The 72,089-nt window shown below is 36.2% G+C and overlaps 2 protein-coding genes and 2 long non-coding RNA genes across 18 annotated transcripts; 2 read left to right on the forward strand and 2 right to left on the reverse strand.

Moving 5' to 3' along the window:
• The first annotated feature begins 3,577 nt into the window (after window positions 1–3,577).
• LOC113355142 lies at window positions 3,578–8,896 on the forward strand. Of its 4 annotated transcripts, none has more exons than XM_026597924.1 (4): window positions 3,578–3,639; window positions 4,994–7,341; window positions 7,427–7,741; window positions 7,836–8,035. In XM_026597924.1, the coding sequence occupies exons 2-4, from the start codon at window positions 7,223–7,225 to the stop codon at window positions 7,957–7,959; spliced, it is 558 nt and encodes a 185-aa protein (XP_026453709.1). In that variant the 5' UTR covers window positions 3,578–3,639; window positions 4,994–7,222; the 3' UTR covers window positions 7,960–8,035. The 4 variants fall into 4 exon arrangements, with proteins under 4 accessions (XP_026453709.1, XP_026453711.1, XP_026453710.1 ...); XM_026597926.1 differs by having other exon boundaries at window positions 5,015–7,341; XM_026597925.1 differs by having other exon boundaries at window positions 3,580–3,639; window positions 4,989–7,341.
• Window positions 8,897–18,419: 9,523 nt separating this feature from the next.
• On the reverse strand, window positions 18,420–20,571 carry LOC113360856. Its single transcript, XR_003364833.1, has 2 exons — window positions 20,422–20,571; window positions 18,420–19,858 (listed from the first exon to the last, which is right to left on the reverse strand). It is a non-coding gene; the product is annotated as an uncharacterized LOC113360856 (long non-coding RNA).
• A 1,880-nt stretch (window positions 20,572–22,451) lies between these two features.
• On the forward strand, window positions 22,452–24,677 carry LOC113355143. Its single transcript, XM_026597928.1, has 3 exons — window positions 22,452–22,656; window positions 22,784–22,874; window positions 24,233–24,677. Exons 1-3 carry the CDS (start codon window positions 22,581–22,583, stop codon window positions 24,372–24,374), a joined length of 309 nt encoding a protein of 102 aa, XP_026453713.1. The 5' UTR covers window positions 22,452–22,580; the 3' UTR covers window positions 24,375–24,677.
• A 10,195-nt stretch (window positions 24,678–34,872) lies between these two features.
• LOC113355144 lies at window positions 34,873–39,644 on the reverse strand. 12 transcript variants are annotated; one of them, XR_003362151.1, is made up of 10 exons: window positions 39,395–39,644; window positions 38,470–38,631; window positions 37,931–38,122; window positions 36,832–37,496; window positions 36,648–36,704; window positions 36,492–36,550; window positions 36,147–36,366; window positions 35,658–35,757; window positions 35,311–35,346; window positions 34,873–35,209 (listed from the first exon to the last, which is right to left on the reverse strand). It is a non-coding gene; the product is annotated as an uncharacterized LOC113355144 (long non-coding RNA). The 12 variants fall into 12 exon arrangements; XR_003362150.1 differs by having other exon boundaries at window positions 36,147–36,227; window positions 36,306–36,366; window positions 36,648–37,496; XR_003362149.1 differs by having other exon boundaries at window positions 36,147–36,550.
• Window positions 39,645–72,089: the final 32,445 nt, after the last annotated feature.

The raw sequence follows: 72,089 nt of genomic DNA on the forward strand, positions 1-72,089 counted from the left end.
TGGATGACTATGACCTTGTCCCTCTAAATAAGGACGACGACCTTCAGCTAGGAGGGAATGCTGTCTAGTTTTCTACGTATAAGCTTAGGTACACGTGCTATAAATAAGAATTTGGTGTGATTTCTTATTTTCTCTATGTGAAGTGATTTAAGTTATACAAATTTTTATGCACCCTCGTTGCAACTTGCAGTCATCCATGTAAACTACAATAAAAGTAGACTCTACCTTGTCATACCTTCCGATTAGAATTTCTGTTGAATTTTCTGATCGGATTCGGAATTTGACATTATCAAGTCTCTGAAAGATTATAAAATAGTTGAAAAGATTATAAAATATTTGAACATTATTCATGCACAATGGTTGTTGTGACAGTTATAGATTTTATTTTTTAACCGTCATTATCTATTTTCGCTTGACTAAATAGAAAATGTACTAAGAAGATAGGCTAATTACAAGAGATGCACAAAGCAAGCCGCCAAGCAGGAAAAAAAGAAAAAAAAAACATAACAACAAAGAAAAACCCAAACCTCGAAGCCATTGGAGAGGATCAAACATCAAAAGCTTCCGGTTAGCAATTACATGTTGAAGATACAAATTATTAAAGTTAGAATTACAATTGGCATAAGCCTAGTGAAAGGAGCTGACTTTGCAATCCGTACGTCAACTGATCGTTTCTTACCATTGTAACATCTAGAATATCTTTTGAACCAGACATTCCAGCAAATGCCTGCAGAGATACATCTCCACATAACTTTACCGCAAGAGGAACCATTTTAGACAGCCCAAGACTTGTGCAACTCAAGCAAATTCGAAAAGGTAGGGAATTGGATATTTGCGTGAGCACAGAAATACACCCAGATTTGTTGGGTATAAATGCATTTCCAAATTCGAAAATAAAGAGCTTGTTTCCAAACTAGCAAAACTAGCAAGACAAAGTTTTTGATGTACTAAATACCTATGAGTTCTGTTCAGTCTTTTGATAAATCAAGGTGAACAGGAGCCAACTGATACACCATACTTATATTCCCGAAGAACAGCCTAGTAATATCAATCACCTCATAATAATCTTAATCGTATGGCAGCGAAACAAGATATTGTGGGATGACAAACGATGAGACGAAGATGTTTGTGGCTACTTTTTATCTTGCCTATCGGAGATTAAATCTCGAGAAAATCTTAGAGAAGATAGTACTCAATATGATAGAATAAAGCAAGATCAGAAACGTTGGCTTCACAATCCCAATGAAGTCTTTAAGTCGTTAACCTATAATGGTTTTAGGAAAAACCTATGTTAAAGGAAAATTGACTCTAGTCGCAACTAGTATCACACATGAGGTGTGGGGATTATGTTTCCCAGTTGCTAGAGTTCTCCCTTATATAGTCTTGAAATCAGGGTTTGCAATCAATGTTACCTTGGTAACAAAGCATTCAATATTCATCGTTAGACGAAAACATGATTAGACTCAAGATAATATCTTTCAACCGTTAGATCGAACTTAGCTTGTTACACACAAATGAAAAGCGACTTCATTTAGATATGGGTAACCGTACCTAAATGTATACTCCTTGTTGTCTCAACAATAGTTAACCAAAGTTAGCCATACGAACACTTTCATATCAACCTTGTGCATCTTAACACAACTAGTTCAAATGACTCAAATGAAGCTAGTTATAGAGTTGTTCAATTGTTTATATTCTCATAGAAGTATAAAAGACACAATTGAAGGAAAATCGATTTTGATTCACTTGAAACAATTCATGAACATTATAGCCACGATTTGTAAAAGATTGCATTCCTTGATTTATAAATGTATTAGTTCATGAAAAAACCGATTTTAGAACATAACCTACTCAAGTATGCAAACGGGTACGCATACCTAAGTGTCTAAACTTGGTACGGGTTTGCCAATATGTGAACGGGTACGCATACTATCGTATACCACCAAACTCAGTTGAATTTCTGGACTTGAACTTATGCCGGTATGCATACGGGTATGCGTATTAAGTTTCCGGACTTTCAACTAACCAACCAGTACGCATACGGGTATGCATACTATGGTTACGGTACTTGGAATAACTTGCAACAATTAGCGTACAAGTATGCATACTATGTTATATCTAATCATGGTTAATTATTCTAAACTCTCATTTCAATCATTGAAACATTCTTAGAAGACGACAATAGTTGTCTTACACAAACTATTAGCTTCAAAGTAATTTTCAAGCTATAAGATGAACTTGGTTAAAGCGAAAGCTTACCAACACATATTTCTAGAAATATGTAAGCGAGTTAAAATCAGCTTAAGATATCAATGTATATAATTGAAGTTCATATAGCTATACGAATTTAGTCTCAAATAGGAGATAGAGTAGAAATAGACTTTTGAGTGATAAATGAGTTCAAGTCTCCACATACATTTTGTTGATGAAGTTCCACAAGCTCCCTTAGTAGTTCTTTTTCTTCAATCAATGAACGTCGTGAAGTCTAAAGCTCAACTACACTCTATCCTAATCCAGACCTAGCTATAAGTAGACTAAAAATCAAGACTTATAGTTATGGCAACTAAACTTGACAAACAAGCTGGAGATAGCAACGCTTGCGAGTTCGATCGAGCAGTGCTCTAACAACAGTTTTTCTTAAACAAAAACAACTGGATCATATAAAGCAATTCATACACAATAATGGAACATATCAATTGTGCCGAAAAATTTTAAGCAAAAGCAAAATATATGCAATATAAACATGTTTTTCTTAAACAAGAAAAACGTACTCTAACTTATCCCACCAACAAACATCCAAAATTTTCTCTCTTATAAATGATGCTTTATTAGAATGATCATCCTTGTACATAACTCATTCATTACAGAGTACCAAATTCTGGAGACCGCGCTTAACATTTTTAAATCCCCGAAGCATTATGACATTAGATGCAAAGCGTGTTTCAGCATGTGTAAACCATTTTAATTACACATGTTCATTAAAGATGGCTGATCTCATGGAATGTTTCATGATAAAATTTTTGATCAATACCACTTCAGTAATTCTATCACTGATCCATACACACCCTACATATGTTATAACATTCATTTGACTATCTTTAAAAGTGCATATGTTCTTCAATGCAAGGCTAAGGGTATGTAATACACATGGAGCCCAGAAATTGTGTTTATACCACTACAAAAATATGAGTCTATTGCTACGCTACTTTACCACACATTCAAAAATAATGTGGCAATAAATGGATTTTTGCCTCACCATGTTGTCGGTGTGGCATTAAAGAAGATCTATTGCTACATGCACAAGTAGTTGCCTCACCTAATTTTTAGCTGTGGTAATAACTTAGATTTTTGCCACATCATTGTAGCAATATTTATTAATAATGTAGTTAATAATATATTGACTTCCTATTGACACACTCTCGTGGCTATAGCTGTAAATAAAAAGGTATAGTTTTTTTATTAGATGAGTTATCTAAAAATAAAAAGAGGCTTTTATTTCACGTGACGTCACGTGCATAAGAAAAGATTCCAAAAATATTATATCAGTTTCACATTCACATACTCATAACGAACAAAAGAAAAAGCTTCTTCGTCTCTCGCAGATCAGGTGAACTGACCCCTTCTTAATCAAAAATTGAGGTATGGTTTCTTAATTTTATTACAGTTTGATCATTTTCTAAATTTGTATTGTATATTAATTCTTAATATACGGGTTTGATTTTAGTTAGGGAAAAACCCTTGTTTGATTATTAGTGTTTGATTTTAGTGTTTCTGAAATAGTTAATTCGTAAAAATCGTAAGAGCTTCTATGCGGATAGTAATCACATCTCTGAGACTTGTCAATTGTAATTACATCTGTGTAGATTGTGTTGCTATTAAATTACCAGCACCCTGTTCTACTCCGGGATAGTCCCAAGTAGTTATGACAATAGCCTGACATGCTGATTACCAGTGGATGTATGCAATCGAACGGATACATAACGTTAATTAGTGAGTAGAATATTATTCATGTGAAATTTTAATTGTCAACAATGATTTTGGCACTGGACGGTTAATCATACATGTAGGTTACAATCTGGAGAGCTCTTTAGGTTTCATCACTAACCTATCTGCAAATTCTTTAGCTTTCTATATCCCCATCAACTTAGGTATGTTGCCCTGTGAATATCCAAATATTTCCCCGCTGTTCTGGTTTTTATATTAACGGAGACGATCACGGCTGGTTGTTAAATAACGTATGCATTTGGAGTGTCAGTATTCGTTTTTGTTTTTTGGACTACCCTTTCGTAATATCATTAAACCAGTTGATGGCTGGTGAGTGGTGATTTTAGCATCAAATCTTTCTCAACGTTCTTGATTTTACTATGAACTATTCTTTTTTGTATTTCCTTACGGAAGGCAAAATGCTGTCGACATCCAATGAAATTGAGTTTTAAAATCGACATCAAACATTTCAAGTGCTTAAACGAGCATGGCACAGCTTTTCGAAGTTCTTTACATCCAGAATATCATTAATTACTTGAAACAGCAAGCCAATACATCTTGCATATCTTCTCAATCTTTATACTTTTATTTCATTCCCATCTCCTATCATGGCTTTTCATACTACAGAAACCTCCAAGAGTTTAGCAGTCTTGTGCACATTATGTTAGACTTGGATACGTGCAGATTTGTAATAAGTATCTCTCCCTGCTCAATGCCGCCTTCATGAATAGGAATGTGAACAGTCAAGAAGAGAACTTACTTTTTTTTCATTTTATTTGTGTAGTACGTTGATTTTCATCTTCCTTCGAAGAACATTCCAAATGTGACTAATTGGTTTCTCTATAATAGAAAGTTTCAGTACTGCATTTGATATTTTAATATAACAAAACTATCAAATTTTTTTACTAACTTGACATATGATATAACATAACCATTTCATTTTTTTATATTGAATTAATGGTGGGAAATTTTTGGCATGAGTTGGTTGTTTTGTCATTGTTAAGCTTAGATGGATAAAAGTTGGATGCAGAAGGGTAGATGTCGTCCTGACTATTTCCGTGGATGCGATGAATTCATAAATTTTGCTTGGTCTCAGCATACTCCTGATTTAGGTGGGAGTATTTTTTGCCCCTGTTTGAGATGCAATAATGTGAACTGCTTGGGTAGAGATGTAGTGCGAGAGCACATTCGAGAGAATGGAATAACACATATTTACACTCGTTGGACAAAACATGGAGAACCTGAAGAGCTAGTTAATAATGTTGAGGAAGAAGTCACAAATGTTATAGGTGGGGGTGATATGCATGGGATGTTACAAACTGCGTTCCCTGAATCAAGGTTTTTCGCTGGGGATGGTAAAGTTCCAGATCAAGCCAATATAAATGGATAAGTCAGCATGATCGTATTCCAGATGAGCCGCATGTGGAGGCCCAGAAATTTTATAAGTTGTTGAAAGATGCAGAAACACTGTTATTCCCTAGATGTACAACAACTTCGAAATTATCTTTTCTTGTCTCGATGTTACACCATAAGTGTACTAATGGGTTGAGTAACAAAGCTTTTGACGAGTATTGTACTTTATTAAGGTCCACGAAAACTTTTCCAGATAGCAGTATCCCTAAGAATTACTATGAAGCACAAAAAAAATTCGAGATCTTGGTATGGAATGTGTTAAAATAGATGCATGCCCAAATGATTGTATGTTATATTGGAAGGATAATCGTGATAAGTAAAGGTGCGATGCCTGCGGTGAATCTAGATGGATATCAGGTACATGTCAATCTAGAAAAGAAGTAGCAAGTGAAAACAGAAAACCAAGAGAAAAGCTGCCAAGGTTTTGAGTTGGTTTCTGTTAATACCACTGCTTCAAAGGTATTATATGTCCCCTAAAACCACAGAGGATATGATATGGAATGATAAAGAGCGTACCAAAGATGGTGTTTTAAGGCATCCGGCAGACTCGCAATGTTGGAAACCTTTGACGAAAAGTTCGGGTATTTGGTTCAGAACGTCGCAATGTTAGACTCGGGTTAGCCAGTGATGGGTTCGATCTTTTTGGTCTTATGGGTACTGGTCACAGTACATGGCCAGTCTTTTTTACTTCTTATAATTTGTCGCCAGAGAAGTGTATGAAGCAACCCTATTTTATCATGTGTTTGCTTATTCCTGGGTCTAAGGGTCCTGGGAATAATATTGATGTATACTTACAGCCACTAATCGAAGAGCTAAAGGAATTGTGGAAAAAGGGAATTGAGACGTATGATGCTTATTCCAAGCAGAACCTCCAAATGCGTGCAGCTCTCTTATGGACTATTAATGACTTTCCAGCATATGCCAACCTGTCATGATGGAGTACTAAAGGCTATCTCGCTTGCCCATGTTTCCACAAGGATACAAGTTCAGTAAGATTGCGAAATGGGAGAAAAAATGTTTATTTAGGGCATCGGAGATTCTTAATTATTGGTCATCGGTTACGAAGCAACCTGAGCTCGTTTAATGGCCGCAAAGAACATGATAGTACACCAAAACCTTTAACCGGTGAGGAACATGATAGTACACCAAAACCTTTAACCGGTGAGGATGTTCTTCGACAGTTCCGTGGTTATCATTAAATCACTTTTGGAAAGGAAGAACATGTTGTGTGTGGGGAGAAAAGAAGGAGGGATGACAATGAGTTTCCTTATAATTGGAAGAATATAAGCATTTTCTTCGAACTACCTTAATGGAAAGATCTTCTCTTACTACACAATATTGATGTTATGCATGCCGAGAAGAATAACAGCGAGAGTTGGATAGGGACACTGTTGAACATAGAGGGTAAGACAAAAGATAACTTGAACGCTCGGGAATATTTGAAAGTATTGGGTATACGTGGACCACTTCACCCTGAAGCTTTGGGGAACAACAAATTCTACCTTCCTCCAGCAAAGTATACCATGTCTTTGGCAGAGAGGAGGAAAATTTGTCAATTCTTGCGTGACCTAAAGGTTCCCGATAGTTATTCATCGAATATTTCGCAGCACGTTCAGGTACAAGAATGCAAGATTCCCGGGATAAAGAGTCATGACTGGCATGTTCTTATGCAACAACTTTTTCCTGTTGCGGTGCGTGGTATCTTACACGATGACGTAACCAGAGTTTTAGTTGAGTTTTCTGATTTTTACACTCAATTATGCTCCAAGACATTGAAAACCGAAGATTTGGAGGCGCTTAAAAAAATTATCTCACTTTGTGCAAAATGGAGATGATATTCCCTCCTTCATTTTTCGATATTATGACACACTTGCCTATTCATCTAGCAGGAGAAGCGATAATTGCTGGACCTGTTCATTACCGGTGGATGTATCCAATCGAACTGTTAGTACATAATGTTAAATAGTGAGTAGAATATTATTCTAGTGATGTTTATTACTGGTGTATGAATTTTTCCTGTATTTATCAGGTACTTGTACACCTTGAAAAAGTATGTGCGAAATAAAAGTCAACCTGAGGGATCGATTGCACAAGTGTATCTTGTTGATGAATGCCTGACATTTTGCTCGAGATACTTGAGTGTTGAGATTAATACAAAGTTCAACCAGATAGGGAGAAATAGTGATGGTGATGGTGCAACAACATCTAGTCATGAATTGCCTATCTTTGAAGAAGCATGTCGTTTTTTAGGGAAACCAATTTTCCGAAATTTATCTGACAGTGAGTGGGAGGAAGCTCGAATGTATGTGTTGAGTAATTGTGATGAACTTCTTCCGTTCATCGAGTAAGTCTACTTTCTGATGTTGAATAAAAATCATTATGAGTTGGTAGATGATTTAATATATATATACTTACAGTTGATTGAATCTTTTATGTAGGAAACACAAGAAAACAATTCGTGATAAATATGGAGGGAAAAATCGTGATAATGAGTTGGAGCATTGGCATGCCAAAATATTCGGTAGTTGGTTCGAGAACCATGTAAGTGTTTGTATCTTATGAACTCAATTTGAGCCTTAGATTAGAACAGCTTAACACAGTATGATCATGGAAACTATTATTCAATGTTGATTAAAAATATTTTGAACATACCCATTTTCTTATTATTATTAAGTTTGTGAAATGAAGCGAGATGGTGAAATAGTTAAAAGGGAAATTAAAATCCTATCCTATGGGCCTAAAAAATCAGTTAGTTGTTATAAAGGATATATTGTGAATGTGTTTAGGTTTCACACAACTGATCATGAGAAGAACAGAAACACACAGAACAACGGTGTTTGTGTTAATGTACAGACTTCAAATAAAGATAGTATTGAATCTATTGATTATTACGGTAGATTAGATGAAGTCGTGGCATTACAGTATCGCGGGGGGAACCAAGTTGTTTTATTCGATTGTTATTGGTGGGATATTACCGAGACAAGAAAGAAGCAACGAGATGCATTTGGGTTTACGTCGTTGAATTTCACAAGAACCATAGCCAAAAATCAACCTTTTATGCTTGCAAAGCAAGCACATCAATTTTTTTTATCTTCGGGACAATAAGGACAAGAATCGCCAAATTGTACTTAAAATGCAGGCAAGGGATCACTACAGTTTGGGGACATCGGAAGTTGAGCTTATCCAAGAAGATTCATCCCACACAGATAACGTAATTAGTGCGACTGAAATTGGCCAAGACTTTGGGAGTTGTACCCGAAATGAAATTGGATGCGAAGAGATGATTAGAAGTACAACTGACGGTGATAAAGGAGATCTAAATAATGACAGTGATATTGATCACAGTGATTATTTTAGTTAGTGTGAAAGAGATGATCTCGTCTAACATAAAGTCAAAGTTACTACTGAATGCTACTTTTTATTTGATGTTTTCCTGTTTTATTTTAGGTTGAATTACTTTCAATTCTCACTTAAATTTTATTTTCTTTCATTTATCCGACGAAGATCATTTGAAAATTGATTAGACAACATTTGTGATCAATAGTTCGGAACATATTAGATTTCATGAATGCACTTTTAATTTTTTGATGGAAGTTAACAAGTTAAATGAATTCGTAGCCCAAAATTGTGGAGTTACTTTCAATTTTACAAATTTAAATGAATTAGTTGGCCAAAATTCTCTGAGAGATCATTCGAAAAAATTTCAGACGAGTTTTGTTAACTATGGTTATGGACATAATCATATGAAGTGGATGCATTTTTAGTGGACTTAGTTTCAATTTTCCAAATTTAAATGAATTAGTAGTTCAAAATTCTCCGAGAGATCATTTGAAAGTAGTTCGGACGAGGTTTATACACTACGGTTATGGAGTCAAGTGGAGTTACTTTCAATTTTCCTAATTCAAATGAATTAGTTGGCCAAAATACTCCGAGAGATCATTCGAAAATTGTTCGGACGAGTTTTGTTAACTATGGTTATGGACATACTCATATGAAGTGGATGCATTTTTAGTGGAGTTGCTTTCAATTTTCCAAATTCAAATGAATTAGTAGCTTAAAATTCTCCGAGAGATCATTCGAGAATTGTTCAGACGAGGTTTGTTCACTATGGTTATGGAGTCAAGTGGAGTTACTTTCAATTTTCCAAATTCAAATGAATTAGTTGGCCAAAATTCTCCGAGAGATTATTCGAAAATTGTTCGGACGAGTTTTGTTAACTATGGTTATGGACATACTCATATGAAGTTGATGCATTTTTAGTGGAGTTACTTTCAATTTTCCAAATTCAAATGAATTAATAGCTTAAAATTCTCCAAGAGATCATTCGAGAATTGTCCAGACGAGGTTTGTTCACTATGGTTCAGGACACACTCAATATCAATTGGATGTACTTTTAGTTTTTCGATAAAGAGTAACTATCTAGCTTTCAATTCTTCAATTAACTTAAAGTTTCCGATAAAGATCATTCGAAAATAATGTAGGAAACCATTAAAAAATCCTTCAACATAAGTCATGGTGAGTATAATCACTCATGGTGACTATGATCCAGTAAGTTCAATTAAATTATGCAAAATTGAGCATGGTCGAGTTAAATTATGTGATCATCGGTCATAGAGAGTATGATCAAGTAATCTTCTGAAAAAATTATGGACATTTTGATTTAGTTAAATGGAAATACATACATAAATTAGTCGCATCGAGTATAATTACTCATAATGACTATGATCCAATGATTTTTTTATCAAATTATGTAAATCTAGACACAACTGGATTAACTTAGATAATAATTAGTCATATCTAGTTTGGTAGAGTAATCTTCTAAGAGAACTGTGGATGTTTTGATTGAACTAATTAGAAATATTTGATTGAATTAATTGGAAATGGATACATAAATTAGTCATATCGAGTATTTTAACTGTTGCTAGGCTCCTTACCAATTCCTTGTAACAACATTTTAATAACAATTAAAAAATTAAAACATGTTAAGGAAAAAAAAACATAACATGGATTTTTTCTTTGTATATGTGGTGGCTTGGATCCAATGTCCACTGACACAGATTAATCAATATAAACTGTTATCCCAATATATCATGACTCAATGAGTCATAATCCAAATATATCATAACAAAGTTATAAAAGTGGAAGCCACGTATTAACAAAGGTATGGAAGTTTCCGTCTCACAAAAGGTTAAAATTCGGATTAAAAATGTTAACTTCTTTTTCGTTCCCTTGTTTACACCTGGCCTGACCAAACTAATACACGAGTGACATAATCCTCAATTTTCTTTCTTTCTTTTGTCTTCCTAAAAAAAAAGTTGCAGAGTACAGAAAGAACCGGAGATAACGAGGATAAATTTCGTGAGATATTTTCGTTTCAAATTAGGGAAAGTTTGTTAGAGGAAAAGGGGAATTAGGGGTTATTCATAGAAGATTTAGTCTGGAATTTTGGAAATATTTATGCATCGCCGTAGGATGAAAATCTGATGAAAACAATAGTATTTTGAGAAGAACATTTAGCGGGAATAATCTCTGTCAATTCTTTTTCGATTTAAACCCTAACATTTTCATTCTGGGCGGGATGAAATAAAAAGAAAATCCTTTTGGGCGCGATTATTCCCACTTGATGTTTTGGAGTATCTATAAATTGAACCCTAAAATTAGTCCAGTGATGTTAAGAGATACACCTTTTCTAGAGGATTATCAGTTCTGAGATGAAAAACATCAAGGTATATCATTTTTATGCTTATATCAATGGTTAAATAACTTCCAATCGATCATAATAAGTTCTTCGGATTAATTTGGGTTTTTCACTCTCCATAGACTATTCAGGTCATTTTCTCACCTCCTTCCGCTCTAAAATTTTAATTCGAAAAGGGGTTTTCTTTAATTTGGGTTTTCGATTTTCTGATTTTTTTTTTTGTAGGGTTATTCATTTTTTAAAGAGTAAGTTTTCAATCCCTATTATCTTTCCCTTTCTTATAAGGTTTCTGCTGTTTTTGGCAAGAATTGTTTTTTGGTTTGGTTCTCATATTTGATTGTTAATACGCATGATGAATGGGGGTATGTTTATTGGGTTTTAGTTTAAAGCACAATGACACACGCATCTTGACATCGAGAAAAATAGGCATAATTGCATTACATGACTTTCATGTTTGCTCCTAAGTCCCAAGGTCTGTAAAATGATACTATAATAGGTGAAAGTCAGTGGCAAACATGCTATATACTTCAGTAAAGTAGAAGGAAACGGAGCTACAACGAGTAAGAGAAGCCATGTAGTACATTAGGTTCGGAACTTCATGAATTATTGAATATTTTTTTCTTAGTGTTGCTGCTTAAAACTCACTCTTTTTTTATATTTACGTATGAGCTTCTTGATTAGATGTGGACATTAAAAATTAGCATATTCCAACAGTTCTCTCATAGATTCCATTCTAAGTGTTCTTCTGATGTATGATTATAAAGGAAACCTTATTGTTTTATACAGAATGGAATATCAACAAAATGGGGAGCAAGGAGAGCATTCCAATTCCGAATCTACTGGTGATTTTTATATTGGGTACTGTTATGTCTAGATGTATTTTTAGTTAACCGTGTACAAAATGCTTACGTTACTCTCTAAGCAGTTGATGTCCATCGAAAGAGAAAGGTGCGAGGTGATACCACTTTTGCATCTTTCATTGGAAAGAAAAAAGAGGAGAAAGAAAGGGAAATGGTTTATTGGGATATGAAAAAAGATAAAGCGAAATATTCCGGTGTCATTGGTGTGTTGCTCAAACAATCTCGCCGTTGGAACTGGGAAAACTCTTGGAATTTGCAAGATGACAATGCTAAAAGTTGGTTGTGGGCCGAACTTAAGGTGAACATACTCTGCAGTGAACTTAAGGATTGTTTGTGTGACTTATGAACTGAATGGAAATTTTTTTGTTTTATTCATTTCAGGATTTGTTTGTTGTTGATGAATGTCATAAACAACATACCATGTCTATTGCTGGTGGAATATTTAAAGACAAGAAGGGTAAATGTGAAAGGAAACACTATAAGCTCACAAATACGCATGCAATGAATCTGAAAGATAAACCCAATTCGTTAACCGAAGGGCAGTGAAAGTCTCTTGTAAAACTTTGGGATAGTGAAGAGCATCAAGTAAGTTCCCACATCTAAAATGTTTGCATTTAAGTTCTGTTAAAACATTCATGTCTAATTAATTTTGACTTGTGTATTCGTAAGATACTATCCAAGAAAAATCCATTAGTAGAAGCCAACAGAAAACGAAGCACACAATGGGCAGGAAAAACTACTCTCGATGCGAAGCTGAAATGTATGTAGATGCATGTATTTTCTAACAATGCTTAAATGGCCTTTCTTTCCTTTAGCATGTTTAGCACTTGTTAGTCATCTGTATGACTTAACTGCTAGTGAACATTGGATAGTACTAAACCAGTTTTTTCTTCTATTAAGTTTTGGTAGAATTCTAATTATATAATTCTATTGGATATCATTAATCATTTTGTGGATGAATTTGTTTAGGCTCGATATAACGGAGGGAACCCACCAATTGATGGTGACGTGTTCATTAAAACCCATATAAATAAAGTCAGTGGAAAAGCTTTGGACCCATTTTCACAAGGATACATTGTAAGTCTATTGGAATGGTTTCCTAGCAAAGTTCATGAATTTCTGCTTATAGAAGATCCTTTTGCCTATTTTATTTTTCCTGATATACATAGGCCCAACTGAGGGAACAATCCGGTTTGGATGAAGATGGTAACCAACAGTCAATCAGTAATGAAGTCTATGCAAATGTAGTACCTACAAACAGACATAAACATATAAGAGCTCAAAGATGCCATCTGGAATACTCGAGAAATGAGGATTTTGAGAGAGAAAAGAAAGAGCGAGAGGAAGAATTTAAGAGGAAAATGAAAGAACGAGATGCAGAATGGGAGAGGCGAATGGAAGCGCAAAATAAGGAGCATAACATGCGTCAGAACCAAATGATGGAGTATGTCAGATTGTGCAGGCCAGACCTATTTACGAGATCAGGGCAACTCTCAGGACCTTCAGATCACCTCTTCAGAACTGGTGAGCATCATCACAGACCTTGGGAACAACTATATACATATGGGCCGACGTCTTTCATACCTTTGGAGCAGCGCCGAAAACCTGGGGAGCAGCCTGGCATACCAGAGGAGCAACTTTTTGGACCTTCGCCGCTTTGCAGGCCTGGGGAGAATCCCAACACACAGGGGGAGACGCCTTTCATACCATTGGAGCAGCGCCAAAGACCTGGGGAGCAGCCTGGAAAACCTGAGGATCTACTCTTTGGACCTGCGGAGCCTCTTTACATATCCAGGGACCAACTCAACAAACCTCAAAATAATTGTAAGTCTCTCTTCCTTGATAATAAAGGTATTTGTTGATGTTCCATTAGACATGATGATTCTCTACATTTGTTGATATTCTTTTTGCTCTGTTTTGGTTTGTTTAGCAGGTACGCAGGGAACGGGAAAAAAACGTCTGGGATTGAATATTTAGGCCGTCTGAGAGTTGATTTAACATGGACTAGGCCAAGTTTGAATTATTAGGTTTCTTTAGTTTTGATTGTGTAATTTCTTTGTTTTTTTATGGTAGTGGGATTCTCTATGCCTTGTGACAACTAGTTTTATTTAATGGAACTTAAATTATTTATTTGGATTCACTTTTTGTTATTGTTTTACTGTTTTTTTGTTACCGTGCATAATTTAAAACATAATATTACAATGGCTAGTAAATCAGTAAATGAGTTTTAGCTACATACAAGTTGTGGCATCAGGATTTTCCTTGCCGCATTCATAGCCACGACAATGGTGTGGCAAAATAATTTTTGAATAAAATGTAATTCAAAATAATTTTATATTAAATAGTAATAAATATTTTTCCTCACGTTATTGCCTCACAATTTCATGTGGAAAAAAATTTAAAATAAATAATTAAAATTTGAAATAAAGAAAAAAGAAAAACAGAATTCATATTGCCTCATGTTATTGCCTCACAATTTGGTGTGGCAAGAAATCCATCTTTTGCCACTGTGCCTTAAAGGGGTGGCAACTATTTCTTACCACCCAAGTTGTTGCCACGGGTGTGGCAAAGTATTTTTATGTGGCAAAAAGATATAGCCACACAAAATATGGGTTGTTGCCACATTTGTGACATGTTGCAATACACCCCTTTTCCTGTAGTGTATTGCCCTTTTAAAATCAATCCGGCACTCTTACAAACCAGATGTAATACCCCGAGTTTTTAGCATGGTGCATGATCAAAGATGCGCCATGTCATGAGATGAAGCTTGACCTCAAGCTTCTATCGTGTTAAGATGAATATTTTCCAAGAGCCAATGTCGCATCATCATGATGCATTAGGCCAGTTGGGTAGATGGTCTTGGGAGATGTAGCGCAAACATCGCGCATTATGCAGACGATTGGCTTATGGTCGATATTGCACAATCTTTGTGCATCAGGCTAGAGAAGTATGACCAAGTGAATATTGCACAATCATTGTGCAAAATGCTGGAGTAAATGTTGCACAATCATTGTGCAATAGCCAGAACGAGTGTTGCGCAATTATTGTGCAACATTGAAGTAAAACCAATAATCATTTTCGGTTGTTCATAAATAATGGCAACGTCCATGAATAGTAAATAAGGCATGTCAATCCTCTCCCCTTTCCTAAGTTGTGGAAATGTCAAGTAAACATATATAGGGAGGGGTAGTTGGTTGAGGATGCATATGCGAACCATGCACCAAGTAAACTTCATAGCTTGCCGAAAGAATATGAATGATACTTAGGCCTCATTAATAGCTGCGTAGCCTTGCCAATGGAGCATTTTAAGCATGCACATCATTACGCCATGTCGTGTGACAAATATGAATCACTTGGATGCATTTTGACGGAACGACCTACACGTACTAGGTCATCACCATTATTTCTTGGCCACGGCCTTGCAAACGAGTTTGGCTCAAGTTGTTGTCCCTTCGAGGATGAACTACGGTTTGTTCTTGATCCATTTAGAGTGGGGAAGGGTATGTAGACATCCGCAATGAGTTGCAGCATTGCTGGTCCAACACTTTGTCACTCATATCATCTAATTTAAAGATGATTGCGGCATATTGGCATCTCATATCATCTGTCTCGGCAGTTTGATACAAGATATGTTTATGGCCATACTTTATGAAGCGAGTTGCATTCCATTCCTTGGATGCTCATACTTCATATCAAGGCATTCGACGTAGGCATGTACCAATAGTCTATTGGGCATGGCCAAGAAAATAAGTCATATCGATATGCAAGTAGGGGAGCTTGCATAAGCCTAAGGAAAGTACTACATGAGCCTTTATGATGCACCCTTGGCACGAGCAATAGAAGTGCATGCTTTCAGCAATGCTTAATCTAAGTGAAGATGGGGTATTAAGCCTGCAATGGCCTATGCTTAAGTTCAAGGCATACCTTATGCCTGGAAAAGACTTGGTCGTATGACGGTTACTCAGCTAGATAGGAAATCCAGTGATAAATTTCCTACATCGAGCGTTGTAAGGCATGTAAGGTGCATCAGACATAGCCTTCAAGGCTTTAAACCCTTTGCAGAACAAGGGTAAACTGGAACGGTATGGAAGCTAAGTTAGATGCATCATGATCCACGAGCATGATTGCAAAGGCAAATGGACATGCATTTGCCTAGATTTAAGGACCGGTAAGTAGCATCAGTATGGCGCATCGTGGAAGTTATGGCCTGCGCGCCCTGACGCGCTAGGGATAATTTTCAGGTCCATCACAGTTGGTATCAGAGTAAGTTCCGAGATAACTCTAGGGACTGTACGTGAATGGATTGTTAGGGAATATTTTCCTACAAAGGAAAACATAAAGTTGGAGAGTATGCCAACATTTGTGATGGAAAGAGTTTGTAACTACTATGTTAGTTACTTTGCGAATCGAGTTGAGCTTTTTTAATTATTGTAATTTTTCCTGGCCTAAATGGTCCCCACTTACAAGTGGATATCCGGAAGATCTTTCTGAACAGTAGGAAGAGAATAGGACTGATTATCCCCACACGTTTGAAACTAGCGCTAGCATCCCAATTACGAGTGGCGACCTGGATGGTGGTTAGGGACGATGGGAAACTGGATTCTGTTCCACACAGTACTGCACTAAGACCCCTTATTTCGATGACATCTTCAACTTTGTGATTCATATGGATTCATGGGTGGTGGTATGGGACGCCATCTAGGATACCTTGTTGAGATATCCTTTTGGCAACTAGCCAATTAAGATACCTTGTGAAATCTTTTTGGATTCCTTAGTATGCGGTAAGGGACATTTGCTCAAAAAATCTTAATTGATGTTCCACGACAAACTGAAGAAACCTTGTGATTTCTGAGCATCTAGTGTGAGACTTTTGTTTAGGGATCCTGATAGATGTCATAAACACATTGATTTATTATCAACTGGTTATGATTTCTTTCTTATTTTTTTTATGAATTATATATTTTACGTTTGTTTTGAGTATTATATGCGTTTTGGAGTCATCTGAGAAAAAGAAATAGAAATCAGCGAAAATAGTGAAAAGGGTCCACTCGGGGACTTCAAAAATATTGGATATTTAACTTCAAGTATATATTTAAACAACCAATCATAATGATACTCGGATTTTCACCAAAACACTTAGCGGAAAATATGAATTTATTGATCAAGGCATCAAACATGAAGTTTGATCACGTTTATAGATTGAATGTATGTGCTAATGTTTGGCAGGGTCGGTATATGTACACAGGTAAACGTTTACCAAACCCAATTAGTGAAACAGTTCTGGCACAGTACGTGTACTGGGTATGCGTACTTTTAAGACCGAAACAAATCAAGAAATTTTGGTATGCGTACTGGTACGTGTACCTTCCTAAGTTAACGAGTTAACAGAACTTTTTGGTATCCATACCAGGTATGTGTACCAAAAAATATATCTACAATGGTACATGTACTGCGGTTCGGAACGATAACAGCTACGCCAGTACGTGGAAGTCCATGTTTCCAGGTTTCAATAGTTCTATAATCTATCACATACACAACAATTTACCCAACATAATATGTGCACCCCAATTCTTTTACTTTCCTCACCGCATTTACTAGGGCTTTTTGGTGTGGATGCATTTCCAACACACTCAAGTTGTGTTGAGGTGAACAAGATCTTCCTCACCACAGGAAACCGAAAACACAAAGTCATGCATGCACTCTAGTAATGTGACTGGTCAAAAAAAAATTTAGCTTCCAATGGGTCGGGTTACAGCTCGCTTGGCAAGCTCCGACTCCCTGAAACCTCACTCAAGTAAAAAAAATAACAAATGTTCATGGACAAAATCCTTACATTTGTAGGTAGGATCATTTCTTACCAAACAACAAACTTGAGATCCTGCTGAACAGAAATCTCATTGGTCTCAAGGTTAGACTTCTATGAGCATATGTCACATACCATAATACTCATAAAATTCCACAAGTGTTCCAATTTCCAAAAAAAAGTAATAAAAGTCGGCCAGTTTCCAAAATTCACAGACGGCCAGTTGCCAAAAACTAACAGTTGCCAACGTCAAGGTAGTTCTGGTTACCAGCCACCATTGGCCAGTTGCCAATGATATATATTTGTCAAGGTTGCAATTATCTCCGAATTCAGATGGTATGAACTGTCAAACAGTAACCAATTCCTTTCAGACGATATGAACAACCTTGCAAAGTTGTGTTGAGCCGTATAGCGGCTGCCTACGTACCCTCTCCGTTACTCGAAGGGATCAAGCACGACCGTAGTTCATCATTCATTTATTTAGATAATATAAACTACCTTCAAGAGTAGCAATTATCTCTTATAAAATATCAAGTAAACTTGTTCCACCGGCAGTATACATCAATCAATTGCGAGTAAAGCACTACTCTAAGTAAGGCAAGGATGCCCAATAAAATACACATTTCCCAAAATACTCATGCCCCTGACTCGCAGATATCCATATCCGACAACTAAAATAAATTTTATACTGAAATCGTGAACCAACCATAAATAAACATTATCCTTGATGTGCAAACTAAGATACAAACAAAACCATTAGTATTGGTAGTCTCCTAATATTTAATCCAAACTAACATCCCATATACATACTGCACCCTGTACCTCCAATGTGTAAAAATGAAAGACTTTCTCAACTTCACACAAATAGTCAAAGAATTGTCCACTCACAGTACCTCAATAATTCAATGTAGAATAGTCATGATATCCTGGTATTTATGTTGTTATTTCCTTGGTTCATCAAACTTAGTTCAACAAGATGTTACAAATGAAAACAAGAGTTCCTATTTATCTGTACGAATACTTAATATATCCATCCACAGTAAGACTTCACTTCTCATAATTACATCACTGTATACAGACCGGCCCTATTCTTTGGCAGTTAAGATATATTTACTGACAAAACCCCATAAAGCTATGCAGGTCTTTACCATATAAACTTCACCCATAACACCATAGAAGTAGTTTTGGAATAAAACACACCAACAAGAAATGATGCACATCACTGTACTCAACTTGGACCAAACAAAACAGATGAGAAGTATTAGTCTATATAAGAGGGCTTAACAAGTGATACCAAATGAAACAGCGAACGAGCTTTCGTTGTTATTAGCCCTTCTAATAGTTCACCGAGTAGACATCTAATACGGTAGAACCGGTGATTTTAGCACCAACCATAGACTCCCTTACGTGCTAGAAACAATTTTTTTTCAATCAAAACATAGTTACATTTTCCTTCATTTCCAACTAAATGAATTCGCTAAAACTTAGCTAAGTTAACCCAATGAAATGAACAGAGGCCGTAAACTTACTAAGGGTACATAATAAAAACAGATCAAAAGTCATTTCGCTTCCGAGAATCCATGCATACGTATTATGAATATTATGATGACATACAAATAAAGAAAAACACTCGGAGAACAACTAAAATCCATAATTGATACGCAGAATCTCTACTGGAACATATCACCTCAAGTACAGTCGGTTAGTATAGCAAGTCACATCAGTAAACCAAACAGTAAAAGTGATCACCTACAATCCCATATAAGTATAATGTGCACAAAGTGCATATAAGTTTCTCATTATAAGATGTTTATATAGAACCTAGAATTCCAAATTTAATATGAATATTTCAAGGGCATAAAGTAGAAATGACACCTCCGAAAAATGAAACATTCATATACATACAAAATATGCAAAGAGATCGAGATGAGATCCTTGTAAACCCATAACCTATATGAATGAGATACGCAAGTTACATCAAAGTTATAAAATCTTAAATGAAAGTGTGATATGCTTACTGGGTCCATTATAACAAGATACTCAAGGATACCAACAAAAGCCAACAGACCAACAAGGATTTATTTCTTCAATTTTAACCATCTGCACAACATGGGCGATAACTAAGTCAGAGTCTCATCCTCCATTCCGAAAATAATGACTAAATCAGCGAAACTGTCCAGCAGTTTAGCCTGCAGAATGCTTACACTTAGGGATACCTACAGTGATTGTATCTTCTTCAAAATTTTATAGGACTTTCATTACACAACGAAGTATTACATATATAAATTTCATTGAAATCCAACCACTGGATCTCAATATATCAATAAAAGGAAAACAGATTTTCTAGGGTTTACAAGTGAAAAAAATGTCAAGTTTGTAAATCTCTTCATTAAGATCTGAATTTGGGTGAAAATACACAAAACCATTAACCATTTACCATGAATATGACATTATGAACATATATGAGGAAAATCCCCAACTTTCATAAGAACCCTAATTTCACTTTCTAACTAGGTATGAATCATAAACATCAAAATAACATGGACAATAATCATTATCCTTCGACGATTAACCAAAACTACTTGTATGATTGAATTAGAACTTTAATATGGAAGAACTGAAATCAAAAGATGTTCATACCTCCAAATACCACATTCACTCACCTCGAAAATTAAGACAATCGCAGCAACATCATCGTCAACAACTCCATGCACTTAAATCTTTACAACGCTTCCTCATCCAAGATTTCCAGAGAAAGATGTCCCCCATTTTATTTTATTTTTCTTTCCGTTTAAAGTTAGGAGATGATGGAATACTCCTATTATGTAATTTAAAGTTTATTAGTGTATTCTTTCCTATTAAAAGAAGAAAAAAAGTTAGGAGAGGGGCCACACGTGGCTAATTTCATGAGTTGCTATAATAGCACCCCAAGAGTTTTGACTAGGGCAGACTCTTTTATTTAGGCCCTAAAATATGTTAGTGACATAACCTAGAAATGTCAAAAGGATATTTGAATAGAATTCTAGGCACTTCAACAGCAGAATTCGCATATTGGGTTTAGTTGAACCCGAGAAAAAGTTTTAAGGCCTTACAAGTAATTTAGCAATTTTTTTGAAATTTTCAACAATTGTTCCATGCCTCGATAAGATGTTATCTCTTGTCGTGTTCTTGTTTGGGAGATTCTTTTTAATGGAACTCGTTGCTTTATTGATTTTCTTTGGTACCAAACCACTGACTCGCGTATTTTTGAGTCAAAAAACAAACACATTTATTCAGATCCGAATAAGTCAAGTGATTTCAGTCAGAACTAACCGAGTCACGTTCAAGCAACTCAAAAAAATAAAATAAAAAAAATAAAATAATCATGATACACGTTAACATTAGTACATGATGCGTGGAAAAGAAGTAGATTAGACCATAAAAAGACAACGAAGAAAATGAGCTACAACATTCCCATTCCTGGGACATAATGAAAACCTAAAAAAACTTGAGAATAAACATGTTATCCTGTTAGGTTCATCTAACAGGCTTTTGTTACGCCGGGATAATTTAGAATTGTACCCATTGAGATACAAAAAGAAAAAAAAAGTATTTCGCGATCGCGCTCTATATTGAAATGTTTAATTTCTTTGTCTTGCGCGCAATAAACTGCATGAAAAATTCCTACAGCTTCCGCCTCTTCCGGATCTGCATTTGTTGATGGTCCTGCTCTTAGTTAGTAATTCGGTGAATCATTCGTTAATCGAACCGAACTCACTGAATACGAATGATATGACCGAACTATTAAAACCCCGGACCAGGTGCGCGTACTATATGGATAATTCGAATTTTCCGTGAATAATTCGGATTTGCTTGTAATTCGTTCGACGAATTCGGACTGCTGGTTAGTCACTGACTCGAGAATTCCTTTTTTTTTTAATAGGTGATTAAAATGATATAGGTGGTGAGGATCGAACCTGTGACCCCTAATTTGGGGGAGTAGGACTCCAAGTCCTGAGATGTTTGTTTGTTGTTGAATAATCTTTAATCTATATAAAAGAATAATTGGTTAAAATCATTTTTTTTATTCTATTAACCTTAAAAATGTCATTCCTATTAATTTGATGTATGCCGAGTTTTCAATTCCGAACTCATATCCGTAAAGAGAATTATACACGAATATATGTCGTTTCGAACTATTGCCATATTCCGAACTGTTGGCCAGCTTTTTGACCGAATTCGAATAATCCGAATCTGTATAATTCTCGTACGTTTGTTTTTCCAAACTTCTTCCCAAATCCCGAATTGCTAATTAGGGTTTTGCTCCTCCCAAATAACTTTTCATGACGCTGAGTAGAGACCGCAGACATTGAGTCTAATTTTGTCCACACTCCTTAAAGAGTGTACACGTAACATTTCGATCTCCACCGTTGATTTAATTTAGGTAGTTATATAATAGAATCGTGATTCTAAACATGGAGAGTAACGAGCCCAACAGTTTACTAATCAACCAATCAAAAATAAATGTCAAATATACGCCCTTCATAGTAGTGTGTACATTACTGAACTCGTGTAGACATTTGGCAGCAGCACCTAGATTTTTAAACAAAGTGTGCTTTTGTAAGAGACAGCACGTGAGTGTTGCTTTGTAAATGACTAGGTGGACCCTTTCTCCCAGACGAAACCGCCCACAGTAAAACCTTTCTGACCAAGTGTCTATTAGGTCCTCGTTTCGTGTTTCTCTTCTTTCTTTCTGGTTCCCTTCGCTCACTATTAAACCGACGCCTAACACCTCGCTTTCTCTCTTTTCTCATATCTTTTTCTCTTTTCGTTCAAGAAAAAAATGTCTGCAACTAACGAGAAAAGCACTATTGATTCAGTCAGGGAATGGGTTGTCGATCACAAGCTTCGAACCGTAGGTAAACCGGAATTCAGATTTTATTTTATTTATTTTTGTTATAATTTCTGGATTTGTAATGAAATTTCATGTTTCTAATGGTGGGTTTTGTTTCGTTTTGATTGGGTTGGGTTGTTGAATGGAAACAGGATGTCTTTGGCTAAGTGGATTAGCAGGTTCGATTGCGTACAATTGGTCTCAACCTGGTATGAAAAACAGTGTCAGGATCATTCACGCTAGGTATCCATTTTTATTCCTCTTGATTTTTTTTCTTCTTTTTTTCCTTTTTTTTTTGTTTTGAATAACCCTAATTTTAATATTACATTTGTTTTCAATTTATGGAATTGAATTTGGTTGGTTATTGAAACTGGAACTGGGGTTGGGAATTTAATTAGGAATATGGGGTTTTTTGATGAATGCGATCTTTGTATTATTGATCGCATTGGAGTAGTATTTGATTACATGGGTTTATATTGAAAAATTGATTACTTGAGTTTTTTACTTCATTTTCGTCTGGGTTGCAGTAACAATTTTTTTCAAGGAGTAGTATTGCTTGGAAATGGTGTCTTTACCTATGAGTTTGTTAGGTGGGGGGTTAAAATGATTTAGGGTAGTCTGGTAGCCATTGTACTGCTTCTCGTGAATGTCTTGATTTGAGCAGAACCGCCCTGAGACCTTTGACTCGAAGAAGGGAAAGAAAGAGATCTAGTAAGAGCAACAACTGGGCCAGGTGATCAAGTTAAACAGTGACATTAGTGACAGAGTTTGTGATTTAGGCATGCAAGAATTGACAAGAACAGTCATGTAGAAGTGTACAGAGTAAGTGCTGTAATGCTGCATGGGCGGTATTTTATTCAAGGAATCTTAAAAAGAAGTAGATTAAACATGGGCATCTCTTATTAACGCAAGTAATTTGTATCGCTTCTTCATTAGCTTCTTCTATCTGCTTTAGAGAGATTCTTTGCCCTCCCATTTTTTGGTTATACTTCTGTCTTGCTCGTTAAACCTAGGACATAATGATCTGTCTTGGAACTTAAATTTGGAAGAACTCACGTCATTGTTTTTCTTTCGAATAACTGTGTTGGTTTGAGTTGTTGACAATCATTGGTTATTTCCTATATAAATTCAATGTAAATCTCAATAGAACCGATATTGATGCTTGTTGCTTTCCTTCTCTGACTGTCTACACAGATATGTTTTCATGTAGTACCATAACTTATTTTGTTTATTGGCATGTAGTACCATAAGTTGATGTGTTCTGTTCCAAGAAACTAACTTTTGACATCTCCATTGTTCTATTTAAATCTACTTGTCACTGTTTTGTTGTAGACCTATTTCAGTGTTACTATTATCTTATCCTCTCTTTGATTAGTTCGGGGTTTTTAGGTTTTAAGCAGTTTAGCTTTTTTCCTCAAAGATGATCATTGACCTTCCAGTAATGTACTTGGGTTTGAAGATCTTTCTTCATCTCTGTTGTTGTTTCAAATGCCCCTCTCATCCTAGTATCAAGGATTCCTGTTACAATTGAAATTATTCTGTTTTAATAATCTCTGCATCAAAATATGTCTTCTCATTTTCTTTATGTTGCTTGAATACAGGTTGCATGCACAAGCTCTCACACTGGCAGCATTAGCAGGAGCAGCAGTTGTCGAGTATTACGACCACAAGTCAGGAGCCAAAGCAAAACGTTATGCAAAGTTCCTCCCTCCAATGGAACACTCACATACGCATAAAGACTGAAGCCAAAAAGCTTGATGTGCCAAGACGTCATCCCAAATTCCCAATCTCCTTTATTAAGAAAATTTAGTACGTTTTATGCAGCAGGGTAGTAAAACAAATCCATAAAAGATTATATGACTTTTATTCTTAAAAAATGGCTGTGGTAACTTGTAATGGATTCATTTCTGTGGATAAACTCTCCGCAGAAGAGGAAATAGTTTTGTTTGCCTGCTCTTTACAGTGTTAATTTTTCGGTTTTTTAAGCATCCATTGGAACAAGGCAGGTATAATTGTTGTCAAATAAAATTTCCTTGATACAGTGAAGATAGGTTGATATAATTACAGGTGTTTAGACAATGCATTTTTCTATGTACAAAGAGATGATTATGTGTTTGCCAAGAACAATTGATCATAAAATCTCAGAGAGAAAATCAAAACCCAGAAATGTATCCTGCTTTGCTCTAGAGAAGCAATAGTAGATAAGCAGAGTTGGTCCAAATAACAAAAAGAAAAAGTAACTGTTGACAGTGGGATTTGAAGTTTGAACCCACGCCCTTTCGGAGCAGGGCCTTAAGCTGGCGCCTTAGACCAACTCGGCCATATCAAGGTTGTTTATTTGGCTGGCAGATAAAAAGTACTCATCCAAAGTCATATAAGCCGTGAAACCTAAATCTTAGATGAAAAAACTACTCATATGAATTTTTATACATATCCGTCCTCCTTTCTTTTTTACCCCTTACTTTTTATCAAAACTATTAAGATAGATTGAAAACCGGGCAACATGTTGCCGCAGTTTGTTCGTAAGATCAATGGCTATGGAATCGATGTTAAAAACACTCACCAAGTTGAGTGCAAGACATGCTTGAAAATTGGATTTTTCACCGTGAGGTGAGCAAATTAAGAGAAGCGGCTGAACAACAACTTCCCAATTTTGAATGAGAGTTAAGAAATTTTAAATAGATTAAAAAACTCAAAAATATTTTTGACAGAGATCTTCAACTGCTCAAGCATATTTTTTTCCATACGGATGATGTTAGCCTTTAGTTTCCAGTTTCACTTACTCTTTCATATGAAAGAGTATATGAAAGAATTTGGATGAATGAGTGAGTATTCTCATCCCATAATAGCACCTAATTTGATCAAATTTGATCAAGCTCATTTATTTTGAGTGAGATTTCGCATCTCATAACCCTTGCTCCAAGGAAACTTTATTTTACGGGATACCTTGTTCGACGCCATTCTTATCAGATGAGTTAATTTTAACAACATTAATTTAAAAACAAACATTATGACCTGGAACCTTCCCCTTAAGATTCCAGTGATCTGATTTATATTTAATTAATATGATTGAATAACACCCCATAATTACCGGATGGCTTTCGACTGATACTAGATTTGATTTGAAGGAAAAAATAAAAGAAATTGTGTCATTCCAAGTTTTAGTATAAACCAGTTACCTTTATTTGTCTGCCCTACCACCACACTCTTTAGACAAAGTAAGAGCATCTCCAATGTCAATGTGATGTGCATCCTATGTTTTAGTCTTTTTTTTTACAAATATAAGATCAAAATCTCTTTAAATTAAGGGGATAAAAGAAAAGCATCTCCGACCATCAAAAACTTTTATTGATTGGAAAATTTTAAATCTATTAAAATCGTAGATACTGGTGACTAGGATGTTTACATCCTCTAAAAGAACCTCTAAATCAGAGGATGACTTAAAGAATGTCTAAAATAACTGTTAGTGTCACGGACCAGAAAATTACGCCTAGCGTGCCAGGGCGCGCGTGCCATAACTTTCCTGATGCGCCATGAAGATGCGATAATCTGGGCCTTAAAGATAGGAAAATGCACGTCCATTTGTCCATGTGAGCATGCCCGTGGAGCATGATGCAGCTAACTTAACTTCTACACTGTTCTAACTTACTCATGTTCTGCAAAGGTTTTAAATCCTCGAAGGCTATGTCCGATGCACCTTACATGCATCACTGGCTTACGAGTCTTTTCCAGGCATAAGACATTCCTTGAACTTATACATAGGCCATACCGGGCTTAATACCCCCTATTCACTTAGCTTAGGATCACGACGTACTTTGCTTGGGCTGAAAGCATGTACTTGTTTTCCTCGCGCCAAGGGTACATAAATCAGGCCCATGACGTACTTTCCTTAGGGTTATGCAAGCTCCGCTAACTTTCATATCAATGTAGGTTACTATTGAGGACATGTCGAAAGCGCCACTGGTACATACCTAAGTCGAACGCCTTGATAGGAAGTATGATCGTCAAAGGAATGCAATGCAACTTGCCTCATCAAGTTTGTCCACAATCATATCTTGTGTAGAACTACCTAGCCAGATGATATGAGAGGCCAACATGTCGCAATCATCTCTAAATTAGATGATATGAGCGACAAAGTGTTGGACCGACAATGCTACAATTTATTACGGCTGCCTACGTAACCTTCCCCACTCTAAATGGATCAAGCAAAGACCGTAGTTCATCCACGAAGGGACGGAACCTTAAGCCAACTCGTTTGGAAGGTCGTGGCCAAGCAATAATGGTAATGGCCTAGTCCTTGTAGGACGTTCCGTCAAACTGCATCCAAGTGATGCATATTTGTCCCATGGCATGGCATAATGATGCTCGTGCTTAATATGCTTCATTGGCAAGGCTACGCAGCTCGGGTAAGTTATGAAGCTTACTTGGTGCATGGTCCGCATATGCATCTTCAACCAACTACCCCGTATACATGTTTTAAAGATATTTTTACAAATTGCATTAGGGGAGGAAAATGACTTCACCGAATCCCAAGGCCGTGATGGTTGCACATTACTATTGTGACCAACTGCAATGTACGGTCGTAATGGTTGTACATTCAGTTTTGGCTCACAAGCCAGTTCCAATATCCGGCCATGATGCTGAATATTTCCTGAGCAAGGTCCAGTGAAGGGCCCTTATGGCTTTATTTTCGACTTTGGTCCATATGACACTCCAATGTCCAGCCGTGATGGTTGTACATTGCCAATGCCAACCTTCTCTGGCTTGTTGCGATATTGGCCATAGGCCAATGACCTTCGTAAGGTGCCATTGTGGCACTAATTTATTATAGGCCAGCCACCCAACTGGCCTGAAGTACTTTTGGTGCGAGATTGGCTCTTGGCGAATACAACTTAAAATTTGTACCCTCTTTGTGTGATATTGTCACTTGTACAGTGAAGCTTCATCTCATGCCATGACGCATCTTTGCGCATGAGCCATGCTATAAACACGGGGTATTACAATATCCACCCCTTTAGAGAATTTCGTTCCCGAAATTCAGAAAATAACTATTGTGGACAAGCTCTCCGATTTGGGTTCCTGAGAAAAAGCCTTTTACCAAAATGCTCAGAAATCACAAGGTTTCTTCAATTGGTCGCGGAAGAAAATTTGGGCCTTCTGAGCAAACGTCCCATACCGCATACTCAAGAATTCAAAAAGACTCCATGATATCTCAACAAGGTATCCTAGATGGAGTCCCATACCAACACCCATAAACCTCTAAGGTTCACAAGTGAAAATAAAAGGGTACCCAAATACACCACAATTTTTGGTTCCAACCTATAAGTCCGATACCAAGTGTGATCGTCTATGGAAAAAGTGGAGACAATACGACAACTTGATATTCACTTGATAATAGTTACGGTCCGAAACCGATTTACTATAGGATCAATATCAAGTGATTTGGAATTAACCTACAAGTGCAATTTACTTTAATTGTAATAAAATAATTATAATGCATCAAAGTAAAGTAAATAGCACCACAAGATTTTGTTAACGAGGAAACCTAAAATGCAACCCCGAGACCGAGTTCGCTTTTGAATACTCTCAGAATTAAGCCACTATACAAAATCTAATAACAACTTCGTATAGTTGAGACTAAGTAGACTACCCCAAGCTACTTAGTTTCCTTAGTATCCCTGCGCCATCGATTTCTAGAGTCACGCACATAAGTATAAAGTCCTTTGGATCGTATTCCAAACAACAAAAGAAGAATCTGTTTGGTAACTACTCTAATAAATATTACTACAAGATTATGATGAGTTGTTGACAGAGGCTCTTATGTTTAATCTAATAAACTCCTTTGTCTGGTTAGATCAATCTATCCAATAACTGCTGAAATAGTCAAGTATAAATACGCACTCAAACAATTCAATCAATATATGTTTTTTTTGACATTGGAACAACAAAATCTTTTACTCCCCCTAAATATAAGCAAGGTAAATATTCAATCCGAACATCTTTGTTATTCCCTTTTAGTAGTATGATTTACTATATATCAATACGAAATGTTTCTCCCCCTTAGTCAATGCTTTAATCTTTCGTTAGATATAACATTTAAGCACAATTGTCTTTTCTTAGTGATTAAAAATCACTTGTTTACTCCATATATTTCTCCCCCTTTTTGTCACAAAATGACAAAAGTTCGAGCAAATAAATGAAAAACCTAAAGGATCTTACAATTCTATAAAACTTGTATACAACCTATAACAGTTAAGCACGAAGGTTTCACATACCCTTTTAGATAACCAGTATTAAAATCCAAACTACAAAAGTAATTTAGTTTCAATATATTATCAAAAAAATAATTTCCTGAAGTAATTTTCCCTAATAGTTCAACAAATCGACTAAGATACTTAATTCCCTAGTTGAATCGATTGTGTATGCACAATCGCTTGTTTCAATAAGTCCAAAATAAAGATCACAATTAACTTTATTTTTCTCATCAGACTCTAATTATTCAGACAATAACTTAGACATTTCCCTTTAGACAAGACAAACACTAGGTTAGTTAACTAGCTTTTCATGTCAAGCCATTCGATTAGACTTGAATAACTGAATCCTCCAATTGATAAGTTTAACTAAGATTAGAATGAATTGGTTTCTCTTATTCGGAATCAATTGGACTAAACAAATGACCCCGTAACTTTGTTAAGCCACAAAAAATATATACAAACCAAAATAAACGACTTGCACAACTATTTTCTTAACCGGAAGGAATTGAAACAAATATATACATTACAGCACCGCAATTGCACCGAATTTCGTTAAGCAAAAACACTTGATACCCAACAACAAAGAATATACCAAACCATAATCCAAATAAATTGACACGGTTTTTCTTAACTAGAAACAATTGAATCACGTAAACCTCTATACACAACATAATGGAATATATATCAATTGTACCAAAATTTTGTTAAGCAAAAGCAAAATATAGGCAATATAAATAGGCTTTTCTTAAACAGGAATACAGTTAACTAACAAATAAAATCGTTACCTCAATTTTCGCAGCCACATCTCCCCAGAAAGATATATCATTATGCGCAAGTTCAAATAAGAACTCTCCCCCAGTGTGTTGTCATCCTCTCGCAAAAACAAAAGCAACCTTTACCCGAGAAAGTTTGAATAGGTTTTAACTAATGCGTGATAATAGCAAAAGTTGAAAACCCAAAACATATATATTATGCTAAACATAACTCATGTAAGCATAAATTGATTCAACGTATTGTGACTTTTCATATATGAGTTTCAATCGGAACACCTTATGATCCTTTGATAAAACCTACCAACATGGGCTAGAACTTAATCCCGCTAAATAAAAAAGCCACAAAAATCGTAAGGGTTACACCATATGAGACCGAATATGAAGGTTAATAAAAACCAGAATCAGATATCTCATAAATCGAAATCACAGAAAAATATAAACATTCATTCACAGGCTATGTAATCGGAAACTATCACATGAAACCAAAGTTATAAAATAATAATTTTATTCATAAATAATAATTGATAGTTTTGTTCAAAATAGACCTTATACAAAAATATCGAAATAAATCAATACATTGATGTCTATTTTCTGATTAATAGTTTCTCAACATATAGCTTAATCCCTAGTGGTGCTCTGATTTTTCACTGAGGTTTCTTCAGTGTTCAATCTCTTTAAGTTTGTCTCGAGAGACTTGTCATAAATCACTTCTTGTTTTTCAACTTGTTCCTTCATGTCTGCAAGATCAGCTTTTGTTTCTTCAATTTTATCCTTTAACCAATCTTGATTTCGAAACGTTATTATGAGATTGGTTCTTATTTTTATAAAACCATGGATAAAATTTACCATACTATCAGAAGGTATTCACTTGGTTTCTTTTGGATCTTGAAAATTGAAAGCCAACAAACATGACTCATCTTGGGATCCAGTAGAACTATCAAACTCGTAATCAGAAATGATTTTTGAGATGATCTTCTTCTTCCTTTATGTATCGATTGCTTGACAATCCTTAACTCTTTGAGATTTCTCCTTATTTACCTTTGTAAATTGTAATACTGCGAGTTATTGGAGGCATGCTCAAGGATTTAAATAAGAATTAATCAAGGTTCCTCGATACAAGCAAGAAAGAGTTTTTTTTTTAAGAATAAACAACTTTCGGACCAAAAATACTGCAAAGATTTCCGAAAATATATAAAGAACATATCTTGTTTCCTGTGTCCGAAACTCTCATGCTGGAAGGTTTATTAATATTCAAAATTTTCAAATAAAACCTAATTATGGAAAATCATGATATATATGGACAAAAAATATTTTAGACAAAATGGATTCGCAGTTACCCAAAAAATGTCACAGATTTTCTAATACAAACACAAAAACATGTGCTCTCGTTTTATATGCTTCCTCATCCCAAAAGTTATACGCACAAGCCTGGATGAGGGTGCACAAACTCCATACAACTAAGTTGTATCGGAATAAGCCTTAACATTCTTACAACGAGTATTAGAAACATAGTTCATGTTTATCTTTGGAGGTTTCTTCCCAAAGTATTTTCTCCCAAGAAGGTGATTTTTCCTTGTGATATAGGTTTGACCATGAGGAGAAAAAGTACCGATGTGAGAATTTCCACAGATGGATAAATCTCTTTTAATTCTGTTAATGATATTTTCATAAGATTTTCTCATTTTAAGGATTTCCTTATTATGCACATCATCTTGATCATTAGAAACAATTGTTGAATTTTTTTTTGATTGTTTATCTTGGCAGAAATTATTTCCTTTCCTTTCTTCTGGAAACGTTCAGTAGGGGAACTACCTTCATGTAAACAGAGACTATTATGACATGAATGAGGTGGAACCTTTTTCCATAAGTGACCATCAACTCTTTCATCTGAATCTTTTGAGTTGATTTCATCGGTTTAGGGTATACTCTGTCTTTCTACTGAGGAATGATCTTTCAGTTTTTTAAGACAGGATATTTCATTTAATACTTTTACGAGATTATTTTGAAGAAGTATGACTTTATTGTCAAGTGACTGAAAGCTGTACTTCTTAAGATATTTCTCAAAAAATCGGTTCAAAGTTTCCTTTGGACAAGATTTCGTATGATCATCAGTAGGTGTTGAAGATGGTATTTCATCCTATTTAGACTTGATGTAGTTAGGAAAACTACCATAATCTTGATTTGTTCCAGATGTGATCAAATAGGTCTTGTTATCACGATCTGTAAAAGTCGGGTAAGGACTTTTAGTTTCTTCGTCAAAAGAAAGAACAACAGAATCATTTGTTAGAGTCTTCGAATGAATCTCTTATTTTTGATAAATTTTATCAAGTGCTTCTACTTTGACAGCGAGATCCATATTCTCTTTGGGTGAAATATTTATTTGAATGCAATTTTCTTTGATCTCTTGCTTAAGAAGATTATATTTTTCATTAATATCAACATTCTAGTAGACAGAGATCTGATAGGCTTTAGGAGTTTTACCAACTCTTTTTCAGCATCTTCTTTAACATCAGAGATTGACTTAGATATACTATTGGTTTCCTTAACTCCTGGATGAGTCAATAAAGAAGTGACATCTTCAAATTTTGAGTATTCAAAATCTTGCATAACGTTAAATGTATCATCCATTAAATTCAAATCTTATAGGTTGGATCGCACCAAACAGGAACTGTTAGATCTTTTCGTGTTTGGATGCTATGATACCAATTGAAAAGACGAGGGTACCTAAATATACCACAATATTTTGTTTCAACCAATAAGTCCGATACCAAGTGTGATCGTTTATGGACAAAGTCGAGAAAATACGAAAACTTGATATTCACTTGATAATAGTTAAGGTATGAAACCAATTTACAATAGGATCAATATCAAGTGATTTAGAATTAACGTACAAGTGCAATTTACTTTAATTATGATAAAACAATTATAGTGTGGAAAAGTAAAGTAAATGGCACAACAAGATTTTGTTAACGAGGAAACCGCAAATGCAGAAAAACCCGTGACCTATTTAAGTTTCGAATACTTTCATAATTAAGCCACTATACAAAATCTAATACCAAATTCGTATAATTGAGACCACGCAGACTACCCCTAGCTACTTAGTTCCCTCAGTATCCCCTCGCCTTCGACTTCTAGAGTTACGCACGTGAATAACAAGTCCTTTGGATCTTATTCCAAATAACAAATGAATAATCTATTTGGTAACCACTATAATCAATGTTGCTACAAGTATAGATGAGTCGCTGACAAAGGCTCTTCCGTTTAATCTAATAAACTCCTTTGTCTGGTTAGATCAATCTCACTTTAACTACCAAAATAGTCAAGTATAGATTCACACTCAATCAACATAGATCTCAAAGAGAAATATAGAAAATGTCGATCTCATGCAACTAATCAATTGGATATATCAAAGATAAATCGATTCTAGTTGGATCCTAGCCGATCAAGGTTTGTGCACACAATTAACAAGATACGAAAAACTAATAAGAAATCTTCTTCGTCTTCAAATCTTCTTTTATCTTCAAAACCTGCATAACACCACTTGAATATGGTGTGTTCAATCAAGCACAAAAAGGAGTTTGTTAACAATGGATTATCACAAGATATCTTTCGATCTAATAACAATTTTAAAGATTATGTCGATGTTTTGAGCTATTCTGAGTGAATATTATATCAGAAGAGAAGATTTTCAAGCAAAAACAAACTAGGTGCAATTAAAGTTTCAACAACCGTTAGTCAATCAAATCAAATCGAAAACTAATAACACTGCAATTATATAGTTTCCTACCAACGGTACTCGTAGAGCTTCTTGATCCCATAAAAGTCTTTAAACGAGCGGTCATAAGAGATTTCACCTAATTGGGATACATTCCTCTCCGAATAGACGGCTCCATGTACCAAAAACAACAACAAATGAAGTTTGTCTGGCTATTAGGATAGTTTGCTAGAAATGCAAACTTAGGTATTTATAGAACAAAGGATGTTTGGACACCAAGGAATTTTCAAACGGAAAAAATTCTCAAGATATGCAATGAATGCCAAAATTCGGTTTTCCTAATTCCAATAAATGCTTGTCCAATATTTCTGAAATCTCTCAATAGGAAGTCTCCAATTAGTAAATGTACATTACTAATTTTATTCACTAGAGTTATGCATTAATTACTGGTAATTAAAGCATATAAAACCAAAAACCTTTATTAAAGGATTTTTTATTTATTTCGGCACAGGATCACCTTGAGTACCAAGGAATATCTTTGAACAATAAATCATAAGAGTTACTGCTCGTGTTCAAAGTATGTTGACATCTTTTCACTGCAAATCCTTATTTCACATTTACATGGATTTGCTTTCTCGGAATCGGTTATACCACACTTCCAAACAAGTTTTAGAATTGGTTTGACTGTACTCCAAGACTACTATATGATTGGTCTTACCAAGTCACATACATGGGTTCAATCGGTTATACCGTTCAATAGGATCGATTATACCTAAATATGGTGCCTACTTGTGATCGTTCACACCAATCACTAGGATCGGTTACACCAATTACAAGGATCGGTTCCATCTGCACATGGTATTTACTTGTGATCGGTCACACCAGTTACCAGGACCGGTTTATACCAATTAAAAGGATCGGTCAGACAACACTTATGATCGGTCACAACAATTAATAGGATCGGTCACACCAATTACAAGGATCGATCATACCATCACACGGTGATTACTTAAGAAAGGTTACACCAATTACCAAGACCGGTCATACCAAATCATAAGTCTAGGCATTGTGATCAGTTATACCAAGATACATAACCTGAGTTAAGATCGGTTCTACCAACTCACACATATTGGTCATCCAAAAATATGCAATGAATAGCCGAACCAATAAGCGCGCTACACCAAAATCCCTAATTTCAACGTTTATTTCGTTGCTATGAATTTAAGCAACGCTTTGTATGTTGCCCACGCAACGTCACAAATTTTTGGCAACTCCTACAAATGTTGCTTAAATAAGTAAAAGCAACTTTTTATACTTTGCGTAATTAACTAAAAGCAACGTTTTCTACTTAAATAAGTAAAGGCAACGTTTTACAATTTACTTAATCCGTTGCTTACGATAATTTCAGCAAACATATATATTCGTTAGCTAATAAATTAAAGCAACTTATTTCTTTTTTAAGCAACGCACTCAGACAGTTCCTTACGACTTCTCTATGAGTCAGTAGGTCCCACATAAAAAGATGACATCATGTTTTGAGACATTATGTCATCTCCATAGGAGACACTTATATACGTTCTAAGAAATCAGCAAATCATGTTCACCAACATTTATATCGTTGCAAAATGTAATCAGGTTTTGAAGAAAAAACTGGAATTTGGCTCGCTCAGGTTTCTGCACCTGCTTCTCAACCTGCAGCACACCCCATTGCTTGGTTTAATCACAGGGTCGTTGCTTTTCTGCACCTTCAGCTCACCCCAATGTTCGATTCAGGTTCTCTAATTGGCATCATAGCAGCTTCTTCGCACAAGGCTTACAGATCCCTTCCGGAATAACCTATGCATAGGAATTAAAGGATAAGAATCCTGAATCTGAAGGAATGATGATATTTTAGAATATTTAGTATGGTTGGTGTGTTGGAAGTAGCTGAAGCTTACCTTCTGTCTCTTTTACAAGTCTTTCCAAATCTCCCCCTATAGAAACTAGAAAGAGTAAGAACCAACCAAATAGTAACTAATGTTATAAACACAAAGTTGTATTCAGAATTGAAGGTAGTTTAGCTTCTCCTAGAGCTTAGGTAACATGTTGCAAATAAAATGGGTTGCATGTTCAAGTAGTATCTCATAGTGCCGTGTGAGCAGTACGACCTGCTATTGGAAATGGTTGATCATTAAGTTTATTTTTGAAAAGCATTCACCTCACTTTTATCTGGTAGAAGTACATAAATATGCTTTACCTATTCAACATTGGAGATCAAAACTACAGTTTTCATGTCATATATTACCTGTAATGTAAAAAGATGACTTGTAATGGATCATAATAGTTTCATCTTAGTCAGTCTGTGAAGAACAGCATCATCTAATTCTCGTGGCTTATTATTGCACCTGGGAAAACATAAAGACGCCTTAGATGGGTTTCCAACTTGTTAAATCTGAAACCAGAATGTGAAATGAAGAAACTGAGCACAAAGAAGACCAGATAATGCTTCTATGACCAGATTAACTTAGTACCCTATAAGTTCACGATTTCCGCTGCTATTGAAATCAAAACGCCCTATCACTAAAGGGGTGTCATGTATCAACTAGCAGAATGATGTATGTTAACACTATACCCTTGCTGCAAGAGACGTTTAAAAGTTTCCAGGAATGCAGATTTACATCACTGTCGAGTAGATGATTATATTTTAGCGGATAAGCAAACAATACCAGCTATGAAGTATATTGAAGGACAAAGACACGGGACTTTAAAACATTTTACAGACTGAGAAACATACCTCATCCATGAAGATCACAGAAGGCTGCCTTGAAATCGCAACCTTGAAAAGAGTACGAACAAGATTTTTAGCTTCTCCAACCTGTTCCAGCAAAACTGAACTTATAAGATCACTTGCTGATTTACATAATACAGGAAATAAGAAGACACTATTTCTCACTATTAAAGGTTAAGAGAAGAGTTTGGAGTAGACAAACACCCAGTGCGAACAAGCTATTCAGCTGTTCAGAAAAGTCAATATCATATTAGTTGGTGAAGTTACAATCCAAACACCCAGTACGAAACTTAGAACCCCAAAAATAAAATCTTAAATTCAGAAACCAAACTTGTAAGTATAAAGTCATACATGAATAGACAAACCAACTGTATTGAGCTCACCATGAATGACACAAGTCTGTGAGAATACTACACCAATGAAAGTACACAAATTAGTTTGCAGAAATAGAATAACACGACTGCTTGCTTCAAACACCAGAGCATGATACAGTGTGAATATGCATACCTTGATACAGACTATATTGGCTTCAAATAGCAACAAATGAGTTGCCGAATCAGAACCCTGTTATGACGTTACATTCTTAAGGCATTTAAGGCGATTGTTAACTCAAGTGGGAGTCAATTAATAGCTCAAATCAGCAACAAAATAAACTTAAGAAGTTCATAGCAGAAATAAAGAAAATCATTACCGTTTCTATCTTGCTTTTCAATAACCTCATAACGAGATAAATTTGAATGAACGAGCTGTGGAGAATTCCCGTTTCAGAAAACACAGCCACAATTTATTCAAGGTTTACAGTAGCTAGCGTTACCTGATTGCGTCGAAATTTCTATGGTACACTCATTACACAAGGTAAAATTGGATTCAAATTGGCTAAGATAATTTCAATTATTCAAGATACTGTCAAAAGAATGAATTTCAAGTTATGTGCTAGTCAACATGATAAGTATGAATCAGAAGTCTAAAATAGCACTCAAATGAAATGATTTTAGTAGTCCTGTATACTAAAATGATTTTAGTTCAAGTTAATCATATACCAAAATGATTAAATTCCAAAGAAGCTTCCATCTTATGGCACTGAATACGGACTGTTGGGAGTGGAATCAAAGTACTCTAAACAAACAAACCAAAACGAGAATCCTTTATAGTGTTGTGCCTATTCAACCTCCTTTATTAATGCATACGACAGATTTCACAGAGATACGGCATTAAATTAATCTCAGACTTACAGTAGCTAGAACCATACATTTGCACCATCAATGGCATTAATAGAGCTTAACAAGTAACAAAGTCCAAGGCCTGAGCCTTCAACTGTTTGTTGATTTTAGAAATGCAACGTCATTCCATTAGTTCCTACATGACCACATAAGCAAATTAGTAAACCAAATTCAGTTCAAGCTCCATGCAACACCTGAGATCATTAAACTCATACAATGAAAAACAATGTACCTTTTTTGCTTTCAAACTTAGTATTTTAAGACTTCTATTAGCTACTGACTAAAATAAGCTAAGATGGGATTCTCTTTTTACCAATTTATCAAACAGATTGTAGGCATATACCAACTTAACCCACGTACTGTGCAATTCACCATCCTTTTTGCCCCAAATTTGTTTCACAGCAGAATTTCTCCAAATGGGTTCACTACCCATAAAGTAATTATTATTAATCTAAAAACTATTTATATGCTTTTACAAACAAAAGGCATGTAAACTTAATAGCAAATAACGTACCAATGTAAAGGCATGGAGTTTGAACTTAGAAAACAAAAGGTTTACAAATGACTCACCATACGAAGTGGTACATCAGTTCTTAAGCATGCATTTGACCGGGCAAGCTTGGATCCAGTAACCCAATAGGGTTCAAATCAATTTTCCCTATAAGTCTTCACTGAAACAAACACAAGTCTCATATTCATTGTTGGACTCACAACACCAATCAATCTCCACCATTCAGTCTTATTATGCACACGATAAAATTGCTGAAACAAGAAAACATCATTAAAGCACACACATAAGCCAATTCACTTTCATTAGCACAAGCCGAATAAACGAAATAAATCCGACTCATTACCAGAGGTGAAAACTCTGTATGAACTTCAACCCAACTTTGTATGAAACCCGACACACCCAAATGATTACCAGGACCCAACAATCTCTTTATGATAAAAACATGATGACAAAGGTAGTGGTAGTTGAACTCTGATAATCCTAACAGAGTAACAGCAAGCAAAGTCACTCTTATCATAGGTTTGGATTCAAACCACTCATACTTTTATTCGTACCACTAAACCCATTAATCCTAACAGATTAACAACAAGGTCCAAACCTGAACTCATTTGCACTGAAGGAGGCAGTGGTTCACCCATAGAAGAATGATGCCACCCTAGAATTTACTGGCGAATGCACAAACTCGGTCTTAATCTTCCTTGAGACGAGCATTTTCAACCCTGAAGTTCTTTTGAAGACATGTCATCTAGCAGCGCTGCACCTACACAGTTGTTGCAATCGGAAATCACCAATCATTTAGTAATAGCAAGATACCACCATGTAATTAATAAAAAGCTTAAATGTCTAATCAGATCTTTTCTTACGGGAAAAAAAAAAGAAGACAAAATTAGCTACCATCAAAACCGAGGTATTTCATATCATGTGGTAATTAGTTGCTGATCTATTGACCAGCATTTAATAAATACTGGAGGGGCATCTAGCCAGTAATGAGTACTGACCGTGACACCAGATTTAGTTAAAATTCACACTAAGAAGCCAATAAAAGAGATTGATCCTAGCATCAAGCACTTAGCAATAACAATGTCATGACCTGCACTTAATTGTATGGAGCCAATTGTTCTGCTCTATATAAACAGAACCCATCCAATGCCTTTGGACTCATCTGTGTTCAAAAGGAACATGAGGAAAACAATAACACAGTAGTTATACAAACAGAATAGACTATACGGAGTTGTACTACTAATTTCACTAATCTTCTCTGCAATTGCTCCCCACCTCCATTTATTGGGCCAGTACATATCAGCAAACCAGACAAATTAATCCGAAATCAAATAAAAACCAAAATCAGATTTGATATCAAACAACAACCAAAACTCTTGTCTCTCTTCTTTGAAACAACATCTAAACATCCATTATCATACGACCACTAAATCAAATCTAAGAAAATACATCAAAAATCCATGCTTCATTTTTACAATTATTACCACCATTAACTAATTATACAACAAAGTTAGGATATATACCCGATGATAAACCAGCTGTTGGCTATTAGAAGCACAATCAATTCTCAACAAAGTTAGGGTTTTCGATATCGGGAAAAAAAATTCTTGGGTTGCGGAAATTTCAAAGTTAAAGTTGGCAGATCTAGATTTCTAGTACATGGGTTCTGTTTAGAGCGTCACGATTTAGAAGCAAATGTATTGATTTCTTGTTTTCGTGTTGAAATCATAGAAAATCTAGAATTCTTCTCTGTTCAGAAAAAAAAAAACAAAGAGGGGTTAGAAAAAGAGAGAGAAACGAGTTAAAAGCAAATGGATTTATCTTTAAATAGAAGACTTCGTTGTCTAATTCTGACAGGAATTAAAAGTCTAAACAGCAAAACTGAATTTTTGACGAAAAACATATATAATTGTACACGTTTTACTTTCCTGAAAATAAACTGAAATATATTGTTCTTTTTTACAATTGATATTTTTTTTATATGATCTGTAAGCTTTCTAACGAGCCATTATTTGTCTAGTTTTGACTGGAATTGAAGGTCCAAAAAGCAAAACCGAATTTTTAACGAAAAACATAGGCAGCTGTACACATTTTGCTTTCGTAAAAATGACCTGAAATATTTAGTTTCTTTTTACAATTGTTATTTTTCTATGAACTATAAGCTTTCTAACGAGCCATTATTTGTCTAGTTCTGTCTGGAATTGAAGGTCCAAATAACAAAACCGAATTTTTAACGAAAAGCATAGGCAGCTGTACACGCTTTGCGTTCGTAAAAATGAACTGGAATATTTTGTTCCTTTTTACACTTGATATTTTTCTATGATCTGTAAGCTTTCTAACGATCCATTATTTGTCTAGTTCTGACTGGAATTGAAGGTCCAAAGAGCAAAACCGAATTTTTAACGAAAAGCATAGGCAGTTGTACACGCTTTGCATTTGTAAAAATGAAGTGAAATATTTGTTCCTTTTTACACTTGATATTTTTCTATGATTTGTAAGCTTTCTAACGAGTCATTATTTCTCTAGTTCTGACTGGAATTGAAGGTCCAAAGAGCAAAACCGAATTTTTAAAGAAAAGCATAGGCTTGATATTGAAGGTACACGCTTTGCTTTCCTAAAATGAACTGCAATATTTTGTTCCTTTTTACGCTTGATATTGTTTTATGAAATGTAAGATTTCTAATGAGCCATTATTTGTCTAGTTCTTACTGGAATGAAGGTCCAAAGAGCAAAACTGAATTTTTAACGAAAAGCATAGGCACCTGTACGCGCTTTGTGATGATATTTTTCAATGATGTTGTGAATAGTGGTAAAAACTGGTTCTTTTCGAACTTGTGAAGGGAATAATTTTTTTTAGATTTAAATAAATTTTAGAAATGAACCAAAAATAGCAAAGTGATGTGAAATAATTTGGAAAAACTGGGGCTATGGATTCCACTAATTACCAATATCAAAGTGATTTATATTCTCTAATTATAATTATGCGAATCCTTCATTTATATTGATTCTTAATATTGCAAAAGTTGATTTTTTAGAAATAACAATTGTAAATCGAAAGTATGGAACATCAAAACCCTAGGCTAGCATGCTCCATCAATTGAAATAACAATTGTTTAATAAAAACCATTTTATCTATTTATTTATCAAGGCAAAAATCATATAATAATTGCATAAATTAAATAAAATAGAGATTACCACATTTCATTGGCGAAATAGCTTCCTCCGTCGCCCAAGAGGATGGGTTTAGCTCATCATTGTGTAAACTTGCTCAAAATGATATTCATTGCTCAAATGGTGTTTACAAGGATGAAATGGAGAAAAAATGGTGAAAATCGAGCTTTGCAAAACGTTGTTACAATCAATGATAAATGATAACTGTTGTTGTCCGCTCAAAGGTACGACCCACCTTACGAGCCACGCTGACCTGTCGTTGTCACTGTTGAAGAACGACGGTTCGATGTGCGTCTTATGTTCTTCGTGTTCTTGGTGCAGCAGCAACAAGCTTTTCTTCTACGTATTCTTGGTTCGATTTTTCTTGACCATAAACTCTCCCAAAAGCTCTCCTCCTGTTCTCGACTACTTAGACTAGTATATATAGTCATTTGGAGCCCCAATCTTCGACTTTTACTACGTATAATCTCCAATAAATCCTCTGATTCTTTGCTGCCATAAAAAACGATAATTTCCATTTTTAGCTCATGCACACATTAACTTAGGTCCAGCACGCTCCAATTCAATTTTTGACGACCATAGTGCTGCTCGAGCCATCAAACATGAGCAGAACACGTCAAGAACTCTCCACAACGCGTGATTATCTTCTCCCCGTGTGTGCTTGCCTTGTTTTGAGCTCGAGAATCATAACGCGTATTCCAGCCAAAATTGATCGAAACCACCACCCACAATGTGTTCCCTAGTCTAAATCACACTTTCCTACCAAGTTTCAGCGATTAAATCGCACTCTAACATGTTCATTTTGTCGATTGAAAATCTACCAGAACTGAATAACATTTTCCCACCAAAAATGAATTTTCAAATTTGAGAAGAAGGGTGCCCCTTAACCATAGCTGGGGTGCGAATAGCAATTGGGGGCGAAAATAGTAATTTTGGGGTGGAAATGGTAATTTTTCTGGGTTCCTCCGGTACATTTCTGGGACGTTTCCGGTGCATTTCTGGGGTGCCTTTAGTAATTTTCTCTGGGGTGTAAAACACTGCTTTTTGAGCCCATTTCGCCGCAAGGGCTTATTTCTCTAAAAATACCTACAAAGACGTAAAATAACACAATAAATATAAAATCGAGTACTGGTAATACATATAATTGAGACATATTAGACACATAAATGCGTCTATCAACACCCCCAAACTTATTATTTGCTAGTCCTCGAGAAAAACTATTATGGAAATAAAATACTACACTTAGCACGTGCAACAAGCCATTAAACCGCTAGGTGGCCCTAGTGGCGGAGTGTTGTCTCCGGAGGGTTTACCAGAGGTGTACCCACAAAACCTTTACTCCAGACTCTAGCTATCTACGCGGAACCTTGGAAGGCACTAAAGAACCTCCTTGGTTGGCATACTTATTGATTACAGGAGGAAGTACCCTGATGCGAAATTCCAATTGATGTATACGAGTTTGCACTCAAGCATACTAAAATTCATATAGAAGTCACAGAGCTCTACTCAGATAGTTTTTGGACATCATAATCGGAGTCAACCAATCACATGGAAGATTAAGAAGATGGATAAAGAGAAAAAAAACTTAGATGTTGACTAAGGTGAACCTATCCTAATGGACTGAGATACCGGTCTGACTAATATCAACACAACTGGCATGTACAAGGGAACCAGTAGTTGATAATCCTAACTCTAGGTCAACACAACTGGCATATACAAGGGTTCCAATGGTTGACTTTATTGAATTTCTTCCGGTTGGTATGATGGTCTAGTCTCAAATTTTATTTTATTTTTTGGTATCTCAATCACTCTATTTCACCCTAGCACTCGTAACAACAAAAGAAAAGAAAAAACAAGTGATCAGGATTCTTTAGATGTTTCCATCACGAGATATGGAGAAACTACCATGTTTTTTAATTATAACACCTGAGCTTTGTGCTTTTATGAATATACTCTTTAGATGTTTCCATCTAATCAGATTGGTTCCTCAACTCCTATAACCAAGATGTTCTCATCCACTTAGATTGGTTAGTGCAAACCTTAATGGGCATAAATTTCTAGGCTCTGGAGTTTATTTATTGCAACTAAAAAGTTTCCCCCATACCCCCAAACTTAAATCTAACATTGTCCTCAATGTTCTAGAGATAAAATTAAAAGAACGAACAAGGAGAAATTGTTACCACTGGAGGGAAAAGAAATAAGGAAGGATATTACCGTATCACATGAGCGCGGGAGCCTCCCAATAAATGCTAAATTTATAGTCGTTAGCCATATATCAAATACCTCTAAAAGAATTGTCACCTTCCAAAGTCGTCTACCAATAGTCGAAACAATTGTGGGTCCACAAGACCAAATAGAGCGAACACAAGTATGAGACAACTGCACTGGTTTAGAAAAATGAAAAGAATGAGCACGTCCTCATCTAAGGTTTCTATCAAGACAACTGGGTTTATCTGGGGTGCATAATTGAGCTTCATATGTGTGCTTGATAACTAGAATCATCCGCAAAATGGGTCTCTAATACCTGGGTTACCTCCTGGACACTATCAGGAGGATCGGGTTGCGGAGTCTGAACAGACTCTCGTAGTATCTCAGACGTACAAGGCTCGAGTCCCAAATTAGGGACTCGAATTAGGGATACTTGACGATCACAAGAATCATCACTACCCCCAAACTTAGGGTTTTGGCTACTCTCAGACAAACCTCTAATTATTGCTTGAATTTCCGGATCATCAGTCCTTAAAATACTCAAGAGATTCTTCTAGTTCGCTACCCCCAAACTTAGAATTTTGGCTTCCTCTACATAGACTAGTCACAATATTCCTATTTTCTAGACTATCAGGTTCTTGAAAAAGGTCAATTGCTTTCTCTAAGTTGTAATCAGGTGGTTCATCTTCAGCTTGCCTCACATCTGTTATGGTCCACTCTAAAGTTTCCTTATTTTCTGGAAGCACGGTCTCTGGCCTAATCTCTTGACCACTATCCAAATCGGAAACTATAATCACAGGAAAAGACTCCAATAGAGAATTTACTTGTTCAATGTTACTATCATTGTCCAAATCCAGGCCAAAATGGGATAGACAACTCTCTATCGGATCTTTCGATACGATGTTTGGTAATGACTCCTGATCTAAGGTTCCTATCATGTTCACCTCTTCAATATATGTGTTATCTAGCTCAGAATGTAGCTTGCTCACATTAAAAATATTCAGCTCAATAGTCATATTACCAAAAGATAGATTCATGATACCATTTCGACAGTTTATGATTGCATTAGACGTAACCAAAAATGGGCGACCTAACATCATAGGTATCTTGTTCTCTGGGTCATGGACATGTTGGGTATCTAGGACAACGAAATCCACAGGATAAATAAACTTGTCGACCTCAATAAAAACATCCTCTATCACACCACGAGGGATTTTAACAGACCTATCAGTTAACTGGAGTGTTATCTTGGTAGGTTTCAATTCTCCAAGTCCTAGATTTAAGTACACATGGTATGGTAGTAAATTCACACTGGCTCCTAAGTCAAGTAAAACTCTTTCTACCCGGTATTTTCCTATCGTGCAAGCAATTGTAGGTGAACCTGGGTCTTTATACTTAGGAGTTGTGGTGTTCTGAATAATCGAACTTACATGACAAGCTAAAAAGGCATTTTTAGGGACACTAAGCTTTCGCTTCCGCGTACACATATCCTTGAGGAACTTGGCATAAGCCGGTAGTTGCCTAATTGCTTCTAGTAACGGAAGGTTTATGGTAACTTTCTTAAAAACCTCCATTATGTCATTAAAGTTGGATTCATTTTTCGTTGGTACTAGCAGCCGAGGAAATGGGGCTCTGGGGACAAAGACGGGCTCAACAAGACCCTCATTGGTCTTTTTAGAGACTCTCTCAGTCTCTTCATTATCTGGCTCAGAAGAGTGAACTATTGTATGTTCACTATCAGGTATGGAAACCTTGTTGTCAACTTTCTTTCCACTCCTAAGGGTTGTAATAGCATTCACATGATCATATGATCTTCCTCATATTTCATGAACTCTTCTAAGATTAGGTTGAGTCTGACTAGGAAACTTGCATTTTTCTCTCAAAGTCTCGTTTATCTGGCTAACCTGGGTTCTTAACTGGGAAATAGCTTGGGAATTGGCATAACCTAAATTCTTATTCTCTTCTATTCCTTCAGTAATCACTTGGTAGTTCTTTTCAGAGTTTTTAATAAACAAGGAGAGAGCGTCTTCCAAACTTGTGATCTTTTTATCTGAAGGGTTCTGAAACTGAGTTTGACCTGAAGAGTTCTTAAAACCAAATCCTGGGGGAGGCTGAGAATCACTAGATTGGCCTTGACTCTGTCCCTTAGACCAAGAGAAATTCGGATGTTTCCTCCAACCAGGATTATAGGTTTCTGAGTACGGGTCAAACTTCTAACGGTTTTCAAATCTAGTGTTGTTATAGAGAGCATTGGCTTGCTCTTCAGTATTCTGGCCTTCCCAAAAAGGCTCTACTCTACCACTAGTGTGACCCATTTCTAAAGCTTCCAACCTCTTTGCTATAGCAGCAAATTTAGCATCAGACTCATAAGATCCTTCTACCCTACTAACATTTCCTTTATTTAGAAGAATTTTTTTCTTGGGCTCCCTATTATTTTGCCATTGTTGAGTCTATTCGGCGATTTCATTCAAAAATGTCCACGCCTGCTCAAAAGTTTTATTTTCTAATCCACCAGTACATAAAGACTCAACCAAGGTAGTTGTCGAATAATCTAAACCCTCATAAAGGATCTGAACTATCCTATCCATTCCTAAACCATGCTGGGGATTTTGAGAGAACAAGTCGTTAAACCTTTCCAAATACCTATGTAAAGATTCTTCATCTTGCTGAGGAAAAGTACAAATATGCGTCCTAATAGACGATATTTTGTGCCTAGTGAAAAACTTCTGTAAAAAGGTAGATGTAAGTTGGCCATAGGTCTCTATTGACTCAGCAGGCAAACTTTATAACCAAGATTTGGCTTTATCTTTTAAGGAAAAGGGGAATAACCTAAGTTTCAGAGCATCATCATCTAGGTTTCTAATTCGTAGAGTACTACAAATTTCCTCAAATTCCCTAATATGAAAATAGGGGTTTTCATTTTCTTTTCCTAAGTAGACTGGGAGCATCTTTAAGGTCTCAGGTTTTAATTCATATGTTGCCCCAGTCTCAGCTAACTTGATACAAGATGGACGAGAGGTCCTAGTTGGGTTTAACAAAGCTTTCAAATTTGTCATTGTTGGCACAACTGAAGTACTAGGGGTAATTTCGTCACTCAGAGATAAGTTCTCAAAACTGAAGTTTCCAAAAACAGGGCTCTCAAAAGAAGAATCTTTGAGCTCCCTGCTTATACCAGAAGAACTGCTAGGTTTTTCGCTAATCAATCGACCTAGAGTATATCTTTTCCAAGCCATGTTAACAAAATTGGGCATACACTACAAAAAATTCAAAAAGAATAAAAATTTTAACAAGGAAGGTTGTTCTAGCAAACACACAGCGGGCTGACTCGACTCCACCAAAGCAAACCTAAAGATTTCTAGCAAACAAAAAGTATGATGGCTCCACTTAGATTGTTTCTAGACTAGCTTCTATCTCTCGAAAGGGAATTCGTTACAATTTGAGCAAACCCCTCTGGAATCAGTCCGAGCTAATGTGAGTTGAAACAGAAGCGAGGGAAGCTCAATGGAGCATTGATACCCAAGGCCTCACCGGTGTTACAAGACGGCATGTTTCAACTCCCAGAAGTCATCATGAACTTTGAAGTTGCTTAAAAGGGTAACCAATATCCTTCGGAAAATTTTCCGAACAAGCTCGTTACCCTGTAGGTCTCTTTCTAATCAAATTTTAAGCTTGGGTTCGCGTTACGTTTCGTTTTCCTAAGGCGGGCAAGAAGGGAGCGGTGATGAAATCTGAACCCTTATCTTGTATTGGCCAGGTCTTGCCCTTTACTAGGAATTTAAAAACAGTCCGGTTTAGTCCTCAATCAATTATCACCTTAAGGAAGACAGTAACCCGCTTGCAGGAGATTCGCGAGTGTTTCGATTGGACTTACCTCCCGTACCAGACGTGGGACGAACCGTTGTAGTCGACTCGGGCCACGACTCCTATGTCATGTGCGAACCCGAGGGGCCGAGGCGATATTGTAATCGCCGTCCTTCCCTGCACACAATTTAATATATTTTTTATTATTATTATGACCCTTCCGTAGGGTTTAAAAAAAAAAGTTCAAGTGTCCAAAAGTTCAAAAAAGAAAAAATTACAATATTCCTAATACCATTCTAAAAAATAAAAATATCTAAAAATAAAAAAATAAAAATTAAATTAAATCCTAAAAAATTTATTTTTCTTCTTTTCTTCTCTTTTCACTTTTAGCTTTAAGCTTTCTTTTCTCAAGTCCTTAGTGTTCCACTTTGAACCTTCAAAACAAAGACAAAAAGAAACGTAAAAAGGAAAAATAATAATAAATAATAATAAACCTAAAAAAAAAATTCTACCTAAGTACAGGTCCGCGTCGGCGGCGCCAAAAATTGATGATATTTTTAAATGATGTGCTGAATAGTGGTAAAAACTGGTTCTTTTCGAACTTTTGAAGGGAATAATTTTTTTTAGATTTAAATAAATTTTAGAAATGGACCAAAAATAGCAAAGTGATGTGAAATAATTTGGAGAAACTGGGGCTATGGATTCCACTAATTACCAATATCAAAGTGATTTATATTCTCTAATTATAATTATGCGAATCCTTCATTTAAATTGATTCTTAATATTGTAAAAGTTGATTTTTTAGAAATAACAATTGTAAATCGAAAGTATGGAGCATCAAAACCCTAGGCTAGCATGCTCCATCAATTGAAATAACAATTGTTTAACAAAAACCATTTTATCTATTTATTTATCAAGGCAAATAATCATATAATAATTGCATAAATTAAATAAAAAAGAGATTACCACATTTCATTGGCGAAATAGCTTCCTCCGTCGCCCCAGAGGATGGGTGTAGCTCATCATTGTGTAAACTTGCTCAAAATTGATATTCATTTCTCAAATGGTGTTTACAAGGATGAAATGGAGAAAAAATGGTGATAATCGAGCGTTTGCAACGTTTATAATTGTTGCAAGACGCAGTTACAATCAACGATAAATGATAACTGTTGTTGTCCGCTCAGAGGTACGACCCACGCTGACCTGTCGTTGTCACTGGTGAAGAACGACGGTTCGGTGTGCATCTTATGTTCTTCGTGTTCTTGGTGCAACAGCAACAAGCTTTTCTTTTGCGTATTCTTGGTTCGATTTTTCTTGACTCATAAACCCTCCCAAAACTTCTCCTCCTGTTCTCGACTACTTAGACTAGTATATATAGTCATTTGGAGCCCCAATCTTAGACCTTTACTGCGTATAATCTCCAATAAATCCTCTTATTCTTTAGCTCATGCACACGTTAATTTTGGTCCAGCACGCTCCAATTCAATTTTTCACGACCATAGGGTTGCTCGAGCCATCAAACATGAGCAGAACACGTCAAGAACTCTACACAACGCGTGATTATCTTCTCCCCGTGTGTGCTTGCCCTGTTTTGAGCTCGAGAATCAAAACGCGTATCCCAGCCAAAATTGATCGAAACCACCACCCACAATGTGTTCCCTAGTCTAAATTACACTTTCCTACCAAGTTTCAGCGATTGAATCGCACTCTAACATGTTCATTTTGTCGATTGAAAATCTACCAGAACTGAATAACATTTTCCCGCCAAAAATGAATTTTCAAATTTGAGAAGAAGGGTGCCCTTAACCATAGCTGGGGTGTGAATAGCAATTTGGGCGGAAATAGTAATTTTGGGGTGGAAATGGTAATTTTTCTGAGTTCCTCCGGTACATTTCTGGGACGTTTCCGGTGCATTCTGGGGTGCCTTTAGTAATTTTCTTCGGGATGTAAAACACTGCTTTTTGAGCCCATTTCGCCGCAAGGGCTTATTTCTCTAAAAATACCTGCAAAGACATAAAATAACACAATAAATATAAAATTGAGCACTGACAATACATACAATTGAGACATATTAGACACATAAATGCGTCTATCAGCACCCCCAAACTTATTATTTGCTAGTCCTCGAGCAAAACTATTATGGAAATAAAATACTACACTTAGCACGTGCAGCAAGCCGTTAAACCGCTAGGTGGCCCTAGTGGCGGAGTGTTGTCTCCGGAGGGTTTACCAGAGGTGTACCCACAAAACCTTTACTCCAGACCCTAGCTATCTACGCATAACCTTGGAAGGCACTAAAGAACCTCCTTGGTTGGCATACTTATTGATTACGGGTGGAAGTACCCTGATGCGAAATTCCAATTGTTTTATACGAGTTTGCACTCAAGCATACTAAAATTCATATAGAAGTCACAAAGCTCTACTCATATAGTTTTTGGACATCATAACCGGAGTCAACCAATCACATGGAAGATTCAGAAGATGGATAAAGAGAAAAAAACTTAGATGTTGACTAAGTTGAAGCTATCCTAATGGACTGAGATACCGGTCTGACTAAAATCAACACAACTGGCATATACAAGGGAACCAGTAGTCGATAATCCTAACTCTAGGTCAACACAACTGGCATATACAAGGGTTCCAATGGTTGACTTTATTGAATTTCTTCCGGTTGGTCTGATGGTCTAGTCTCAAATTTTTTTTTTTTTTTTTGTATCTCAATCACTCTATTTCACCCTAGCACTCGTAATAACAAAAAAGAAAAAAGAAGTGATCAGGATTCTTTAGATTTTCCATCACGAGATATGGCGAAACTACCATGTTTTTTAATTCTAACACCTGAGCTCTATGCTTTTATGAATAGACTCTTTAGATGTTTCCATCTAATCAGATTGGTTCCTCAACTCCTATAACCAAGATGTTCTCATCCACTTAGATTGGTTAGTGCAAACCTTAATGGGCATAAATTTCTAGGCTCTGGAGTTTATTTATTGCAACTAAAAAGTTTCCCCCATACCCCCAAACTTAAATCTAACATTGTCCTCAATGTTCTAAAGATAAAATTAAAAGAACGAACAAGGAGAAATTGTTACCACTGGAGGGAAAAGAAATAAGGAAGGATATTACCGTATCACATGAGCGCGGGAGCCTCCCAATAAATGCTAAATTTATAGTCATTATCTAGATATCAAATACCTCTAAAAGAATTGTCACCTTCCAAAGTCGTCTACCAATAGTCGAAACAATTGTGGGTCCACAAGACCAAATAGAGCTAACACAAGTATGAGAACACTGCACTGGTTTAGAAAAATGAAAAGAATGAGCACGTCCTCATCTAAGGTTTCTGTCAAGATAACTGGGTTTATCTGGGGTGCATGATAGACACATTTTTGTGTCTAATTTGATCTCAATACTATATATTGTTGGCACTCGATTTTATACTTATTGTGTTATTTTGTGTTCTTGTAGGAAATTTTAGAGAAATAAGCCCTTGCGGTGAAATGGGCTCAAAAAGCAGTGTTCTACACCCCGGAGAAAATTACTAAAGGCACCCCAGAAATGTACCGTGGGCACCCCAGAAATGCACCGGAAGCGTCCCAGAAATGTCCCGCAGGAACCCAGAAAAATTACTATTTCCACCCCAATTGATATTCGCACCCCAGCACTCTGGATAAGGGGCACCTTCTTCAACAATTTGAATTTGTGTTTTTGGCGGGAAATGAAGTTTTCAACTGGCAGAATTGTGATCGTCAAAATGAATGGGTTAGAGTGCGATTCAATCGCTGGAAATTAGCAGAAAGATGTGATTTGGCATAAGGAACAAAGTTTGGGTAGTAGTTTCGATCAAATTTGGTTGGAATACGTGTTTTGATTCACGATCTCAAAACAGAACAACGTGAACTGTACACGAGTTCAATCGTGTTTCTGTTATGCATGGAGTGTTGTGGAGACGCAGGAAATCTTCTGAGGCGTGAATAAGGTGAATGGGATCGTGCTGGGCAAAATATAACGCGTGGAGAATCATTTCAGAGAAGAAAATATTCGGAAAATATTTTCTTTAAACACCGAGTAATGGAGGATCATGGAGGATTAATGAGCGTGATTTCTTGTCGTTGTTGAGTATAAATATGCTCCTTGGGTCGACTAGAAGGGGGAGAAGTCATTGGGAGAGAGTTAGATCCGAGAGAATCAAAAGAAGAGGTCGACAGAGAAAACGCTTCATGCTGGTGTAGGAAGAACACGAAGAACATTAGACCCTACTGAGCAGTCGTTTATCAACAGTGGTAGCGACACTTAGACGTGGGTCATAGTATTCCATTTATGCACAGGAGGCATTACCAAACATCATATCGGAAGATCCGTTAGAGAGTTTTCTATCCCATTTGAGCCTGGATTTCGACAATGATAGTAACATCGAACGAGTAAATGCTCTGTTGGAGTTTTTTCCTGTGATTATAGTTTCCGATTTGGATAGTGATCAGGAAATTAGGCCAGAGACCGTGCTTCAAGAAAATAAGGAAACTTTAGAGTGGACCATAGCGGATATGAAGCAATCTGAAGATGAACCACCTGATTACAACTTAGAGAAAGCAATTGACCTTTTTCAAGAACCCGATGGTCTAGAAATTAGGAATAGTGTGACTAGTCTATGTAGAGGCAGCCAGAATTCTAAGTTTGGGGGTAGCGCACTAGAAGAATCTCTTGAGTATTTTAAGGACTGGGATAATCTAGAAATTCAAGCAATAATTAGAGGCTTGTCTGAGGGTAGTGATGATTCTTGTGATCGTCAAGTATCCCTAAGTCGAGTCCCTAACTTGGGAATCGAGTCTTGTACGTCTGAGATATTACTAGAGTCTGTTCAGACTCCGCAACCCGATCCTCCTGATACTGTCCAGGAGGTAACCCAGGTATTAGAGACCCATTTTGCGGATGACTCTAGTTATCGAGACACACATATGAAGTTCAATCATGCAAACCCAGTTGTCTTGACAGAAACCTTAGATGAAGACGTACTCATTCTGTTCATTTTTCTAATCTAGTGCAGTTGTCTCATACTCGTGTTAGCTCTATTTGGTCTTATGGACCCACAGTTGTTTCGACTATTGGTATACGACTTTGGAAAGTGACAATTCTTTGAGAGGTACTTGATGTCTAGCTAATGACTATAAATTTAGCATTTACTGGGAGGCTCCCGCACTCATATGATTTGGTAATATCCTTCCTTATTTCTCTTTCCCGACAGTGGTAACAGTTTCTCCTTGTTCATGTTTTTAATTTTATCTTTAGAACATTGAGGACAATGTTAGATTTAAGTTTGGGGTGGGGAAGAAACTTTTTGTTAGCTTAAACTCCAGAGCCTAGAAATTTATCATTATTAAGGAGGGCACTAACCAATTTAAGTGGATGGGAACATCTTGGTTGTAGGAGTTGAGGAACCAATCTGATTAGATGGAAACATCTAGAAGAGTCTATTCATAAAATCACAGAGCTCAGGTGTTAGAAAAAAAACATGGTAGTTTCGCCATATCCTCGTGATGGAAACATCGAAAGAATCCTGGTCACTTCTTTTTTTATTTTTACCATTGATAGGGTGAAATAGAGTGACTGAGACACCAAAAAAAAAAAAAAAAAAAAGACCAGACCACCAGACCAACCGGAATAAATATAATAAAGTCGACCACTGGTATCCTTGTATATGCCAGCTGAGTTGACCTAGAGTTAGGATTATAGATCACTGGTTCCCTTGTATATGCCAGTGTGTTGATATTAGTCCAGACCAGTATCTCAGTCCATTAGGATAGGTTCACCTTAGTCAAACATCATCCACGTACATCCACCTTCTTAATATATCCATGTGATTGGTTGATTCCGGTTTATGATGTCCAGAAACTATCTGAGTAGAGCTCTGTCACTTTATATGAATTTTAGTATGCTTGAGTGCAAACTCGTGTACAACAATTGGAATTTCGCATCAGGGTACTTCCTCCTATAGTCAATGATTGTATGCCAACCAAGGAGATTTTTTTAGTGCCTTCCAAGATTCTGCGTAAATAGCCTAGGGTCTGGAGTAAAGGTTTTGTGGGTACACCTCTGGTAAACCCTCCGGAGACAACACTCCGCCACTAGGGCCGCCTAGGGGTTCAAATGATTTTCCTTTCTAGAATAAATTTGCTCGAGGACTAGCAAATAATAAGTTTGGGGGTATTTGATAGACACATTTTTGTGTCTAATTTGATCTCAATACTATATATTGTTGGCACTCGATTTTGTACTTATTGTGTTATTTTGTGTTCTTGTAGGAAATTTTAGAGAAATAAGCCCTTGCGGCGAAATGGGCTCAAAAAGCAGTGTTCTACACCCCCGGAGAAAATTACTAAAGGCACCCCAGAAATGTACCGTAGGCACCCCATAAATGCACCGGAAGCGTCCCAGAAATGTCCCGCAGAAACCCAGAAAAATTACTATTTCCACCCCAATTGCTATTCGCACCCCAACACTCTGGATAAGGGGCACCTTCTTCAACAATTTGAATTTGTGTTTTTGGCGGGAAATGAAGTTTTCAACTGGCAGAATTTTGATCGTCAAAATGAATGGGTTAGAGTGCGATTCAATCGCTGAAAATTGGCAGAAAGATGTGATTTGGCATAAGGAACAAAGTTTGGGTGGTGGTTTCGATCAAATTTGGCTGGAATACGTGTTTTGATTCACGAGCTCAAAACAGAACAACGTGAACTGTACACGAGTTCAATCGTGTTTCTCCTATGCATGGAGTGCTGTGGAGGCGCAGGAAATCTCCTGAGGCGTGAATAAGGTGAATGGGACCGTGCTGGACAAAATATAACGCGTGGAGAATCATCTCAGAGAAGAAAATATTTGGAAAATATTTTCTTTAAACACCGAGTAATGGAGGATCATGGAGGGTTAATAAGCGTGATTTCTTGTCGCTGTTGAGTATAAATATGCTCCTTGGGTCGACTAGAAGGGGGAGAAGTCAATGGGAGAGAGTTAGAGCCGAGAGAATCAAAAGAAGAGGTCGACAGAGAAAACGCTTCCTGCTGGTGTAGGAAGAACACGAAGAACATTAGACCCTACTCAGCAGCCGTTTATCAACAGTGGTAGCGACACTTAGACGTGGGTCGTAGTATTCCGTATACTACATCACTTTCAAGTTATCGTTCTTTGTAACGGTGTTTGCAACAATTATAAACGTTGCAAACACCCGATTTCTCTATTTCATCACGAGGATATGGCGAAACTACCATGTTTTTTTTCTAACACCTGAGCTCTGTGCTTTTATGAATAGACTCTTCTAGATGTTTCCATCTAATCAGATTGGTTCCTCAACTCCTACAACCAAGATGTTCCCATCCACTTAAATTGGTTAGTTCCCTCCTTAATAATGATAAATTTCTAGGCTCTGGAGTTTAAGCTAACAAAAAGTTTCTTCCCCACCCCCAAACTTAAATCTAACATTGTCCTCAATGTTCTAAAGATAAAATTAAAAACATGAACAATGAGAAACCGTTACCACTGTAGGGAAAAGAAATAAGGAAGGATATTACCAAATCATATGAGTGCGGGAGCCTCCCAGTAAATGCTAAATTTATAGTCATTAGATAGACATCAAGTACCTCTCAAAGAATTGTCACTTTCCAAAGTCGTATACCAATAGTCGAAACAACTGTGGGTCCATAAGACCAAATAGAGCTAACACGAGTATGAGACAACTGCACTAGATTATAAAAATGAACAGAAGGAGCATGTCCTCATCTAAGGTTTCTGTCAAGACAACTGGGTTTGCATGATTGAACTTCATATGTGCGTCTCGATAACTAGAGTCATCCGCAAAATGGGTCTCTAATACCTGGGTTACCTCCTGGACAGTATCAGGAGGATCGGGTTGCGGAGTCTGAACAGACTCTAGTAGTATCTCAGGCGTACAAGGATCGAGTCCCAAGTTAGGGACTCAAATTAGGGATACTTGAAGCTCATAAGAATCATTACTACCCCCAAACTTAGGGTTTTGGCTACTCTCATACAAACCTCTAATTATTGCTTGAATTTCCGGATCATCCCAGTCCTTAAAATACTCAAGAGATTCTTCTAGTTCGCTACCCCCAAACTTAGAATTTTGGCTGCCTCTACATAGACTAGTCACAATATTCCTATTTTCTAGACTATCAGGTTCTTGAAAAAGGTCAATAGCTTTCTCTAAGTTGTAATCAGATGGTTCATCTTCAGCTTGCCTCACATCTTTTATGGTTCACTCTAGAGTTTCCTTATTTTCTTGAAGCACGGTCTCTGGCCTAATCTCTTGACCACTATCCAAATCAGAAACTATAATCACAGGAAAAGACTCCAATAGAGAATTTACTTGTTCAATGTTACTATCATTGTCGAAATCCAGGCTAAAATGGGATAGACAACTCTCTAACGGATCTTCCGATACGATATTTGCTAATGCCTCCTAATCTAAGGTTCCTCTCATGTTCACCTCTTCAATATATGTGTTATCTAGCTCAGAATGTAGCTTGTTCATATTACCAAAAATAGTCATATTAAAAATATTCAGCTCCATTATTTGTCTAGTTCTAACTGGAATTGAAAGTCCAAAGAGCAAAACAGAATTTTTAACGAAAAGCATAGGCAGCTGTACAAGCTTTGCTTTCCTAAAATTGAACTGAAATATTTTGTTCCTTTTTACACTTTATATTGTTCTATGATCTGTAAGCTTTCTAACGAGCCATTATTTGTCTAGTTCTGACTAGAATTGAAGGTCCAAAGAGCAAAACCGAATTTTTAACGAAAGCATAGGCAGCTGTACACGCTTTGCTTTCCTAAAATTGAAATGAATTATTTTATTCCTTTTTACACTTTATATTGTTCTATGATATGTAATCTTTCTAACGAGCCATTATTTGTCTAGTTTTGACTGGAATTAAAGGTCCAAAAAACAAAACAGAATTATAAACGAAAAGGATAGGCAGTTGTACACGCTTTGCTTTTGTAAAAATGACCTGAAATATTTTGTTCAATTTTACACTTGATATTGTTCTATGATATATAATCTTTATCACGAGCCATTATTTGTCTAGTTCTGACTGGAATTGAAGGTTCATAGAGCAAAACCGAATTTTTAACGAAAAGCATAGGCAGTTGTACACGCTTTGCTTTCGTAAAATTAACCTGAAATATTTTGTTTCTTTTTACACTTTATATTGTTATATAGTACGTAATCTTTCTAACGAGCCATTATTTGTCTAGTTCTGACTGGAATTGAAGGTCCAAAGAGCAAAACCGAATTTTTAACGAAAAGCTTAGGCAGTTGTACACGTTTTGCTTTCGTAAAATTAACCTGAAATATTTTGTTCCTTTTTACACTTCATATTTTCTATGATGTGTAATATTTCTAACGATCCATTATTTGTCTAGTTCTGACTGGAATTGAAGGTCCAAAGAGCAAAACCGAATTTTTAACGAAAATGATAGACAATTGTACACGCTTTGCTTTCCTCAAAATGAACTGAAATATTTTGTTCCTTTTTACGCCTGATATTATTATATGATATGTAAGCTTTCTAATGACCCATTATTTGTCTAGTTCTGACTGGAATTGAAGTTCCAAAGAGCAAAACTGAATTTTTAACGAAAACCATAGGCAGCCTGTACACGCTTTGCTTTCGTAAAAATGACCTGAAATATTTTGTTCCTTTTTACACTTGATATTGTTCTATGATATGTAAGTTTTCTAATAATCCATTATTTGTCTAGTTCTGAATGGAATTGAAGGTCCAAAGAGCAAAACCGAATTTTTAACGAAAAGCATAGGCAGCTGTACACGCTTTGCTTTCCTATAAAAGAACTGAAATATTTTGTTCGTTTTTATACTTTATATTTTTCTATAATATGTAAGCTTTCTAATAAGCCATTATTTTCCTATTTCTGACTGGAATTGAAGGTCCAAAGAGAAAAACCGAATTTTTAATGAAAAGCATAGGCAGTAGTTCACGCTTTGCTTTCGTAAAACTAACCTGAAATATTTTGTCCTTTTTACACTTGATATTGTTATATGATATGTAATATTTATGATGAGACATTATTTGTCTAGTTCTCACTGGAATTGAAAGTCCAAAGAGCAAAACCGAATTTTTAACGAAAAGGATGGGCAGCTGTACACGCTTTGCTTTCGTAAAATGAACTGAAATATTTTTTTCCTTTTTACACTTGATATTCTTCTATGATATGTAAGATTTCTAACGAGCCATTATTTGTCTAGTTCTTACATGAATTCAAAGTCCAAAGAGCAAAACCGAATTTTAAACGAAAAGCATAGGCATCTGTACATGTTTTGCTTTCCTGAAAAATGATCTGAAATATTTTGTTACTTTTTACACTTGATATTGTTCTATAATTTGTAAGCTTTCTAACGAGCCATTATTTGTCTAGTTCTGACTGGAATTGATGGTCCAAAGAGCAAAACTGAATTTTTAACGAAAATGATAGGCAGCTGTACACGCTTTGCATTCCTTAAAATGAACAAAAATATTTCGTTCCTTTTTACACTTGATATTTTTCTATGATCTGTTAGATTTCTAACGAGCCATTATTTGTCTAGTTCTGACTGGAATTGAAGCTCCAAAGAGCAAAACCGAATTTTTAACGAAAAGCATAGGCAGCTGTACGCGCTTTGCTTTTATGAACATGACCTGAATATTTTGTTCCTTTTTACACTTGATATTGTTGTATGATATATAAGATTTCTAATGATCAATTATTTGTTTAGTTCTGACTGAAATCGAAGGTCCAAAGAGCAAAACCGAATTTTTAACTAAAAGCCTAGGCACATGTACACGCTTTGCTTTCGTAAAATTAACCTGACATATTTAGTTCCTTTTTACACTTGATATTGTTCTATGATACGTAAGCTCTCTAACGAGCCGTTATTTGTCTAGTTCTGACTGGAATTGAAGGTCCAAAGAGCAAAACCGAATTTTTAACGAAAAGGATAGGCAGCTGTACACGCTTTGCTTTCCTAAAAATGAACAGAAATATTTTGTTCCTTTTTAAAAATGATATTGTTATATGATATGTAAGCTTTCTAATGAGCCATTATTTGTCTAGTTCTGACTGGAATTGAAGGTCCAAAGAGCAAAACCGAATTTTTAACGAAAAGCATAGGCAGTTGTACACGCTTTGCTTTCGTAAAATTAACCTGAAATATTTTGTTCCTTTTTAAACTCGATATTGTTCTATGATATGTAATCCTTCTAACGAGCCATTATTTTTCTAGTTCTGACTGGAATTGAAGGTCCAAAGAGCAAAACCGAATTCTTCACGAAAAGAATAGGCAGTTGTACACGCTTTTCTTTCGTAAAATGAACTGAAATATTTTGTTCCTGTTTACACTGTATATAGTTCTGTGATATGTAAGCTTTCTAACGAGCCATTATTTGTATAGTTCTTACATGAATGGAAGCTCCAAAGAGCAAAACTGAATTTTTAACGAAAAACCATAGGCAGTTGTAGACGCTTTGCTTTCCTAAAAATTACCTGAAATATTTTGTTCCTTTTTATACTTCATATTGTTCTATGATATGTAATCTTTCTAACAGGCCATTATTTGTCTAGTTCTGACTGGTAATGAAGGTCCAAAGAGCAAAACCGAATTTTTAACGAAAATCATAGGCAGTTGTACACGCTTTGGTTTACTAAAAATGAACTGAAATATTTTGTTCGTTTTTACAGTTGATATTGTTCTATGATAAGTAAGCTTTCGAACGGGCCATTATTTGTCTAGTTCTGGCTGGAATTAAAGGTCCAAAGAGTAAAACCGAATTTTTAGCGAAAATCATAGGCAGTTGTACACGCTTTGCTTTCGTAAAATTAACCTAAAATATTTTATTCCTTTTTAAACTCGATATTCTTCTATGATATGTAATCTTTCTAACGAGCCATTATTTTTCTAGTTCTGACTGGAATTGAAGGTCCAAAGAGCAAAACCGAATTCTTAACGAAAAGAATAGGCAGTTGTACACGCTTTGCTTTCGTAAAATGAACTGAAATATTTTGTTCCTGTTTACACTTGATATTGTTCTGTGATATGTAAGATTTCTAACGAGCCATTATTTGTCTAGTTCTTACATGAATGGAAGCTCCAAAGAGCAAAACTGAATTTTTAACGAAAAAGCATAGGCAGCTGTAGACGCTTTGCTTTCGTAAAAATGACCTGAAATATTTTGTTCCTTTTTACACTTGATATTGTTCTATAATATGTAAGCTTTCTAACGAGCCATTATTTGTCAAGTTCTGACTGGAATTGAAGGTCCAAAGAGCAAAACCGAATTTTTAACGAAAAGCATAGGCAACTGTACACGCTTTGTTTTCGTAAAAATGACCTGAAATATTCTGTTCCTTTTTACACTTGATATTGTTCTATGATATGTAATCTTTCTAACGAGACATTATTTGTCTAGTTATGACTGGAGTTGAATGTCCAAATAGCCAAATCGAATTTTTAATGAAAAGGATATGCAGTTGTACACGCTCTGCTTTCGTAAAATTAACCTGAAATATTTTGTTCCTTTTTACACTTCATATTGTTCTATGATATGTAATCTTTCTAACGAGCCATTATTTGTCTAGTTCTGACTGGAATTGAAGGTCCAAAGAGTAAAACCAAATTTTGAAGGAAAAGGATAGGCAGTTGTACACGCTTTGCTTTCGTAAAATTAAACTGAAATATTTTGTTCCTTTTTATACTTCATATTTTTCTATGATATGTAATCTTTCTAACGGGTCATTATTTGTCTAGTTCTGACTGGAATTGATGGTCCAAAGAGCAAAACTGAAATTTTTAACGAAAAGGATAGGCAGTTGTACACGCTTTGCATTCTTTAAAATGAACTAAAATATTTTGTTCCTTTTTACACTTGATATTTTTCTATGATCTGTTAGATTTCTAACGAGCCATTATTTGTCTAGTTCTGACTGGAATTTAAGGTCCAAAGAGCAAAACCGAATTTTTAGCGAAAGCATAGGCAGCTGTACACGCTTTGCTTTCCTAAAATTGAAATGAATTATTTTATTCCTTTTTACACTTTATATTGTTCTATGATATGTAATCTTTCTAACGAGCCATTACTTGTCTAGTTCTGACTGGAATTGAAGGTCCAAAGATCAAAACCGAATTTTTAACGAAAAAGATAGGCAGTTGTACACGCTTTTCTTTCCTTAAAATGAACTGAAATATTTTGTTCCTTTTTAGACTTGATATTTTTCTATGATCTGTTAGATTTTTAACGAGCCATTATTTGTCTAGTTCTGACTGGAATTTAAGGTCCAAAGAGCAAAACTGATTTTAACGAAAAGCATAGGCAGCTGTACACGCTTTGCTTTCGTAAAATGAACTGAAATATTTTTTTCCTTTTTACACTTGATATTTTTCTATGAAATGTAACCTTTCTAACGAGCCATTATTTGTCTAGTTGTTACATGAATTGATGGTCCAAAGAGTAAAACTGAATTTTTAACGAAAAGTATAGGCAGCTGTACACGCTTTGCTTTCGTAAAAATGACCTGAAATATTTTGTTCCTTTTTACACTTGATATTGTTCTATGATATGTAAGCTTTCTAACGATCCATTATTTTTCTAGTTCTGACTGGAATTGAAGGTCCAAAGAGCAAAACCTGAATTTTTAACGAAATGCATAGGCAGTTGTACACGCTTTTCTTTCCTTAAAATGAACTGAAATATTTTGTTCCTTTTTAGACTTGATATTTTTCTATGATCTGTTAGATTTTTAACGAGCCATTATTTGTCTAGTTCTGACTGGAATTTAAGGTCCAAAGAGCAAAACCGAATTCTTAACGAAAAGAATAGGCAGTTGTACACGCTTTGCTTTCGTAAAATGAACTGAAATATTTTGTTCCTTTTTACACTTGATATTTTTCTATGATATGTAAGCTTTCTAACGAGCCATTATTTGTCTAGTTGTTACATGAATTGATGGTCCAAAGAGTAAAACTGAATTTTTAACGAAAAGTATAGGCAGCTGTACACGCTTTGCTTTCGTAAAAATGACCTGAAATATTTTGTTCCTTTTTACACTTGATATTGTTCTATGATATGTAAGCTTTCTAACGATCCATTACTTTTCTAGTTCTGACTGGAATTGAAGGTCCAAAGAGCAAAACCTGAATTTTTAACGAAATGCATAGGCAGTTGTACACGCTTTGCTTTCCTAAAAATGAACTGAAATATTTTGTTTCTTTTTACACTTGATATTTTTCTATGATATGTAAGTTTTATAATGAGCCATTATTTGTCTAGTTCTTACATAAACTGAAGCTCCAAAGAGCAAAACCAAATTTTTAACGAAAAGGATAGGCAGGTGTACACGTTTTGCTTTCCTAAAAATGAACTGAAATATTTTATTCCTTTTTACGCTTGGTATTTTTCTATGACATGTAAGCTTTCTAATGAGCCATTATTTATCTAATTGGTATTCGATACGACTCACGATTTGGAGAGTTATGAGAATAATGAGGTTGATGAGGATGGACAGCAAACAACAATTCAAGACGAGACCGGTAACAACACGGATAGGGGAGACATAGAGAACACATATCACCGTCAGTTGGGTAAAAAGCAGCAAAACGATTGAAGAAAACTGGGAGAGAAAAATCCACTGCACAGGAGGAATTGATGGGAATAATTATTAAAGAACAACAAAATTTCAATACTCATTACCAAGCACAATCAAGATTCAAGATGGAACAAAGAGCAACCGAGTTTGCAACTAAACAAGCAGAACAAGCGGCAAAAAGAGCAAAGCAAGTTGAAGACGACGAATTTCGCATCATTATGATGGATCTTGAAAAATTGGATCCTGTAAAACAAGAGTACTTCCAACTTCGTAGGGTGGACATAGTTCGTAACAGAAGAAACCAATCTTAACACAAAGGCGGAATAATAGTTTCGATAATTATTTCTCCTATGTAATGATTATTAGTAGTACAATTATTGATGCCCTGAATAAAGTGGAATTTTTGTAAGGTCGATCCATCATTGGACAACGGAAAATATCATTTTTTATAGGATAATTATTTTATTATTATCCGAAGTTAAGATACATAGAAAATGCAAACTACAATTTTTAATTCCCATATTCTGACCATATATTTTCGATCAAGTCATCACGCAAACGAATATGCGCATCTTTGTTATGCATTGCACGTCGGCGTTGCTGAGCTCTAATTTGGGAAAACACTTCACTATTGCCTCTTAATATATTAACTGGTGCTGGGTTACTTCGTTGTTCATAAACATGTGGCCAGTCACCGGGTACACGCTCATCCTCGACTATCATATTATGTAAGATTATACAGGTTTTCATGATATAGGCAAGCACATCTGGATTCCACATTCTTGCAGGTTGTTTGATGATTCCAAATTGTTGTTGAAGTACACCAAATCCCCGTTCTACATCTTTTCTTGCACCCTCTTGCATCGATGTAAATATTTCCTTTTTCCTACCGACCGGATGTTTAATGGCCATAATAATAGTAGAAATCTCTGGGTAGATGCCATCACCTAGATAATATGGCATATCATATGAATGTCCGTTTACCTCGTAGTTCACTGGTGGTGCTTTTCCTGTTACAAGACTTCGAAAAACATAAGAACGATTCACAACATTAATATCGTTGTTAGAGCCGGGCATACCAAAAAATGCATGCCAAAACCATAAATCGTACGACACCACCGCCTCCAACACGATACTTTCGCTCCCTTTGTACGCGGTGTAAGCCCCGGATTCTGCTGACTGACATTTATCCCATTTCCAATGCATGCAATCTAGACTACCCAGCATCCCTGGGAATCCCCGGTCTTTGTTTTGCTTAAGCAACAATTCAACATCACTAGCTGTTGGTTCACGCAAATATTCTCTCCCATACACATCAACAATCGTCTTACAGAACCTACGAGTAGCTTCCAAAACAGTGGTTTCTGCTATACGTAAGTACTCGTCTATCGCGTCTGCCGCACATCCATAAGCTAACATTCGTACTGCTGCTGTTACTTTTTGATGAGGGTTTAATCCTAGAACCCCACACGCATCGGGCTTTTGAACAAAATATCTTTCGGCATTGGTAACATCGACCACTATTCGGTTAAACAACTGTCGACGCATCCTAAATATTCTGCGGAAAACATTGGGTGGTTGGTTTGGGTACGGAGAAAAATAGTCGTTCCAAAGAAGTTCTGCTCCGGCCTCACGATCTCTGGGTATTTTAATACGAGTTTGAGGCCATTTTGAATTTGTAAAAAGGACTCCCAAACTAACTGCCATGTTATTGTGCATAATTGCTACTGCATCATCATCTGATGAATAAAAACTAATGTTAGAAGAAGAAGAAGAAGAAGAAGAAGAAGAAGAAACAGAGGAGCAATAATGAAGGGTATTCTCATAGTTTTCCATTACTATCAGAAGAAGAAGAGAGTTATTGTTTATCAGAAGCAAAGGATAGCTATTGTTATTCATACATTGGGTGATCATATCTTTAATGTATAACGAATTTCCAAGAACATTAAAAAATATATAATAGATACTCTATCTCAATGCATGCAAAGTAAAGCAATATAAATAGAGACAAGAAATGACTACTCGTACTAAAAAAAAGTAAAGCAATGTAAATATAAAAAAAGTAAAGAAAACTAAATTTAAGAAAAGACTTGAAATGACAACTCGTAGAAAGAAAAGTAAAGTTAGATAAATTGTGTGTAAATTAATGCAACCATCTAACAGAGTATACTTGAATTGACTACTCGGTGAAAGAAAAGTAAAGCAATCTAAATAGTCTCATTATCCTTATCCAATCGTGGTGGCATAAAAGGCATTTGCATTCTCGGAGTGGTATTGACTGAGGACATTGTTGAAGTTGATCCTTGACTCATACAACTCCAAACTTGTGGTGTCATTGTTTGCGAAAACGAACCGAATCCACTTGGAGGTCGGACACCGTGCGGCGTATGGAAACGAGAGAGTTGTTGCTGCAAATCCGTGTTTGAAGTTTTCAGCCTTTATATTTCTGCTCTTTCGACATAATAACGTCCAACCTCTCCTTAGTTTGTTTTAACGTAAAATCGCGGAATTGTTGATTAAAATCGACATATTCTTGAAAATATGTGTAGGCTTCATGATGTGAATAATAATTTAAATACATAAGTAAAATTCTACAACAAAAAGTATAATGCACAACAAAAGGGATATTAGTACACTTACATGGGATAATAGATGTGGAGGAGGGATAGGTACATGTTCAGCCGGTTATGAAATTGGTTCCATATACAAGTCACCGACATACCCATATGTTTGGGCTTCCCAAATAGGATGAGTCACATATTCTCTGTAGTTAGTTACTTTTCTCCAGTACTGTAAATATGTATCATAATCTTTGACAACTTGGACTATCTCTGTTGCATCCAACAAACCTTCCCTCTTTAGGCGTTCTGCTTGAATATTGTAGATATCCCCAATAATTGTGTGTAACTTTTTGGGAACTGCAAAAGTATAATGGTTTTGCCTCCAACACCTTTCTCCGAGGTACATGTTATGTTGTACAATTGGATAGGGAATAGGAATGTATTAAGTATGTTATATACTAAATAATCCGTGATTAAAAAAAATAAAATTTAATTATTAACTCACAATGCCTATGTAAGAAAATAAACATCTCGCGTCTGATAGCCTCGTAGCCGTGATTCCCATATCATATGCAAGGACTTCTCTGTATGATTCCCATGGGCGCCATGTCACTTGTTCAACAGTAATCTTACTCAATAAATCCCTAAAACGGAAAATATCATTTGTATTCTTCGGTACATTCCATTTAGAAGATACGGGCCATTTTTGTTCTTCATTCGAGTGTGAAATGTCTGGTCGACATATGCCCAGGTATTCATACCCCAGAACTACTCCATGAATAAAATTAGCCAAGTAAATAAATTAGCAACAAAATAATGAATGAAAGGAATAAATCACTGGATAAGGTGAATACCTCTAATATTTGGAATGGACCGCATAGTGCCTTCTGTCTCCTCCCAGCTAAACGGAGTGACGCATACAATTTCGAAAAATCCGCACCACCCCAGTCATACGTGGACACTACATCAAGATTTTCAAAAGCAGCCAACCATCCAGCATCTATATAGGTCTTAGCATTAGAAAAGAAAAAATGTCCCAACACATACATGAAAAAGGCAATTGTTACTCTATGAGCAAGGGTGCTATCATTTTCAGCCGCAACCAACTTGTCTTCTAAGAAATAGGATCTTAACTATTTAATTGTAATTGAATTTGAAACCCACGACGGAGCTTTTGGACTCATCATGACGTCTTGGATATCCAGAAAGAGATGCTCACGAACATATTCAAATTGATACTTCACAGAATTGTATGGAACGTCAGGCCCATCACCAATATCCAGTCCGGTCAACATCAACCAATCCAGGGGGTGAATCCCATCTCACCAAATGGGAAGTGAAAAGTGTTTGTTGTGTCCCAAAACCGCTCAACAATATAATCAACCATAGAATGTTGGGTTTCACTACATTGTATGCTCAATAAACTTTGCCATCCCGCTTTTTCGATAATATATTTAGCTCTAGGACAGTGTTTTGAAATAGTTTGATAGTAATTATTTACCGAAGCCAAACTTCCACGATGTTGATACTTCAATTTATGCTCCCCTGTAAATGAGATGTCCATACTAGCATGCGGTTTATCATCTTGCATTATAGGAAACCTCCCTAACCGGGGAATATCAACCTCCTTAATTTTACCGGTAGAGATTAAGTTATAATCCTCTTCGGCTACACATTTCTGTTTCTTGTTCGTCTTGACGCGACCATTAAACCGCGATGTGAATCGGTTAAACATCTGTGCACATCTATGCACACATAAGATAGATGCAATTTCATTATTAAAACTCCAACCATCATTATTCATAAATTTCATAAGTCCAACACCATTTATATACCAAATACTATCACTGATTAACACAAACTATAATAATTCCAAATTCTATTATTCCACAAACACAAATTAAATCGTCACAGATGTACTTGAAACATATAAAATTAAAAAAATATCCCGTGAATCGATTTAAACCCAATTTACATATATATAAATTAGACATAACCACACAAAATTAAAACCCAATTTGATTATTCTATAACATAACCAAATAAAACGTAACCACACAAACTATAACCAAATTTCAACCACAAATTTCAAACATAACCAATAAAACCCAATTTAATTATTCTATAACCTAATTTTATCTAACCTAATTTTATGGAACGTTAGAAATTCTATGACCTCGAAATTATATAAAATTTGATTAGTCTATAACCTAATTTTATATAACTAATAAAACCCACAACCCCAACCGTATATAAACATGAGCAAAAAAATTAAAACCCACAAATTTTAGTAACCGTGTATATAACCTAATTTTCACTTATTAAAACTCTAAATTAATTATTCAACAGAAAAGATTAAGAAACATACCTGTTATTGTGTAACCCGGTTGCTGTGGTAAGTATCTTGGTTGTTTATCTTCTTTTCCCCCTCCAAGTGCTCGTCTTCTTTTCTTCCTCCTTGTGTTCGTCATTGTGGTGTTTTGAGAAAGATGTAGAGTAAGATTTAGAAAATAGAAGAAAAAAACGGATATTACTAGGGTTAAACCCAAATCGTGGCAGCATCATGCGGCAAAAACAACACGTGTAGGGATCTGGGTCGAGATAATGTTGACGAGCGGAGATAACCGCAAACGCCCCATGGGGAGTTAAGTATACAAACGCCCCACATCAAACGGAGACTATATAAACGCTCCCACAATAGGCGGTGACTTTATGTCCGTTTCATGGGGCGGCGCCTCTTCACCCGGCGGAATCTTTACGTACGTCCCATATGGGGCGGAATCTTTACAAACGCCCCATTCAAAGCGTAATCTTTATTAACGCTTCACAAGCAGACGAGGACTTCCGACTCCGCTCGATTAAATTTACTCGTCCACCACTGTGTCACTCAACGGACTAAACTTAAATATAATCAGGATTTTTACTCTTTAATCTTTAGTTTTACTCGTACCACCATGGACGCTCTAAGTGTATGGTGAAGTACTACACTTGTCTTGTACTTCAATTGGTCGGTGATTTAAACATAGGCAGTCACTCCAGCATCTACACTTTTCTTGTACTTCAATTGGTCGGTGATTTAAATCCCGAAAATTATTACGTCCCATAATCTATCCATCCACGTGTTTCCATTTTTAGTAAGAATATTCTAAAAAAACACATCTCGAGACGGGAATTTCCTTTGTCCCTTTCATTAGATTTCATCTAATCAAACGGCTATTATCAATTATTATACTCAACTATTCCATTACCAGAAAAATCTTCATAAGAATAATATCTTAATTATAAAGAAGTTGAAAAATCTATTAATTTGCATGCAGAATCGAATCTTTTAATACTTTTTGTGAACACCATTAATTTGGTAGCACAACCAATTAAAACACATGATAAAGTACTGTCTATAACAAGATATAGACTCAAATCATGAACGAAATTAAGTGCAATGAAATGAAATAGAAATCAACACAAGCATATACGTGGTTCGACAACGGAGTGTCTACATCCACGGGTGAAAAAGAGTTAAGGTGTTTATTAAGATTGTTGGGTTACACTCAAGGAGCTTCGTCAATTTCTCTGTGAGTAATCAATAACAAGAATAGAAAAGAGAAATCAAATAGAAACAGAAGCCTCCTATCTCTTCTGCCGACCAAGCCCCCCTCTCTAGACCTAATCGTTTTGGTTTATAAAGGGAAAATATCTTCTGGAGAATTACTCTTCTATCCTTAGCTTAGGATTGAAGCTATGTTGGGGTTGATATGGTGTGTGCTGCTGTAGTCTTGTGTCCAGCTGCAGCTTCTAATCATCCTCCATGTGTCCATACAAATTAGGGTATCTACAATTTTCCCCTTTTCTTGAGGGTCGATGATAAGCGATCCTTAAGAAAAATTCCTCTCACCATAATCGTTCATGCTTCGGTTGTTGTTTCCTTCGGCCGCTCCTTGTCGAAAGGTTCTGCATTCTTATCGTACTGGTACAAGCACTCTTCGTGGCTTGTTCTTTGTTGGTATTTGGCATTGACATTTTCAATACCGGGCTTGGTGCTTGTCCGTTGCATGCTTCAAGTTGAAAATGCTTTGTAAGGCCGGTTGAGCAGCAACAACCTATACATCGTAGCGTCGACAACTTTTACAACACCGTATTATTTGGGGTCACAGGACCTCGTAGGATTACTCAAATTTATCTGGCACAAAAATGTAAGTGAACGACATTTCGTATCAGTTTTTTGTATTATAATAAATAAGGTAAATTCATCTTATGAGCAGTAACAAATTTATTAAGTATTTGTATGGTTTGATCTTGCCCCTGCATTGTGGGGAATCGTAAATCCATTGTCGCTGAGGTAAGATGAGTGTTTGAACCTGTCACCCCGTTGGCCAATCTCGGGCCAGGAGATTACCGAACGGTGGGGGTTGAAAATCTCCCGGAGACGTGGTGTAAAACTGAATGTTTTGCAAACACCCGTTCCGCTGAGCTGCCAAAGGCATGTCATGTTGGGCATCTCTTTCTTATGAAAGCCTTCCCCCTGGTCGTACACTCATAGACGCTTATCGGGGAGTCCGGAGAGATTGCGTGTGAACGCTTTACCCAGTATGAAGATATGAGACCGGTGGTGCTTGCCCCAGTTCTCCATTGTATGCGTTATTTAGAATGTATAAAATGTATCGCATTTTCGAAGTGTATGCAATTTTTATGAAACAATTTTCATTGAAATGTCTGCACTATAAAAATGTATGCATTGGATTTGCAAAACGTATGTCATATAAAAAATTTAAAATTATTATAAGAGTATATAAGCATTTGCAAACTCTTTAGTTGTGTGTATGCCCCCTTTTGGTTTCGGAAGGTGGTTCTTGAAGCTTGCGAAAGCAAAAGTATCTGCTCTAACGTAGGATGCTTAGGCTGTCGAATTTGAGCTGCCCCTTGAACTGTGCTTTTGAAATGATTGCCCCGACGAAGAATTTATTAACTTCTCCGTTGATGTCACTTTTTCTCTATTGCAGTTGCCAAAAATCATGATTTGCTGGAGATCTGTAACAACCAGCACATGCTTCTGTGTGTATTGCCGTCGGGCATCTTTGAGTGAAAAAAGTTTTGAGGTTACATTAGAAGGCTTGTTTACTTGGCATCCACGTGAGATATTTAATCTCATATTGTATTACCCGCTCGTCTTAGGATCGGTCCAGGACAAGAAATTATTTTATTTCTTGTGCTTCAAGATACTCATTAGTAATACCAACATTACGAAATTATTTAATTTCAATTAGCAACTTGAAAACCGCCAAAAAAGACCTCGAGATTGACCTTTGTTTATTGATTGGGTTAAAATTATTAAACCCCAAGGACACTTTAGGAGCTTGTAGGGAATCGTATTGTCATCATCATGCATCATCGGAATTTAACCGAAGCTATATTTTCGGAGTGGGGCCGACACCATATTGGCCAAGCTTCTTATGCTTCTCAGTAGTTAACTAGTGCGGTGTCTGGAGCAATAATCGTCGTCTTCAGCAAGCATCATGTCTGCACTACTTCTCATTTATTGTACAGACGCCTTCGTCTTCGAATCGTCGTTGCAAAGCTTTCCACTCTCCATTGGATTATGCATCGTTGATGTCTTTGGAGCATCCCCACCGGATTTTGGATCATCGTTGTGAATGCGAAAGAGATATCTTCCTATCTCTGTGGTAAGGGATATCTTCATTCACGAAGATCATATCTCTTTTTTAAGGGATATCTTCATTCATGAAGATATGAAGTTCAGGGAGATTGCTCCGTAAACATTGACCGTCCTGCTCGACCATCATATTCTGGATCATAGTTGTGAGCCTTTGGATCATTGTTAGTCTTTGGATACTTGAAATAATGCAAAATGGGATGCTGAAGAGACCCTTATCATAAATCATGTGAAAATACATCATCACAACAACCGCCTTGTTGTCATTGCATGATATATTAGACTTGTCTTATATAGACAACGAGACAATGAGAGTTGTCTTATATATTAAACATATTGCAGATTCTCTAGCTCTCCTCGTCCGAGTGGCGTCATCGGAGTACAGTCTGTATGCATCATAGGACTGAGCTGAGTGCCGGGCAAACTCTTCTCAAGTTTGCTTTCAGCATCGTAATTGGAATGAGGATCCAAGCTGGGGAGAAAACGTAGGTACACCATCGCTGGAGTGGGGGAACACAGGTACATCAGACTCGTGCTTCGTCGTTAGACTTGGCATCTTTATGGCATCGTAATGGTGCCATCGATGGCATCCCATTTTGCGTATGAACGAGGTTCGTACTTTGCGTATGAACGGAAGTATAAGAATCATTTTTATAAAGAATGAAGCATCAGCTCTCATATCATCATACTAAGCATTGATGCGTAGTTTAAGGCGTCCATCGTACTGATACAAAGCTTTCGTCATTCGCTTCGTATTTTGAAGGTTCGTCATCATCTTCGTATTTTGAAGCTTCGTCATTAGCTTCGTATTTTAAAACTTCGTCCTTAGCTTCGTGTTTTGAATCTTCGTTAATTATGATGATGACGTATTTTGAAGTTTCGTGTTTTGAAGCTTCGTCCTTAGCTTCGTGTTTTAAGGATTCGTGTTTTAAGGCTTCGTCTTCGTGTTTTGAAGCTTCGTGTTTTAAGGCTTCGTGTTTTGAAGCTTCGTCCTTAGCTTCGTGTTTTGAAGCTTCGTTAATTATGATGACGTGTTTTGAAGCTTCGTGTATTGAACCATAGTGTTCAGTATGAAGCAACGTCATCATATTTGCATATCGTTACCAGGTCCTTGTATTAGGTATGTAATCCCTGAAACTTTTGATACTTCCATAATTAGTGAATCAAGCCACACTGTCGATATTGGACTTAAGATCATCTCTTTAGGATCCACATCATTGGCTTGCCTTCTTAAGATCAGCGGACTGAAGATCATCTCTTTAGCTTGCCTTCTTCGCTCCTTGAACTACGAGACACTTTGTAGTCCGGGTTAACTTGGATTATTAACATCGAGCATCATATGACTTCGAACCTTGGCTCATCTTCTTCAGGCCTTGCATCTTTGTCTGCGGATTTTGAATCGACATTGCAGGATTATGATAATCAGTTATGAAACATTGGTGTCAGTCTTCGGTTCTTCAGTTCATCTGTAGTCGGCTTCGGGTTTTGGCAAGCACTACTGGCATCGGACTTTGGCTGGTGCTCTGTGTCATCGGGGTGGAAGAAGAGTCATTGGGCTTGAGTTGTACGCTGGTAGACCTTGCATCATCGTCACTAGACTGCAGCAACCTCGTTTATTACGATCGTGCCAGTCATAGACCTCCTTGAAGTATGCTTCGTAATTAACTCTTGTAGAAAGTAGGTTAACTCATCGTCGTCTACATCAGACTTGGCATTTTCATGCCATCGTTGACGTCAGTCTTGGGTTAAACCGTGGCTTCTAGTTGTATTCCGACACATGCTTTTAACTAAGATTGAGCCAAACTCTTTCAGTTGCCTCCACTGGTATTTTAGCTTAATTTATAGTCCCTTTTGAGCCGGAGCTGCATTATCTGGATATGGAGCCGAAGATATACCGTCGTGTTGATAGACCGAAGCTGTACCACTGGGGGTAGAATCGTTCTCGTCGATGTACCAAAGAAGGTTAGACCTGCAATAACTTATTGTAATCCCTTGAGTCGAACAAGCAATATCACAAAGTATTAATACTTTAGTATTAATACCCTGTTGAATCGTCCCTGTTGGACTTCGTAACTTGAAAATCATACTTTGGTTCACATGCGTCATCTTTGGACCAAAACTGAGCTTTGCATTTTTGCTTCCAGGTTATACGCCGTCGTCATG

The sequence above is a fragment of the Papaver somniferum genome, chromosome 3 (assembly GCF_003573695.1).
Source record: "Papaver somniferum cultivar HN1 chromosome 3, ASM357369v1, whole genome shotgun sequence".
Lineage (NCBI taxonomy): Eukaryota > Viridiplantae > Streptophyta > Magnoliopsida > Ranunculales > Papaveraceae > Papaver > Papaver somniferum.

Excerpts from the sequence above, each read along its gene's own strand:
- LOC113355142 (XM_026597924.1), top strand. The coding sequence starts at position 7,223 with ATGGAGATGATATTCCCTCCTTCATTTTTCGATATTATGACACACTTG. Across the intron at positions 7,342-7,426 it reads TGGATGTATCCAATCGAACT|GTACTTGTACACCTTGAAAA; the intron begins GTTAGTACATAA and ends TGTATTTATCAG. Across the intron at positions 7,742-7,835 it reads GAACTTCTTCCGTTCATCGA|GAAACACAAGAAAACAATTC; the intron begins GTAAGTCTACTT and ends TCTTTTATGTAG.
- LOC113355143 (XM_026597928.1), top strand. The coding sequence starts at position 22,581 with ATGTCTGCAACTAACGAGAAAAGCACTATTGATTCAGTCAGGGAATGG. Across the intron at positions 22,657-22,783 it reads TCACAAGCTTCGAACCGTAG|GATGTCTTTGGCTAAGTGGA; the intron begins GTAAACCGGAAT and ends GAATGGAAACAG. Across the intron at positions 22,875-24,232 it reads GTCAGGATCATTCACGCTAG|GTTGCATGCACAAGCTCTCA; the intron begins GTATCCATTTTT and ends GCTTGAATACAG.